Source organism: Humulus lupulus, chromosome 6 (assembly GCF_963169125.1).
Source record: "Humulus lupulus chromosome 6, drHumLupu1.1, whole genome shotgun sequence".
Taxonomy (NCBI): domain Eukaryota; kingdom Viridiplantae; phylum Streptophyta; class Magnoliopsida; order Rosales; family Cannabaceae; genus Humulus; species Humulus lupulus.
In genome coordinates this window covers 52200549-52272637 of record NC_084798.1, presented here as the reverse complement: position 1 = coordinate 52272637, position 72089 = coordinate 52200549, and the positions used below count along the sequence as shown (strand labels likewise).

The 72089-nt window shown below is 42.3% G+C and overlaps 1 protein-coding gene across 2 annotated transcripts; it reads right to left on the bottom strand.

Annotated features, from left to right (window-relative positions):
- Positions 1-31846: 31846 nt before the first annotated feature.
- LOC133782167 (2-methoxy-6-polyprenyl-1,4-benzoquinol methylase, mitochondrial) lies at positions 31847-36002 on the bottom strand. 2 transcript variants are annotated; one of them, XM_062221377.1, is made up of 9 exons: positions 35849-36002; positions 35652-35750; positions 35263-35389; positions 35113-35174; positions 34336-34494; positions 34099-34243; positions 33400-33471; positions 33185-33293; positions 31847-32329 (listed from the first exon to the last, which is right to left on the bottom strand). In XM_062221377.1, the coding sequence occupies exons 2-9, from the start codon at positions 35746-35748 to the stop codon at positions 32228-32230; spliced, it is 873 nt and encodes a 290-aa protein (XP_062077361.1). In that variant the 5' UTR covers positions 35749-35750; positions 35849-36002; the 3' UTR covers positions 31847-32227. The 2 variants fall into 2 exon arrangements, with proteins under 2 accessions (XP_062077361.1, XP_062077360.1); XM_062221376.1 differs by having other exon boundaries at positions 35842-35995.
- Between the last annotated feature and the right edge of the window lie 36087 nt (positions 36003-72089).

Sequence of the window (72089 nt, the reverse complement as noted above, 5' to 3'; positions counted from 1 at the left end):
AAGGGGATTAAAGCTAGGAAACTTAGAGGATTAGTCAGCATATTGAGGTAAGGAAATTCTGTGTATATGTTGTAGAATTCAGTTAAGAATATCATGGAATTGAGAATTAAGTTGTGTGTTTTGTTTGGTGGATTCTTGGGATGAATTGAGGTTAGGTTCAGCTTGAGTTTGTGATTGAGCTTGGAATTTGATTGGGAAAGCAGCTCCAAGTTGAATTCTTGATTGAGGTAAGAGTTTTAAACATCTTTCAATTTTCGTATCTGATGTGGTTTAAGAATTTGGAAGCATGGTTTACAATTTTCAAGCCTTGGTTTAAGTTTTGAAAGTTATGGTTTAAGTTTCTGAAATCTGAAACCAAAGTGTGGATTATGGGTGTGATTGTGCGTTTGACCTTGTTGATAGTGTTTATAGGTTGTTAAATGGTTCATTTGGAGTTTTAAATTGATTTTGGGGTTTAGGTTTGTGTTTGGGGTTGGATTGGAGGTGTTTTGGCTCGGGGAAAATCCAAAATTCTGGGTTCGCGAAGGGGCGCCGCAGCCCTGTTCTTTGGCGTCGCGGCGCAAGGCTGCATCAGGAGCTGGGGGAACTTTCTGGGCGCCGCGGCCCTTAAAGGGTAGTGCCGCGGCACTAGGCTATTTTCTGGGCAGGGAAATTTTTCATTTTAGTGCTTTTGCCCCGGGGGCTTGAGGGATGTTTCCGTTACATTGTTTTGGGAAATTGGAGGTCCCGAGAGTACGGGATTGGTCCCGGGATGTGGTTTTGGATTGGTTAGTATTAAAGAGTGTTTTATATGTGTTGTGACTAGGTTTTTGGAGAGGCTCGGGTTAGAGGATCGTGCTCGTGACTTTGGTGCATTGTGAAGCTCGGGATACATGTAAGAAAACTGTAGTACCCGTAGAGCAGGGCATAGGCCCATAGTGTTGTTGCAGGGCACGGCCCTAGATTGTATTACATGTTAGGGTGTATCCTTGATTGAATTATTATATGCTTGAATGTTGTTGGAGTTAAGCTATGTGTGATTATAGTAGAATGAACGGCAAAGGAGCCGGGAACGGCAAGGAGCTGAGAATGGCGAAGGCCGAGAACGGCAGTGGGGCCGGGAATAACACTCAGCACATGGAGTGCTTATTGTTTGGGTGAGACCCCAATGGATACATGGGATATCCTTACGGTGAGAACCGAAACCCCAGGCTTTGGTAACGCTTCTGAGACGGCATGGCCGTATTTGTTTAGTCTGATGGACTATCTATTTATCTGTTGATTATATAATATGCATATGTTATGTGCTGTATGAGTTTTCTTGCTGGGCTTCGGCTCACGGGTGCTCTGTGTTGCAGGTAAGGGCAAAGAAAAAGTCTACCAGCCATGAGTAGGGAGAGCGTGAAGCGCCGCGTACATGTTTGTCCTGCCCGTCTGCTTTGGTTGGGGGCATTTTGAGAAATGGTTGTATTAAACTGTGATTTTGATAGTTAACTAACTGTAAACCTGTTTTGAGTTGTAAATATTTTGTAAACCTTATTTTGGGATCCCAAATGTAAAACACTTGAAATTTTCAATGAAATCGAGTATTTTCAAAGATTACAGCCTTATTTTTTGCTTAGTCACCCTTTTATTCTAAAAACCTCGTTTAGCAAGTTAATGGCACATTTTAAACTCACTTAGTAATGGCTCTAAGGTAGTAGGGCATTACAACTTGGTATCAGAGAGAGCCAAGGTTTATTGGTTATGGAGATTGACCGAACATGTACGCTCACTGTCATTGAAAAGCTCGACTCAGGGTTGATTGGTATGGTTGATTATTATGCTTGAATATGTGTATGAATGCCATGTTTGCCTGCTTAGTTTATAATGAGCATGATGAATGAGTTAACATATGCGTAATTCCAGGGCAAGGCCCGTTGTGTGCTATATGTTATCTGTATGTTATCTGGATTGTTGATTATGGTTGGCTGTTGTGAATGGCAGGTGGAAATGGACTTTGTTATCATGCCTGATGAGCGACGTCACTGATTGCAGACATATAGTTGTAATGCCTCGGCAATCATCTAGACTCCGCGGCAGTAGGGCCAAGGATGACAGCCAGGGTCAGGACCCTCCACCTGCCCCACAGAACTGGCAGCAGATATTAACCGAAATGGAGGCTAGATTGCAGAAAACAAAAGAAGAACTTCGTCAGTTGAGGCAGCAGGCCCCTTCACAGGTCACTGGGTTACCAATTCAGCAGAGTGTAGCGCCAGTGCCGGTTCAACCTGTGGTTGAGAACAGGTGGGAACCCCTGTACGAAAGATTCAGAAAGCAACAACCTCCTACCTTTGAGGGTGGATCAGACCCACTGCGGGCTGAGCAGTGGATGAATATGATTTCCTTAATCTTAGATTTCATGAGGGTTGAAGGAAATGAAAGGGTGGCTTGTGCTAGCTACATGCTTAGAGAGGATGCCGGCATTTGGTGGGATGTAGTGAGTCAGCGGAGGAATATTACAGTTATGACTTGGGAAGAATTTAAGAGTATCTTTAATGAGAAATATTACAGTGTAGCAGTTCGAGCTGCGAAGGTTGAAGAGATTATTAACCTAACCCAGAACAGGTTATCAGTTACTGAGTATGCTCTGAGATTTGATAGACTGGCGAAGTTTGCGCCAGACTTGGTGCCGACAGATGCGGCGAGGAGAGACAGATTCATACGGGGGTTGAATGTGATGATCGCCCGTGACGTGAATATTACCTTAAATTCAGAGACTACTACCTATGCTCAAGTAGTGGATAAGGCCCTTACTGCAGAGAGGGTCGAGGGCCAGATATGGAAGGACAGCACTGTTAGGCGCGATGCCAGGAGGAAGGTGCCTCCTTTTACTAGGCCTAGTCGAGGCAGTGGCCCCAGTGAGCAGAAAAGAAGAGTTCCAGATTCATTTGTTCCCCCTAATTCTGATAGGAGGGTGCGAGGTTCTATTGGTGGTCGTCAAGGCAGAAGTGACAACTGGAGGAGTTTTCCAGTGTGTCCTCGATGCAGACGACGACATCCAGGCAAGTGCCGGATCAGGGCATGTTTTATTTGTGGGAGTGCCAACCATCTGAAGAAAGACTGCCCACAATCTAAGAAAGAGGAGCCAAAGCAGGGAGACAGTCTCGCCCCTGCTAGGGTATTTGCTTTGACTCAGACTAAGGCAAAGGCTAGTCCCTCAGTTGTGACAGGTCAAATCTCTAGCGCTGGTTCTTTGTATACTGCGTTGATTGATTCAGGGGCTACCCACTCATTTGTATCTGCTAGGGTGGTAGACCAGCTTTGTAGACCTAGTATTGTGTGTGCTAGGGGTTTCCAGAATTTGTTACCAACAGGAGAACTGGTAGTCTCTAGGAGATGGATTAAAGTGTTACCAGTAGAGATAGATGGTAGGCAATTGTTTATTGATTTGGTTGAATTAGACATGGATGATTTTGATATGATATTAGGGATGGATTGGTTAACGAGGTATGGAGCAACAATTGATTGCAAGCGACGAATGGTGACTTTTGAACCAGAAGGCGAGGTACCTTTTGTATTTGTAGGGACGGTGAATGGACTGCGAGTGCCTATGATCTCAGCACTGAAGGCTAGAGACCTGATGTAGGAAGGTTGCATAGGATTCCTAGCAAATGTTGTAAATACCTCTAGAGTGGTAACAGTGGGACCAAATGAAACCAGATTGGTTTATGAGTTCCCAAACTTATTTCCAGCAGATTTGCTAGGATTTCCGCCACAACGGGAGATCGAGTTCATCATAGAGTTGGCACCAGGAACAGAGCCAGTGTCTAGGGCACCCTATAGAATGGCTCCGGCGGAGTTAAAGGAGTTGAAGATTCCGTTACAGGAGCTACTGGATTTGGGGTTCATCAGACCGAGTTTCTCGTCGTGGGGTGCTCCAGTGTTATTTGTTAAGAAGAAGGATGGATCGCTTAGGATGTGCATTGACTACAGGGAGTTGAACAAGTTGACTATTAAGAATAAGTATCCACTGCCTAGGATCGATGACTTATTCGATCAGTTACAGGGGAGTACGGTGTTTTCAAAGATTGATCTCCGGTCAGGTTACCATCAGTTGAGGATTAGGGAGGAGGACATACCAAAGACTGCCTTTCGAACAAGGTATGGGCACAATGAATTTCTGGTTATGTCCTTTGGATTAACAAATGCCCCAGCAGCTTTTATGGATATGATGAATAGGATTTTCAAAGATTATCTGGACAAGTTTGTGATTGTATTTATAGATGATATCCTAGTGTACTCCTAGTCAGAGACAGAGCATGAGCATCATCTGCGTCTGGTATTGCAGCGATTAAGAGAGCATAAGTTATATGCCAAGTTCAGCAAGTGCGAGTTCTGGTTACCCAAAGTTGCATTTCTAGGCCATATTGTCAGTAAGGAGGGAATACTGGTTGACCCAATTAAGATAGAGGCAGTGAGAGATTGGCCTAGACCGAGCAATGTTCCTGAGGTTAGAAGTTTTCTTGGGTTGGCAGGATACTACCGGCGATTTGTAGAGGGGTTCTCCAGAATTGCTACTCCATTGACAGAGTTGACAAGAAAGAAGACCAAGTATGTGTGGACAGATCGATGTGAGAATAGCTTCAAGGAATTGAAGCGGCGATTGATTACTGCACCAGTGTTATGCCTGCTGACAAACAATGAGAAGTTCGTGGTTTACTGTGACGCTTCCAAACAGGGTTTGGGATGTGTGTTGATGCAGGCTGAGAAAGTAATAGCTTATGCATCAAGGAAATTAAAAGAGTATGAGTAGAGATATCCCACGCATGATCTGGAGTTGGCTGCAGTGGTATTCGCACTTAAGGTTTGGAGACATTACCTGTATGGTGAAAGGTGCGAGATATACACGAATCACAAGAGTTTAAAGTACTTCTTTACTCAGAAAGATTTGAACATGCGCCAAAGGCGGTGGCTAGAATTGGTAAAGGATTATGATTGTGATATCCTATACCATCCTAGGAAGGCTAACGTAGTGGCTGATGCATTGAGCCGGAAGGGCCCAGGACAGTTGTATAGTTCGAGACGGGTATCTGACAGATTAGCTGAAGAGATGACCAGAGCAGGTATAGAGTTTGTGGTTGGTAGGTTAGCCAACATAACTCTTCAGTCCACGCTCCTTGAGAGGATTAAGGAAGCACAGGAAAGGGATCCCCAGTTAGTGGACTGGGGACTTCTCTATCTCAGAGATGGGCTTATTAAAGTACAAGAGACGAATTTGTGTTCCGATTGATCCAGATATTCGGCGAGAGATTCTGGATGAGTCTCATACCACTCCCTACTCTTTGCACCTAGGTACTACGAAGATGTGCCAAGATTTGAGAGTTTTGTATTGGTGGACAGGCATGAAGAAGGATGTGGTAGACTATGTGGCTAGGTGCTTAACTTGTCAACAGATTAAGGCTGAACATCAGAGGCCAGCAGGGTTATTGCAGCCTTTAGGGATTCCCGAGTGGAAATGGGAAGATATTACCATGGACTTTGGAGTAGGATTACCAAAGACCGTGGGTCTGCATGACTCGGTGTGGGTAATTGTGGACAGGTATACTAAGTCCGCCCACTTTCTACCTGTGAGAACAACTTATATTGTGGAGCAGTATGTTGAGTTATATGTGAAGGAAATTTTTCGACTTCATGGGGCTCCGAGGTTGATAGTATCCGACAGGGACCCCACCTTCACCTCCAAGTTTTGGGAGAGCCTGCAGAAGGCAATGGGCACACAGTTATGATTTAGTATCGCTTATCATCCTCAGACAGATGGGCAATCTAAGAGGACGATTCATATACTGGAGGATATGTTACGAGCCTATGTGTTGGATTTTTGGGGATCTTGGAGTAAGTATCTCCCTTTGATTGAGTTCTCGTACAACAATAGTTATCAGGCTACTATCGGAGTGGCTCCGTATGAGATGCTGTATGGGAGAAAGTGCAGATCACCAATACACTGGGATGAGACAAGTGAGAGAAGATATCTAGGCCCAGAGATGGTTCAGAGGACCAATGAGGCAATTAAGAAGATTAGAGTTCGTATGCTTGCCTCCCAGAGTCGCCAAAAGAGTTATTCAGACATGAGACGCAGGAACGTGGAATTTCAGGTCGGTGATCATGTGTTCCTTAAGGTTTCGCCCCTAAGAGGAGTGAAACGATTCGGTGCTCGGGGCAAGCTGAGCCCCAGGTTTGTTGGCCCCTTCGAGGTTCTAGAATGAGTTGGAGAGGTGGCTTACAAATTAGCGATGCCTCCAGCTCTATCAGGGGTTCATAGTGTGTTTCACGTATCCATGCTCCAGAAATATGTATCAGATACTACTCATGTGTTGAGCTATGAGAATTTGGAGCTAGATCAAGATTTATCATACGAGGAGAAGCCTGTTCAGATCCTTGATAGAAAGGACAAAGTCTTGCGGAGCAAGACCATCGCCTTGGTTAAAGTGTTGTGGAGGAACAACAAGGTTGAAGAGGCGACATGGGAACTTGAGTCTGATATGCAGGAGCGGCATCCCGAGTTATTCAGGTAATTTCGAGGACGAAACTTCTGTAAGGAGGGGATAATTGTAACGCCCCAATTTGTTAATGAGGTTTAGGACCTTGATTAGCGTGCCTAGAGGGCAATCAATGAATTAACATGTTAATATATGAGTTTAAATGAATATGTGATTAGAATGCATGTTTAGGTGGAATAAATATGCATGTGGACCCCGTTTGTTTGTTAGGGGTAAATTGGTAATCTTAGCCCGCTGAGGGCATAAATGTAATAATTATGTTATATGATTAATACCACGTGTGGGTGGTGATATTATTGTGATGCACGTGCCGAGACGGTCCTAGGGAGCTAATTAGTTTGAAAGTCACAACGGGATTAAATACCCGGCTCGGGAGGAACCTAGGGGTATTTTGGGAATTTTATAATTTGAGTTTGTGAGTTAATGGTTAATGGTAATTGAGTAACTTGAGTGACCATTGGTAACTATTGAGAGTAACAATTTTAGATGAGAAAATGGTAGAATTGTAGGAAAGGTGCAATGGCAAAAATGCCCTTGAGGTTTAGTTAGGAAAGGAATTACATGGAGGGGTAAAGTGGTCTTTTGGCAGAGTATAGAAACCTTCAGCTGAGGGAAAAGATGATTCACGTTTTATACTTAGTCATATTCTGATTTTGCTGAAATTGGAAGAAAACCTAGAGGAGAAAAGGGAAAACTAAGGGTAAGAAGGAAGGGCAAGTCTCTTGGGATCAAGAAGGGGATTAAAGCTAGGAAACTTAGAGGATTAGTCAGCATATTGAGGTAAGGAAATTATGTGTATATGTTGTAGAATTCAGTTAAGAATATCATGGAATTGAGAATTAAGTTGTGTGTTTTGTTTGGTGGATTCTTGGGATGAATTGAGGTTAGGTTCAGCTTGAGTTTGTGATTGAGCTTGGAATTTGATTGGGAAAGCAGCTCCAAGTTGAATTCTTGATTGAGGTAAGAGTTTTAAACATCTTTCAATTTTCGTATCTGATGTGGTTTAAGAATTTGGAAGCATGGTTTACAATTTTCAAGCCTTGGTTTAAGTTTTGAAAGTTATGGTTTAAGTTTCTGAAATCTGAAACCAAAGTGTGGATTATGGGTGTGATTGTGCGTTTGACCTTGTTGATAGTGTTTATAGGTTGTTAAATGGTTCATTTGGAGTTTTAAATTGATTTTGGGGTTTAGGTTTGTGTTTGGGGTTGGATTGGAGGTGTTTTGGCTCGGGGAAAATCCAAAATTCTGGGTTCGCGAAGGGGCGCCGCAGCCCTGTTCTTTGGCGTCGCGGCGCAAGGCTGCATCAGGAGCTGGGGGAACTTTCTGGGCGCCGCGGCACTAGGCTATTTTCTGGGCAGGGAAATTTTTCATTTTAGTGCTTTTGCCCCAGGGGCTTGAGGGATGTTTCCGTTACATTGTTTTGGGAAATTGGAGGTCCCGAGAGTACGGGATTGGCCTGGGAAGTGGTTTTGGATTGGTTAGTATTAAAGAGTGTTTTATATGTGTTGTGACTAGGTTTTTGGAGAGGCTCGGGTTAGAGGATCGTGCTCGTGACTTTGGTGCATTGTGAAGCTCGGGATACATGTAAGAAAACTGTAGTACCCGTAGAGCAGGGCATGGGCCCATAGTGTTGTTGCAGGGCACGGCCCTAGATTGTATTACATGTTAGGGTGTAGCCTTGATTGAATTATTATATGCTTGAATGTTGTTGGAGTTAAGCTATGTGTGATTATAGTAGAATGAACGGCAAAGGAGCCGGGAACGGCAAGGAGCTGAGAACGGCGAAGGCCGAGAACGGCAGTGGGGCCGGGAATAACACTTAGCACATGGAGTGCTTATTGTTAGGTTGAGACCCCAATGGATACATGGGATATCCTTACGGTGAGAACCGAAACCCCAGGCTTTGGTAACGCTTCTGGGACGGCATGGCCGTATTTGTTTAGTCTGATGGACTATCTGTTTATCTGTGGATTATCTGATATGTTGATTATATAATATGCATATGTTATGTGCTGTATGAGTTTTCTTGCTGGGGTTCCGCTCACGGGTGCTCTGTGTTGTAGGTAAGGGCAAAGAAAATGTCAACCAGCCATGAGTACGGAGAGCGTGAAGCGACGCGTACATGTTTGGCCTACCCGACTGCTTTGGTTGGGAGCATTTTGAGAAATGGTTGTATTAAACTGTGATTTTGATAGTTAACTAGCTGTAAACCTGTTTTGAGTTGTAAATATTTTGTAAACCTTATTTTGGGATCCCAAATGTAAAACACTTGAAATTTTCAATGAAATAGAGTATTTTCAAAGATTACAACCTTAACTTTTGCTTAGTCACACTTTTGTTCTAAAAACCTCGTTTAGCGAGTTAATTGCACATTTTAAACTCACTTAGTAACGGCTCTAAGGTAGTAGGGCGTTACACCGAGCTTAATAACCCTAACTAGCCAAAGTTCCCTATTTGAGTTGCGGCGCTCCCCTCACGTGCCATGACCCTCAACAAGTCAGAGAGAAAAATCCCTATTTTTCTTAGACACGCGTTGCGATGCAAACTACCTAGCGCCGCGGTGCTAAGGCGGTTCATGGAACCCCCTAGGCCTCTGAGTTCATGCGGGTCAGAATTTCCACCATTTTTCCTGCGTTTTCCCTAAACCAAACCATCAGAATTCACCCTAAACATAAATAAATCCAAAAATTGATTATAGAACTCTCAACCACACAGCATAGGCATCACACTTACCCCAAAAAGTAACCACAATCTTACCTCAACTCAGCAACCAAAGCTAGCATTAGAACCCAGTCAAAACCTAAACTAATTAGAAAATTCACAATAAAATTAGGTTGTAAATCTTACCTCACTAGTGATTTCGACCCTTGAACTAGACCTCAATCAACTCCAGCCTCTAATCCTTCAATTCACAACTTCAAATTTTAAAAAAAAAAAACTCTACCTTTCCCTTCAATTTTCCAAATCCCCAACCAAAGCTATGAGAGGGAGTGAGAGAGAGAGTATCTGAGTATGTTTTGTTTCCTTCAGTCTTCCTTCTAAAGAGTCCTAGTGGCTTAGTCTATCTCTTTAACACCAAAAAGACTAAAATTCCCCTAGAACAAAACCTTACTCCTTCATGCCCCCCAAGGGTGAAAACTTCATTTGCCCCATTTCTCGCTAATCCTCAAGTAGCCCTACAATTTCCCAATTAATCCCAACATACCCAAATAGTCACCATATAACTACCCATTACCCGGTTAATCCTGACTATGCACTAAGTTCCCAAAATACACTTAGGCTCATCCCGAGCCGGGTATTTGACCATTGTGTGACTTTTCCGCTAATCCGCTCACTAGGATCACCTTGAGCCAAATGTTGCAAATATATCCACATAATAATCATATAACACATATAATTACATTTATACCCTCAACGGGTCAAAATTACAAATATGCCCTTATTAACAAAAATGGGCCCATATGCATATTTAATACACATAAACATGCATATATATTGATTTCACCATATAAATCATCTATGCTACATAATCACACATATATTCAATTAATTTCACATATAAATCCAATTATACCCTCCCGACAAACTAATTAAGGCACTAAGCCTTATTAGAAAATTTTGGACATTACAACAATCCCTTCCTACTGAAAATTTCCTCCTTGAAATTTACCTGAATAACTTGTGATGTTGATCCTGCATAACTGACTCTAGCTCCCAGGTCACTTCCTCAACCTTGTTATTCCTCCATAAAACTTTTACTAAAGGAATCGTCTTGTTCCTTAGAACCTTGTCCTTTCTGTCTAGGATCTGAAGTGGTCACTCCTCATAAGAGATATATGTTTGTAGCTCTAGATTCTCATATCCCAATACATGGGGCATATCTGACGCATACTTTCAAATCATCGAGATGTGAAACACATCATGAACTCTTGATAATGATGGGGACAGAACCAATCTATAGGCTACCTGCCAGATCCTCTCCAGGATCTCAAAAGGTCCTACGAATCTAGGGCTCAGCTTTCCCTTCCTTCCAAACCTCTTTACTCCCCGTAGTGGCGAAACTCGCAGAAATATGCGGTCCCATACCTGGAACTCCACATCCCTACGCTTAGGGTCAGCGTAGCTTTTCTGTCTACTCTGTGAGGCGAGCATTCGAGCTCGAATCTTCTCAATAGCCTCATTAGTTCTCTGAATCAACCCTGGACCCCAATACTTCCTTTCTCCCATCTCATCCGAATGAATGGGTGACCTACACTTCCTTCCATACAACATCTCGTATAGAACTTCTCCAATCATTGATTGATAACTATTATTATATGAAAATTCAGTCAAAGTCTAGCACACATGCTCTAAGCATGTCCTCCAATATCTGAATTGTCCTCTCATACTGCCCGTCTGTCTAAGGATGATAGGTTGTACTATACTTCAACTGAGTCCCCATAGCCTTCTGTAAGCTACCCCAAAACTTGGAGGTAAAAATGGGATCTTGGTCCGACACTATAGATTTAGGAACCCCATGGAGATGTAAAATCTCCCTCACATACAGCTCTACTTACTGGTCCATAGTATAGTTTGTCCTCACTGGTAGAAAATAAGTTGACTTGGTATATCTGTCCATTATCACCCATACCGAGTCATGTTGCCTCACTATCCTGGGTAAGCCTCCTACGAAGTCCATAGTAATATCTTCTCATTTCCACTCGGGATTGCCTAGAGGCTGTAACAACCCCGCTGGCTGCTAGTGTTCAGCCTTCACCTGTTAACAGGTTAAACACTTTGCCACATAGTCAACCACGTCCTTCTTCATCCTAGGCCACCAATACAATGACCTTAGATCCTAATACATCTTCGTGGTGCATGGATGTAACAACTATGATGTGGTATGAGATTCATTAAGGATCTCTCGCCTGATACCCATGTCGATCGGAACACAAATTCGATCCTTGTATCTCAGGAAACTCATCTCTATAATGGAATAGTCCTTAGCTACTCCATTCAGGACATCCTCTCTAAGATTCATCAATTGTGAATCACCCATCTGGCCCTCCCCTATTCTCACCACTACATTGGCTTTCCCTAATAATAAAGGATCTCACAATCATAATCCTTTACCAATTCTAGCCAACGTCTCTGTCTCATGTTTAAGTCCTGGTAGGTGAAGAAATACTTCAAACTCTTATGATCGGTGTATATCTTGCACTTCTCTCCATAAAAATAGTGTTGCCACATTTTCAGTGCAAATACCACCGCTGCTAACTCCAAATCATGAGTAGGGTATCGTTGCTCATATTACTTCAGTTGCCGCAATGCGTAGGCAATGACCTTCCCACTCTGCATCAACACACATCCTTACCCCAGTCTCGATGCATCACAATATACCACAAAGTTATCCCTATCAGAACAGAGACTCAGCATCGAAGCAATAATCAACCGTCGCTTCAATTCTTGGAAACTATTCTCACATTTGTCTGACAATACGAACTTCATATTCTTCTGTGTCAACTCTGTCAATGGTATAGAAATCTTTGAGAATCCTTCCATGAATTGTCAATAATGCCCCACCAACCCAAGGAAACTCCTAACTTCCATGGCGTTCCTTGGCCTCTGCCAATCTCTAACTGCTTCTACCTTGGCCGGATCTACCTTAATCTTGTCTCCACTAAAAATGTGGCAAAGGAATGTCACATGCGGTAACCAAAACTCGCACTTCTTAAACTTAGCATACAACTGGAGCTCCTTCAATCTCTGTAATAACAATCAGAAATGTTGCTCATGCTCTGCCTCTGAACGAGAGTAACCCATGATGTCGTCGATGAAGACAATTATGAACTGATCCAGATAATCCTTGAACACCTTGTTCATCAGATCCATGAATGATGATGGGGCATTGGTCAACCCAAATGACATGACTACAAACTCATAATGCCCGTACCTCGTGCGAAAGGTCATCTTCAGAATATCCTCATCATTGATCCTCAGCTAGTGATAACCAGATCGAAAATCAATCTTCGAGAATACTATCTTACCCTACAAATGATCAAACAGGCCATCTATCGTCGATAGTTGGTACTTGTTCTTGATAGTCAGCTTGTTCAATTCCCTGTAATCTATACTCATCCTCAGGGTCCCATCCTTCTTTTTCACACACAAAAATGGAGCACCCCACGGTGAGAAGCTAGGTCTGATAAATCCCAGGTCTAATAACTCTTGTAATTGTACCATCAAGTCCTTCAATTCTGTCAAAGCCATTCTGTATGGTACCCTCGACACTAGTGCCATAACTGGTGCCAACTCAATGACGAATTCAATTTCCCAGTGTGGAGGTTGTAACGTCCCGAATTTGCTATTAAGGTTGAGTGCCTAGATTACTGTGCTAGGAGGGCATAATCAGATTTATATGTGGAATTAATTGAATTTATGGGTTATTATGTGGTATAGATGATTTATATGGTAATGTGAATAGTTATGCATGTTTATGTGTATTAAATATGCATATGGGCCCATTTTTGTAAATTGGGGCATATTTGTAAGTTTTAACTCGTTGAGGAAGTATTTGTAATATATATATGTGCTTTATGAGTGAGGCCATGATATTTTAGAGATATATTTGAGAAGTATAGTCTGAGGCGATCCTAGTGAGCAGATTAGCAGAATAGTCACAACGGGGTTAAATACCTGGCTCGGTGTGAGCCTAGGGGTATTTTGGGAAACCTAGTGAGTATTTGGGATTTATCGGATAACGAGTAGTTATTTGGTGATTAATTGGGTATGTCAGGATTAATTGGAAATTTATAGTGTTAGTTGAGGTTTAGCGGAAAAGGGTGGTAAAGACCGTTTCGCCCTTGGGGGCATTAAAGGATAAGGGTTTGAGCATGGGACATTTTGGTCTTTTGTGCCAAAGGATAGACTTGGCATTGGCTTGACTTAGTCAACTAGAGAATCCTAGAAACTAAAAGAAAACCAAAAACACTCTCAGCTCACACACTCACTCCCCCTCACGTTTATCTCTCTTTCTCAGTATTGGGAACCTTGGGTCTTTCTCAGGAGGAAGACTTGAAAGTTGAAGCTGTGAAATGAGGAATCAAACCTAGGATCAGGCTTGGAGATTGCTGAGGGTCGAAATCAACCTTGAGGTAAGATTTAAGACATGTTTTTCTCTGTGAATTTTTGGTTAGCTTAGGTTTTGACTGGGTTTTAGTTTCAGTTTGAGTTGTTGAGTTGGGAGAAGGATTTGTAAGTTGTTTTGGGGTAATTAGGAAGCCCATGCTGTGTTGTTAAGAGTCTTAGACTCAATTCTGGCTATAGGGCATATTTAAGTTGAATTATGGAAAGTATGGCTCAGGGAAAACGCAGGAAAAGCTGGGGAAAAACTGGGTTCGCAGGGTCATGTCGCGGCGCTGTTCTTGAGCGTCGCGGCCCGCTAAGCCTAAGGGGTTTGCTGAACCACCTTAGCACCATGGCGCATGTCCAGGGAAATCCCTAGGTTGCTCTCTGACTTGTAGAGGGTCGTGACGCCTCCGGGAGCGTCGCGACTCAAATAGGAAATGTTGGCTAATTACGGTTTATAGGCTCGAGAACTCAAACTTAAGGGCTTGGGAAGGATTCTACTACTTGATTTAGTATAATTCGAGGCCTTGGAGGCTAGTATATTATTCCAAATATTTTTAATCAGTTTATATGTGATGGTTATGTATTATTACATTGTGACTAGGTTGACTGTTAAGGCTCAGGATTAGGGATCGTTCTCGGGATCGCCTTGTATTGTCAGCTTAGGACTCAAGGTAAGAAAATTGTCTGTGCCCATAGAGCAGAGCATGACCCAATTATCTGTGCTTATGTTGTGCTTAGTGTTATGTGTAAATGTTTGTAACTATTACGTCATACATATGTCTGTGACGGAGCGGCAAAGGCCTGGATCGGCAAAGGCTGGGAGCGGCAAAGGTCGGGATCAGCATTAAGCATGTTGAATGCAAGCCGCCAGGGCAAGGCCATCTAAGGATGTCATACTCACCCACTCGGTTAAAATCGTGAACTTGGTGCCTGGTGTTATCCCAAAAATTAGCATATCTGACGTGGAACTAATCTTGAGCACGTGGAATTATGCTTTAGACACATGGCATTAGGTCGGGTAGGCTAGTCGACGTATACTTGCGTAATATATAATAGTTACTGCTCTGCAGGACCACCAGAAAACCTATTGGTCAGTGTGGCAGATTGATAAACTTGATCGGTGGAAAGCAGTTACGCTCACCACGCACCTAACTATCTGAAAACTTGGTTAGAGCTCCTAAAGAATAGGGCAACAACTGCCTGTGAGAATATAAGGATATTTTCTCATCAGTTACACTTGGGCACAACCTATGGGCCATTAGATTGATATAAATACAAACCCTTCACCACAGTGGAGGGGGTTCATGAAATCGCCTACCGACCAGTGTTTAGAAACATATCAGACAACCTATTTTTATACCTAGCAGCGATTCTGCCTTTCTGTATTGTCTTCTACACATAGAAATCCACTTGAAATCCCTTGTGATCTTGTGTAAACCTTCAAGATTAATACAAAATAGAGAGGAAGTATGTCATTACCAATTCGTAGGGCCAAACCTCTATAAATCTCGATGTTCTATATTATTTATTGCTCATTATTATTAGGTTTTTGGCTCATTTATTATTCAGTAATTGTTCTATTGAAAGCTCTCGAATTAATTATTTTGACTCTGTGTCAGTTGACTAAAAAATCAGTCCACATTTTGGTGCTTTCATTGAGAGCAAGAACAATCTTATTCAAATTTCGTTGCTGCAAAGATGTTGGTTTCAACAAGAAGATCAGGTCAAGAACCTCCGGAGTGCGAAGCTGAATCATCGCATCGAGTTCCCTCAATGAGCAATCTGAACAGGGGGCAATTTGATTTGCCACTAAGGAACCCACCTAGTGGTGGGGGGCAAGCTACAGGGCCCACTGCAGCCGGGCATGGGGCTACCACCTTTACAGTAGTTACTAACGTAGGAACTTTGGGTGGAGGTGATGCAAGGGGTACCGACCAACCAGGAGCGAAAGCTGGAGGTGCTGGACGGTATGAACCCCACGTGGATATTGAAGGACATGATCTTGAAATTGAGCAGATAAGGAAGGTCATGGAACAGATGCAAGATCAGCTTGCCACCATAAACCAAGGGCGGGCTACCGCCCAAGAGCCCATTAATGAGGCTTTTGAAAAGCAAAGAAGAGATTTCCAAGAATGAATGGATAGGCATGTCTAGGAGATGCAAGCCCACTAGGAAGACATGGAACGTTGAACTAGGGAGGTTGCTAAGTCCATTTACAATTATATGCAACAGCAATAGACTCAAGTTATGGGGACTGTAGCTAGAACTACTGCTCACAACCAACAACGTCCTCATATTTTTGGTTTCAATGATGGAGTCATGAATGGACTAGAGGCTCGACCTTAGAATGGAAATCAGGGTCCGATCAGGAGTCACCAATCTAGTCGGGGCACCCAAGCCAACAACAACAGGCATTCCTTACCAGCTAACAAACAGGTCCTTCTAGGGCACTACATGGCACAGGACCGAGCAAGAAAATTTCGGCCGAGATCTCAAGGAAATGGTTGTGAAACAAATCCTCAGGTTGCAGGATGAGATGGCAACCCCGAAACAACTATCAATAATCTGGTCGGTATAGACATCACCAAGAGTACCGACCAAGATTCAGAAGGGAGGAGCAAGAGGTTAGTTGTGCATACAGACTTCACTATGTTGATGGATATGACCATGAAGAGGCAGCGAGCCCAATCCACTAACAGACTAATCAAGATCGAAGGGGTAACCAGCCCAAAGGACCGTTCGGCCAAACTCTGTATTCAATAGAATGGGCCCCATGGGAGGTGAAGACCTGCGAGATGCTCTCAATCGCAGCAGGGAAAATCGGGACTCAAATAATATAGCTCCATCTAAGCCTGTTCGGGACCCGAGGATGGATGATGCCAGCAATGCAACGCAGCCCCAGGCAACTGCAGACCCAAACATCTAGGCCCAATTGGATCTGTTAACGCGATTGGTAAAGGACTTGACAGCTCCCAAGTTAACGAATATTGAAATGGAAAGGCAGAGAGGTTCCTCATTTTCAGAATGTATTAACCAGTTGCTCATGCTATTCAAATTCAAGATGCCAACATGGAAGATGTACACTGGGCGGAAAGACCCAGTGTCTCATGTTCACAACTTTGAACTACAAATTGATCTCTATGGAGTTCGAGATGATGCTAGGTGTATGATCTTCTTGGCCACCTGTAATGACCCAACTTATTCTAGACTTTGGATCATTAAAACTACTTAAACATAGACACTATTCTTAAGAAAACTTACATACAAAATAGTCATAACTTTATTAAAACTGTAAAACCAAGGATACAATATATAAAATTCGGGGTAGGATATGGGATCCCATTGTTTGAAAATAAAATAAAGCATAACTTAAATCTTAAAATTCGTTACAAAACAAAGTGCGGGGAAAATACATAGAAACATAATAAAATGACTAAAAACAACTTCGTCTTGGAATCATTCATGCAGTCCACCGAATCCATTCTCCCTCAATACACAATCCCAAGCCGCCAAAATCTTCCCGCCGCCATAACTATTTTCCTGCACATATAAAACAAAGGAATGAGCCTAATGCCCAGCAAGGAAAATACTACAAGCATGAAACATATACATAGACATAAGCTATAAACATATAACATATACTATAAACATATAACATAATTCTAACCCATGTACATGGTAACTATTGGGGTTTGCTAACTAAGCAACTATAAGCCTCAAAATACAATGAGGTTTGCTAGCTAAGCAACTATAAGCCCCCAAAACATAAAAGTGTTGGGGTTTGCTATTTAAACAACTATAAGCCCCAAAACATATATTATAACATATAAAAACATACTATAGCATAATCATAACATATATAAACATACTATAGCATAATCATATAAGCATATAATACTATCCTATTTTCCTTACCAAATACCGAGATGTGAGAACAAGGACGGGATTTCAGAACACTCCTAAAAACCATTAATAGAAAGGTGAGTATTCTAAAAGAAAGAGATGAAAAGGAATGAACTAAACCACCGAGAAGGTACTTACCGACAAGAACCTCAAGTTCAAAGAACTTAGATGCCTAACCACCAATGAAAACAGCGAGTTAGGAATTGAGTAGAGAAAAACTATAAAAACTAATGAAACAATATAGAAAGGAACTAGAAATAGGAATACCTTGAATGCACTATAACCAAACTACACCTTGATATCGGAATACACACTATTATCCTTACTTCTCAAGTGCTTAATAAGCTTAGAATGATAAAACTTATAACCCTAACCCAAGTGTTTAACACTCTAAAGTAAACCAAGCTGCTTGAAGGCTCTGAACTCAGCTTGAAGAATGAAAGAAATGGCTGGCTACTAGGTCCTATTTATAGAGTTCAAGAATGAAAAGATCTTCATTTAGCTTGAATAAAAATAATGACTTTTTAATTGAAAAACATTTGAATAATCGTTCAGTAGAGGCTTAATACTCAGTCAAAAGATTCTGAGGTTTATCAAGAGGTTATGGAATAAAATGAGCTCGGTTTCAAAATTGTTCAAAAATCATGCCCTAGAGCCGATATATCACCCATGGTAGGTGATATATCACCTGGGCTTATGTTCCCAAGGCTCGTCGAAGTGTTCGTGCGAAGTTCACATGTTTTCGTATTTTCGTATTCTCCGAGTGGCGATATATCAGCATACGCTGAAATATTATATACGTAATTGCACTTTTTCAGCCTAATTTGAATTGAGTAAAAAACTTTGATTGAGTTCTATAACGATTTCAAAGCTGCTAGCAGACTCTGGGATTTTCAAATATTACTCTTAATAAATTATTCCTCAAAAATACTTAATTTATCAATAAACAAGCACATGACAAGTGTCATTATCTTATTGGGTCTATCTAAACCTTATAGTATAATAATTATCATCTTCATAATCAGTTATATTAATCAAACCTTATGTTATAATTAATATTCTTAAACTATAGGTTAAACTTATAAAATCTATAAGTGTTGCTACGAGTGTCCAACTAAGTCCTGGCTTGAACCAAAATCCACAGTAATAAACATACTGCAACTACTACTAGCTAGTACTACTACTACTACTACTATCTAACTAGCTAAGTAAAGTTCTTGGACTCTACACCACCTTTCCAGAAACCACCCAGTAATGGTTTTTCAAGCTGCAGCCATGGTCGATTAAATCATGGGATGGATTTGTACGCATATTCTATTCCCAATTTTCTACGGCAATGCCCCTTCCAGCCTAGCCAAATGACCTGGTGGACATAAAACAAAGAGACAATGAACCTTTAAAGGACTACATTCAGCCTTTTATGCAGGAGTCCACCAAGGTGAAATCCCAGAGCGATGATGGTAGATTGATAGCCATCAACTCAGGAATCAAAGTAAAAAGTCCATTTTGGAGCAACTTGAAGAGGAAGTATGCGCGTACCACCCAGGAAATTCTTTAACCGGGTAGAAGTATTTATTAAGCTTGAGGAATCTGAGTGGAAGGTGGATAACTCTAACCAAGTAGTCGTTGGGCAAGGGAAAACAGAAGTTGGGAACACCACTAACATAGCAGGAGAAAGTAAAAATGGGGCCAAAAATGACAAACGTGGTAACGTGGCAGGAAGTAGTAATAATCAGAATGACAGCAAGAAGCCTAAAACTACCAAGCAGCCCAAACCACAAGAATATGTTCCTAAGTTTACTACTTACTCCATCCTGATGGAGTCCCGAGCAGATGTTTTCAATGCTACCCAGACGGTCGTACCATACAGAAGACCTCCACCGATGAGGAAGGATGTTAACAGATGAGATATGACTAAATTCTGCTAGTTTCACAATGACTATGGTCATGGAACAATTGAATGTAACCACCTAAAAGAAGAGATGTAATTTCTCATTCAGCAGAATAATGTTCATCTAAAGAGGTATATACGACCGGTTGCGGACCAAAATCCTCAGCAGCAATCCCCACAATAGTATCAAGGTAACCAACCTCTCTTACCACCACCAGTCGATGGTCGGCTAGATATGACCTATGGAGGACAACATTTGGTCGGTAATACTGACAAGGCACAAGAAAAATACGCTCGTTCCCTTAGATACGAGCAGGACGATGACGTACTAGCTGTCCAAGAGCATACTCCCAAACAACCTCGCTATGATTGTGAGCCCATCATATTCAATGAGGAAGACACTGGTCATGTGTGTCATCCACATAATGATCCTTTGGCTGTGGAAGTCCAAATTTCCAACATGATTGTGGCCCAAACAATGATCGACCATGGGTCATCCGCCAACATCCTATTCAAGAATACCCTGGAGCGAATGAATTTGAGCATCAAAGACCTGGAGCCATGCGAGCAGCTGCTGTACGGGTTCATAGGAAGCGGCATGGCCCCAGCAGGAAGCATAAGGCTACCTACGGTAGGAGCGGCACCTAATTTGCAAGAGAAGCTTGGGAAACTATTTTTCTCTTGTGTTGGTAGAAGATTTGGCATAGGGTATCAATCTACAGTATTTAAGGTAACCTTATTGGTGTTTTGGGGTTTAGAATATTTCAATGGTGTTTTACTTTAGACTATTTCAAGGTAAGTCTCTATCTTGGTCTTGAGTATGGATTCTTTTGGTTGATAGAATCTAATTTATGTTGTGTTCACTTTATGGAAATCTTTGCAATCTCTCACACTCCCTAGTTGTTTTTCTAAGGTAAGGAAGTTAAGTTGTTTGGTTTGTATTAGTGTGAAACTAATTTTTTAGGTACAATTTGGGGTTTCAGTGAGATATGTATGCAGTGATTGCCTACGCGGTTGTCTTTGTGAAATGGAGGCGGTGTCTGCCTATGGTAAGTTTAAGACAATGTCGCCTTGTATAGTTTGGAGGCAATGACTGCCTAAGTGATTATCTCTACCCTAGATAACTTGTTGTATTTGTTTATGTTATTATTTCTAGAATATTAGAAATAATAGAATTATGGTAGTGTTATAGAAATTTGATAAGTGATATAGTGTCTTCAATAAAGTGTTATGGTATTTTTTTTGTTATGTTTATAAGTGTTATGAGATACACCGAACGTTATGGTTGTCGATTGTGATGTTAAGTTTCAATATGATAAATGTGTGTGTGTGTGTGTGTGTGTGTGAGCATTTCCATACTGGGCTTAGAAACTCACTCCTTTCTTTTATATATGTGTGCTAAAAAGAAGTAGAAAGGTTTAGATTGGAGGCAATGAGCTGAACCAGAGCCAAATGTGTGTGTATACATTGAGGACCATATAGCTGGTGGGAAGATCAAGAATGCACCAAGTTTAATTCATTTTCTGTTTAATCTAAAAACGATTGCTACCTATTATGTATTTCATGAATACTTTTATTTTGAAAATTGGGGTCCCTATTACAAAACATTTTTCTTTTATAATACGTAATAAAACAACATTTATTTTTCATTTATCAGTTTATTCAGTTTTATTAGAAAAGCTAAGGCCTTACAAAACCTTTATAAAAACTAGAGCATTCTCCCCCTTCAATCAAAATAAGGTTTCATAAATCATCATTGTAACGCCCCAAACTCCAAGGACCATTACGGTGTGCCTTGTAAACAGTGCTAAACTCGCTAATATAGTCATTTGGCCAAAATAGTGTATCTAAGTATGATTAGCGGTTTAGGGATTTAAAATTTTAGTTAAGATGTAACATTTCATTAGAACGTTTACTGTATACATTGGGATCCCAAAAATATAATTTAAAGGTCTATTACAAGATAATATTTACAACAGGCCGACCTAAGCGGCAAAATAGGGTTTAACCCTAGTTTCTCTTCAAACCCTCGGCCGTGGCGATCGAGCAGCTGCATATGTAGACCTCATCACCTAAGCTCTCCAACTCAAGGATGGTCCATCTTTCTTTTGTCTTTATCTGCACCACATAGCACCCGTGAGCCGAAGCCCAACAAGAAAACTCAATATGCTCATGAACAGTAATAACATGTCATCAAATCATAAGGCACATGCCTAGCAGATATAGCCCTAGTCAAGCAGGCAAATGAATTCACGTATTATTGAATATAACACATCAACCAATGATCATAATAATCATCCAAGGCTTTTAGCCCCAAATAGAAGAGTGCACTGGTAATAGTCACTAAGGTGGGTTTATTCCCAATAGCATGTGACGATAGGGTCACCGGGGCTTTATAGATAAGTGAGCATTTCACTAGCTTAAACAGGATAGGTGCATGATGACTAGTCACCAACATAACCTTCCTCATTACCATAGAGTCATAACCATGGAACTCTATTCCCTAGCCATGTGACAAGGAGTCACCTAGGCCTTAGGCCCTAGCTCTGAGTAACTAGCTTAGACTAGTGAAGCACTTATAAGATTCATCGACCTTAGGGTCGGTCCAGCATTAATGCCCTAGAGTCATTCAACGCTGATATCGATTAGATATAATCTTTTAATCGGCCCTGCGTTCATGACGCTATGACATTCTCGGCTGTTAGGTCTGTGATACTCGACCAGTGCCGACCCTGACTAGTCAGTGCCATACACAAGTAAGCAATGCCACCAAACATATATCATATGTCAAATATCTGAATACAGGGCATTCAACATGTTTACTTAATAATTACTAGCACAATTAGGATTATGCATAAACCCAGAGGCTCAAGCTCTGAACAATCTCATAATCAATATACATAGCATGTCCTAATCACATGTTTCTCGTGCATTACATTTAAACATTCAACATGCATCAAGAATAACCATGCATGTCACATATACACAGGGTGCAGTTTTCTTACCTTGGGTTCAAGCAAGAATTAGTAAAAGAACAAACCTTGAGAACGATCAATCATTTGATCCTTTAGCGGTCACCTAGTCATAATCAAATATGGAATCCCATCAATAAAATAAATCATAAAAATGTTTATAATCTAAAACCACACTCCCGGGATCCATCCCACACTCTCGGGACTCCTAATCTACCCAAATGGGGTAAAGGAACCAACCCCTGAGCCTTAAAAGTCATCCCGAGCCCTAACAATAGGTTGCTGGAAAAAGCACTAGCGCTGGGGCACTGCCTAGTGGCACTGGGGCGCTGCCCCAAAGTCAGAGAAGCCCAGAATCTGCCCTGCCTAGTGTGGCGTGCTGCCCCTTTGGCACACCCACATGGGGCCATTTTGTAATGAGCATGCCTTGGTGCTTGATCATTAGTCAAGTCTTGCACCAAGCAACCTCATGGGATAGGGTAGTGGCAGTTTTGTAATATTGCATATGTCTCCCAGACAAAAATCATATATGTTCCTGGGAAGACTTTATTTCCCTAGAAGGCTCCTTAGGGGGAGGTGACCTGGTGACTTAGGGAAGCACCATGGCCATCAGCAGATAGGGGCCAAAGATGTGTACTCCCTTGCCCTATCAAGGCTATATATTAATGAAATAACATTTATCCATACTTGCCCCTGTGTGCTTCCTTGTTGCTTATGTGTTACTTGTTTGTTACCTTCGTTGGGCCATTGTGTGCCACTTGCCTTGTTGTGTGCTTTGTGTTGTGTGGACGTTCCTAGGAATGACTTGCTTTGTGCTTGCTCATACTTCGTTATCGCCCGTTGCATGTCCGAGATGTGTATGTGGCTAACCGCTGAGTTTGTTTGCCTGTAGGTGTGTGTTGTAGGCTGACTTGCTAGCTTGAAGAGTCTGCAAGTGCCGCACGTTCCGTCTAGTTGGAGTACCCAAATAGCCGGCCCGTGACAGTTGGTATCAGAGCCAAGTTAGAAAGTGCTTGGCAAAAACACACTATGGTGAGCAATACTCAGAGGATCGAAGCTCTTGAGAAGAGAGTAGGGGAACTAGATGGCCTGGACGAGAGGGTCAGGGATCTTTCCTCTGCAAGTCAGGACTCGGGTTCGTCTGATGCAAACAATCGCATAGCTGCGCTGGAAGAGGAGAATGATGGTCTTCTATCCAGAATTATCGCGTTGGAGAAGAGAAACACTCCAACAAGTACTTTTGTTTCCCCTCGGTGGGAAGAGCGCATCGCGGTAGTGGAGCGCATGCTAAAGGAACAAGAAGTTTCCATAAATGACACGACAGAAGATTGCAGGGAGGCAGTCGGTGTGCTCAGAGAAGAAATGGCTAAGCTATCTGCCAAGGTAAACCTGACCATGCGAGCGGTTGGGAATGCCCCTGCAACAGGGCCGATAGGTATGGAATATGGCCGAGCCAAAGTACCCGAGCCGAGGCCCTATAATGGGGCCAGAGACGCAAAGGATTTGGAGAATTTCCTCTTTGACATGGAACATTACTTTAGAGTCGTGCGGGCCGATTCGGAAGATGGAAAGGTCGCCATGGCTACCATGTATTTGTCGGGGGATGCCAAGGTGTGGTGGAGGACCAAGTATGATGATATAGAGAATGGCAGGTGTACCATCACATCTTGGGCGGACCTGAAGAGGGAATTAAGACGCAGTTTCTGCCAGAAAATGTCGCTTACATAGCTCGTCGCCAGTTACGAGAGCTTAAACAAGTCGGGACAGTCCGAGAGTATGTAAAGAGATTTTCGGGACTGATGCTCGATATTAAAGACATGTCCGAAGTGGACAGGCTCTTCTGCTTCCTCGAGGGATTGAAACCGTGGGCCAAGCAAGAACTTCAAAGACAGCGGGTGACCGATCTGGCCACCACTCAAGCTGCTGCCGAACGCTTAACAGACTACACTCCGGAGAGTAGCCTGCCGAAAAGGGCTACTCCTCCAGCCAGCTCAAGTAGCGCCGGGAGTAAGAAGTCTGGGAAGTCCTAGCAGGGTAAGAGTGGGGGAGAGAAGAGGACAGCTGAGTCCAATTCTTCCAGTAAGACAGATGCTGATGTAGGGAAGAAGCCGCTAGCTTGTTGGATTTGCAAAGGCCCACACAAGTCGGCAGTTTGCCAATTCCGGGGCAAGCTGAATGCCCTCATCGGCCAAGAACAACAGGGTGAAGGAGAAGAGGAAGAAGAAGAGTACGCGCACATGGGCGCTGTCCGCCTGTTGAACGCTCTCAAGAAGCATGGCGAGAAAGGGAAGAAGACCCTGGGGAAAGGGCTAATGTTCGTGGATGCCGCTATCAATGGCAAGCCTGCCAAAAGCGTGATGATTGATACTGGCGCCACCCACAACTTCATCTCTGAACTCGAAGCAAAGCGACTGGGACTAAAGCTGGAGAAAGATGCAGGCCGCATGAAGGCGATCAACTCCAAAGCCTTGGCCACAACTGGCGTGGCTAAAGGGGTAAAAGTGAAGATCGACACGTGGGAAGGACAGACTGATTTGGTGGTTGTCCATATGGATGACTTCGATGTAGTTTTGGGAATGGACTTTCTAACCGAGAAAGGTGCCATTCCAATTCCTGCCACTGGAAGCTTACTCATAATGGGAGAGAGTCATTCAATGGTACCTGCAAAGGTGAAGCCACCCCCTGCTGTGAAGCTTCTATCAGCTTTACAGTTCAAGAAGGGTGTGAGGAAGCAGGAGCCCACTTATGTAGCTGTACCCACCGTGTTCGAAGAAGTAGTGGAAGAAATTGTTCCACTAGAAATTACGAGGGTCTTGAAGGTGTATGGGGATGTGATGCCAGATAAACTCCCCAAAGCCTTGCCACCAAAGAGGGGGATTGATCACCAGATAGAGCTGGTGCCCGGAGCAAAACCTCCAACAAAAGCACCATACAGAATGGCACCCCCTGAGCTAGAAGAATTGAGGAAGCAATTAAAAGAGCTATTGGAGGCAGGCTTCATCAGACCGTCGAAGGCGCCATATGGCGCACCGGTGCTATTCCAGAAGAAGCACGATGGGAGCTTGAGACTGTGCATCGACTATAGGGCTCTCAATAAGGTGACAGTTCGCAACACATACCCCATTCCTCTAATCGCTGATTTGTTCGACCAGCTAAGTGGAGCCAAATACTTCACAAAGTTGGACTTGAGATCGGGCTACTATCAGGTGAGGATTGCAGATGGGGATGAACCAAAGACTACGTGTGTTACTCGATACGGAGCATTTGAGTTTCGAGTGATGCCGTTTGGGTTGACAAATGCACCTGCTACCTTCTGTACACTAATGAACCAAGTATTCCACGAGTATCTAGATAAGTTCGTGGTGGTGTACTTGGATGACATCGTGGTTTATAGCGCCACGATAGAAGAGCATCAAGAACACTTGGCTCAAGTGTTTCAGAAGTTGAGAGAGAACCAGCTATATGTGAAGCGAGAGAAATGCTCGTTTGCACAGGAGAGCATCAAGTTCTTAGGCCATGTGGTGGAACGTGGCCGTATTCGTATGGATCTGGAGAAGGTGAGGGCAATCCAGGAATGGAAAGCCCCCACAAACGTGAAAGAACTCCGCTCCTTCTTGGGCCTAGCCAACTACTATAGAAGATTTGTGGATGGCTACTCAAGAAGGGCGACACCCTTGACCGAGCTTCTGAAAAAGGGTGTGATTTGGGCGTGGACTGACAAGTGTGCTGAAGCGTTCAGAAGTTTGAAAGAAGCCATGATGAAGGATCCTGTCCTTGCCTTGCCAACTATTAGCAAGCCCTTCGAAGTACAGACAGATGCATCAGATTATGCTCTGGGAGGGGTACTAGTACAAGAGGACCACCCCGTCGCATACGAAAGTCGCAAGCTGTCTGAAGCTGAGAGGAGGTATACTACCCAGGAGAAGGAGCTCCTCGCAGTTATACATTGCTTGCGAGTGTGGAGGCATTACTTGCTGGGGTCAAAGTTCGTAGTAAAGACGGATAATGCAGCCGTGAGTCATTTCCTTACTCAGCCGAAGCTGACCCCTAAGCAGGCTCGATGGCAGGAGTTTGTGGCGAAATTCGACTTCCGTTTTGAGCACAGGGCAGGACGCTTGAACCAGGCAGCTGACGCCTTGAGTCGTAAAGCGGAGTTGGCGACTCTAAAGATCATGGCTATTTTATCGGCTAGCGTGGTGAACACTCCACTCAAGGAACGCATTAAAGAAAACCTGGAGAAAGACCCAGTTGTCAGGACCATCCTGAAGCTCGTAAAAGAAGGCAAGAAGGCAAGACTCGCCAGTTCTGGGTGGAGGATGACCTTCTGTGGGCTAAAGGGGGGGCTTGTATGTTCCAAAATCTGGAGATTTGCGAAGGACATTACTAAGCGAGTGTCATGACACTCTGTGGGCAGGTCATCCAGGGTGGCAGAGAACCCATGCCCTCTTGAAGCAGGGATACTACTGGCCACAAATGCGGGACGATGTAGTGGAGTACACCAAGACCTGTCTGGTCTGCCAGCAAGACAAGGTCGATAGGAACAAGACACCTGGGTTGTTGGAGCCCTTACGAGTCCCAAGCCGACCGTGGGAGAGCGTGTCGCTTGACTTTATCACCAGTCTTCCGAAGACAGGAGATTTAAGTGCGATCTTGGTGGTCGTGGATAGATTCTCGAAGTATGCAACATTCATCCCAGTGTCGAAGTACTGTTCGGCAGAAGAGACAGCCAGACAATTTTTCAAACATATTGTCAAATATTGGGGAGTGCCCCAGAACATCGTCAGTGACCGAGATGGAAGATTCACGGGGACGTTTTGGTCCGAATTATTCAATCTCTTGGGGTCACAACTGAATATTTCCTCGAGCTACCATCCGCAGACAGATGGGCAGACAGAAAGATTCAACGGGATGTTGGAGGAGTACTTGCGCCACTTTGTCAATGCCAATCAGAAGAATTGGCCGCAACTACTCGATGTAGCTCAATTTTGTTTCAACTCTCAAAAGAGTTCTTCGTCGAATAAGAGCCCTTTTGAAGTTGTTAATGGACAGCAACCACTGTTACCCCACACAATGGACGAATATCGCGGTCGGAACCCGCGAGCCTTTCACTTCACAAAAGACTGGAAGAAGACAACAGAGATTGCCCGAGCTTATCTAGAGAAAGCCTCAAGAAGAATGAAGAAGTGGGCAGATCAGAAGCGCAGACCACTGGAGTTCAAAGCAGGTGACTTGGTGTTAATCAAGCTGCGGCCCGTACAGTTGAGATTCCGAGGGGACAAAGACATCAGACTCGTTCGTAAGTACGAGGGTCCAGTCTCAGTCATCTCAAAAGTTGGCCTAACTTCATACAAAGTCGACCTACGCGCTTGGATGAAGATACACCCGGTCCTTCACGTCAGCAACTTGAAGCCGTATCATGAAGATCTAGCCAATCCAGAGCGCAACCAGTCAACCAGAGGAGGAGTCAGTGTTCAGCCAAGGAGCAAGCGTCAACCTGAAGAAATCCTGGCGAAAAGAACGGTCACCACTGACCGTAAAAAGCATAAAGAATATCTGGTAAAATGGAAGGGGCTCGCTGATGACGAAATCAGCTGGGAAAGGGCGGAAGACTTGAAGAAGCTCACGCAAAAGATTGAAGATCTACAAGCTACTTCGTCGAGGGCGCCGAAAGATTAAGTGGGGGAGAGTATGGCGTGCTGCCCCTTTGGCACACCCACATGGGGCCATTTTGTAATGAGCATGCCTTGGTGCTTGATCATTAGTCAAGTCTTGCACCAAACAACCTCATGGGATAGGGTAGTGGCAGTTTTGTAATATTGCATATGTCTCCCAGACAAAAATCATATATGTTCCTGGGAAGACTTTATTTCCCTAGAAGGCTCCTTAGGGGGAGGTGACCTGGTGACTTAGGGAAGCACCATGGCCATCAGCAGATAGGGGCCAAAGCTGTGTACTCCCTTGCCCTATCAAGGCTATATATTAATGAAATAACATTTATCCATACTTGCCCCTGTGTGCTTCCTTGTTGCTTATGTGTTACTTGTTTGTTACCTTCGTTGGGCCATTGTGTGCCACTTGCCTTGTTGTGTGCTTTGTGTTGTGTGGATGTTCCTAGGAATGACTTGCTTTGTGCTTGCTCATACTTCGTTATCGCCCGTTGCATGTCCGAGATGTGTATGTGGCTAACCGCTGAGTTTGTTTGCCTGTAGGTGTGTGTTGTAGGCTGACTTGCTAGCTTGAAGAGTCTGCAAGTGCCGCACGTTCCGTCTAGTTGGAGTACCCAAATAGCTGGCCCGTGACACCTAGCGCTGGGGCGCCATCAGCAAACCAGAGAAAATTCTGGTCTTCTCCCCTGCGATTTCCCTTGAAAACCAAACCTCCAAAAAAATCTCAAACATCATCAAAACATCAAATTCAACCCCCAAACCTCATTTACATCACACCCTCATCAAAACCCAAGCAACTAATCTCACGAACTTCCATTAATTTCCAACTAACACATCAAAATCCTCAACTGAAACTTATTAGAAAAACAGGGTATAAACCAAAGATTTTCATGGCTGAATTCCTTACCTCAAGTTTGACTTAGATCCCCTTCAATGATTGAACCAAAGTCCTAAGCCCTCAAGCCTTGCTCTCCTAGCTTGGTTCTTCAATTTGAGGTCAAAAATCAGAAAAGGAAAAGAAGAGAAGGAGAGGTACGGGAGAGAAAGATGAGGATGATAATGCTCTGTTTTCTTATATTTTCTACAGCTTTCTAAACTTAAAGGGCTGATATATATCTTAGTGGTGAAAAGACCATTTTTCCCCTAGGTCAAATAAAGGCTTCTAAAGACTCCCAAGGGTAAAATCGTCATTTCCCGCCTATCTCGTTAATTATAATTAACACCCTCCAATTCTCGTTATTCTCAATATTCTCAAACACCAATAATTCATATCCTGTTACCCTCTAATTCCCGGCAATATTCTAATCACCAAATTACCCCGAGACTCACTCCGAGCCCCGAACTTAATCCTGTTATGACTAGACCGAAAACTTGCATTCCATGATCGTCTCATACTGAATGGCTCGAATCGATCCACATATAATGTGGTATTATTTATAATTCACCCACATGCATGAAAATGCACAAGCACACCCTCAACGGGCCAAATTACCAAGATGCCCTTATAATTAAAATGAATACATATGCATGCATTTACCATCGTATAATAATATAATTCACATAACACATGCATATAATCATTAAATATCATAATAAATCAATTATGGCCCTCCCGACCTCCTAATCAAAGTCTGAAACCTTATTAGGAAATTTGGGGCATTACAATCATGGCATACAACTTTAATTATGGAACAGTCTTAGCTCATCACCCTTGCAACAACAATCAACATTCATTTACATACATCCTACAACATAGAGTAACTGTAATGATTTAACGCCTAGTAAAGAAGTAAATGTTTCACATAAATCCTATTCACTAATCATATCATCATTTCAATCATCACATCATATCATCATTCATTCATTATCAACCATCAAACATTAAACACAAATTAACAGCCTTAGTAGAAGGTGATGTTCGAGACTCCTCGCAGTTCGTAGCACAATCCTAGCGACACTGCGCAATTGCTACACCGTTCAAATGTGTACATACAATTCCAAATAAGTTAGCATCCTGCAAAAATCATCTAAACATAATCCACACATCATTTACCATCCACACATTTTTGTAACCTATCCACCATACATGGTATTATCGTTAACATAACCTTTTATTTCTCAATCATAAAAGAAACTATGATTCCAATATCTCTGTCAATAAGATCATAACCTATAAAGTTTTTCAACACATACCTAGATTTTCTATACAAAACACAAGAATAATCTTTTTTTCTCACCTACCCTAAGTTACTCTTGAGTGCAAGAACTTCCTTACCTAAAGTCCTTGCATATAATAATGTGAGAAATATCGCTTCCTTGCTAGAATCCTATTAACAATAATATTCTACAGCTTAAGATACAACAATCCTAAATAGAAAATTACAATTCTAATAGAAACCCTATCCATATCTCTTCATACAACCCTAGCATGCATCTATCATCATTATAATTGTTATCTAATCAAACAAACTCAAGAGATCCAAGATCTTACCTCTTGTGATTGCCAAACCTCTACTACTCTTTTTACTCCTTGATTAAATTTTCGAACCCTAATGTAAAACCCATGAAATTATCTTAGTGATTTATAGAAGTGAGAAAGAATAACTAGAAACTGAGTAGCTAACCTTAACCTTTAATGTCACAGCTAACCTTAGCCTTCTTTTCCCTAAGCTTCACACGCACATACCCTAGTGCTTCTCCTCTTGGCCGTGAGCTTCTAATGAGCACAAAGAGAGCTTATTTATGTTATGTAGGCCCGGGATAGGGTTCAAGAAAGAGAAACCCTAGCTCACTCCATTTAAGGCATTGATTCTCTCTATCCTATTTTATGGCAAGTTTCTAACATAAATATCAAGTATACTTATTATTTTGTCTCTAAAATTATTTCATAAATATGATTATTCTAAAAAAGAAAAGTGATGATTATCATAAATTCTATGATTTGTCAACTCTATTAATTGTAATTAAAGAGGAAAGTCTTCAATGTCCTGTCTTCCCTCGATCATGCCAGATACATCCTCTCTCTCTTTCTCTCTGTTCGGTCAAGTGTGCACACACACATTCTCTTAATTAGCCAATCTTACCAAAAAGAAAAGTGCTAGGCAAGCTTTCCCTTTTTCCTTTATTGGCTGAAATCCCTATAGTAAATGCCAATAATGTTCTCCAAAATATTACTTTAATTTATCCTATCTTATTTTCTAATTAATTAAATAAAAGCCAAAAAAAAACTTTTCTAGCCCCTAGGTCAAATTCTACACATCATTCTAGGATTTGTCTTTATTTCCAAATAAAAGACCAATAAATATATATTATATTTCAAATTATATTTATCTTGTAACTAAACATATTAATCAATTTATTTACACCAACATAAACTAATTCTAGTTTCTAAATGATCATCTTACTACTAGAATCACACCACATTCTAAATTGAAAAATTATACCAAGCTATTACATAGAACCTCGTGAAGATTAGATCAAATGTCCTATTCAATGTGATGTCAACAAAACCTTGAGAAGTTATTGTCCAAAATGTGTATTCAGAACCTTGTGAAGTTAAACTAAATGTTCTGTCCAAAATAGAGTCGACACTCGACAGAATCATAAGAAGTTAGATTAGAAATGTTGTCCAAAATACATTTATTAGTCGGCTTAAGCTGTTAATCACATTGGCCATTGTCAATTTTGCTTGCATTTTTAAAGGATAGAAATTTGTACAACAATTTTAAACAAAAGTTTCGAAAGATTTCTTTTTTTTTTCAGAAAAGTTTCGAAAGATCAAGTAAATCATAATTAATATTGTGTTTTATTCAGGGGAGGACTCAATTTGTCCAAAAAAATCCCTTGGACAGAAAAAACCTGTAAATTTGTTCATATTATAGTACAACTATTTTCTTATTTTAATTTATTTTTCAAGCTTGTTTTAAGCTGATGAGGATTCATGAAGTTATTACAAAATATCAAAGAAGATAATGACTCTCCCTGAAACCTGTTTGAAAAACATACTTAGACCAAAAAAAACAACTTTTCACCTACTGTAAATTATGGTATAGATAGGTAGTAGAAACCAGGCAACAAACTTAAAATGCAAAATCCAGGGCTGTGTGAAGTACATGCTGTTGAGTTGAGATAAGATACCCTTGTTGGAAGTTCATAAAATCCAGTTAATTAGACTTTTAAACCTGAATGGATGGCAACCACTCCTCCAATAAGATTTTCAAACTCAACCTTCTGAAATCCTGCATCTGCTATCAATGATGCAAAGGTCTCCTGCATTCATCAATTACCAAAAGTTTGCGAAAGGAAAATAAAAAAGAAAAACCAGTCAGATTCAACAATGACAAATTAGAGAGTTTATTGGTGCATGGTTATTAAGAAATTCATTCTTTGTTTCTATATTTCACTGGTTTCTTTGAAGGCTATTTTTTTTTATACAAAGTAGAGTATGAAAACATGGCAAAATCTCATGTAAAACATGAGTTCCTCATGGATCAATAGTCACAAGGTGCACGAGTGTCCTAATCATTTTACCAAATGTAATATGTGTCATTTGGATACGCATTAAAACTCTATAGAGAACCAGAGGTCCAAGTAGATATCTAGGTTCTTACTGATTGGAACACAATAAGTTTCCCTAGCAAGAATTTCATGTACAACAAAAAAATAAAAATAAAGAAAGAACGATATTGTCATCTTAGTTTCAATGTCAGCAGAATGGTTAAAAAGAATGAGCAACTAATGCACCTCAATTTACTTCTTCGATACATAACACAAAACATCAGATTTTGCTTCTATATGTTGGCTTGTCAACAAGTATTTCAATTGGTGTTTACTCTTCATAGGAAAACCACATGGGACAACATGAAGGCAGTCACTTTGTAGTTTATACCTTCCAGTTTTCTTAAAAGAAAAATGTTGCACAGCTTGCAATTTTTCTTTTAGAAAGAAAAATGAGTCTAAATGTTTCCTCAAAGCTTCAGCTTATATACCCATTCAAAGCCTGGCTATCAGGCCATGTGTTGTATTGAATAATCCCTCTCTTCGTGCAATATAATTCTTTTTAGCAAATTATATTCAGTGTTTCTAACAGATTACATATAAGTAGGTGGAAAGAAGAATTAAAACCTGAGAAGGAAAACGGCGGATGCTTTCAACTAAGTACTGATAGGATTCTCGATCACCTGCAATTAACTGACCTAAGGTGGGAATAACTGAGAACGAATAATAATCGTACCTGCAGGAGACGGTGATAATCAATGACGTTTGTGTCACTCAATAATAACATAAGATTATAAAATGTCTCATAGTTTTCTATCAGCTAAAAGTGCGTGTATACTTACAATTTCTTAAACACAGGAACGTCCACATGACTCAGCTCAAGGCAAAGAAACCTTCCCCCAGGTTTTAGCACCCTATTAAAAGAACCATAAAATAAAGGTTAACTTAGTAAGTACATGAGTTAGGCAATAACACCATGTTATTAGTAACAATTCCAAAGATACAAAAAATGTCCCTTGAACCTTACCTATAAATAATATAAATATAAAACTAAAGGCGCTTCCACATAAATTAGATAATTTTTCATTTTTGATCTAGTTAATTGATTTTTTTTATAAAAAATAAAATAAAAAAGCTTTGTTAAGCATTGTTTGATCCTGCAGCTGCCGCTATTTACCTAACCCAAAGAAAGGAACAAAGATATTCTTGAACTTCTCATTCTTTGGGAATAAAATTCCAAATCAAACATACAAAAAAGGTGGGGAAAACATTTAGCCTATAACTGGCTTCACAAATTAAATAGTACCATGTAAAGAAAAATTATATCCTGCAAAAATTTTGGTACCTCAGTAATATACTCTTAAATTTTTTCTTCTATTCTTCTGTCAGCTGTCCAGTTATCTAGACAGCGCAAGAATGACTATTCGGATGCAGTACTCTTTGGATGAAACCATTTACTCCTATTACTATCAAACACGCTAAAGATGGCTTTATATAAATGTGACATCATATATGATCAAGACAGAACACAAGGGTATTACCTATAGGCTTCAGCAAGTGCTTTCTCTATGTGAGTTACATTCCTTATCCCAAATGCAATAGTGTAACCATCCATTGAAGCATTTCCAAAACTCAAGGCCTCTGCATTTCCCTCCACCCATATAAGTGATTGGTGTTCTCCAAGACCTATATTTTAGCACACAATTTCATTTATAAACAAAATAAAATTTTCTTTATAGACATATTGGAAATTTACTCATTCAAATTCTTTAGCTTACCTTTCTCCAAGGCTCGTTTTTTACCAACATCAAGCATATTAGGGTTGATATCACAAACATAAATTTGAGTTTCTTCTCCTAAACCATCTTCGCAAACATCTTGCAGAGCTCTTCGTCTAGTGCTGTTTATTGCTTCTAGAATTCTGAAAGCAACATCCCCTGGAAATGAAAAAAAAAAATTCTAAGAAAATAGAGTTCAGTTCAGCACAGAAATTTTAAAGCAATAATAGAAATGATTGTTGAACCAAAGCAATTACTGTCAATTTCCCCAGGTAGCAGGATGACATTTACACGCAACAGCTATGTTCAACTTGAAGACCTCCAAATTCAAAATGAACATTTTTAATAGAATAACTATTATGACTTAAGAGCATTATAGCTTACCAACAGATGAACGTTACTTCTCATACCTCTAGGTATTTGTTTCCCATCATAAATAACAGTTCTCGTTTCTTATAATTCTTCTTTTTTTTTTTTTAAAAATGTTAAAACAGCAAGTTCGTTCTGTTACCATCAAAATTGAACACTCCTTTATTTAGTAGTTGATCTGTTGATGGACTACAATTTCTATTCTACAATGACCTATTTTTGTTTTCTTTAAGTGATATTAATAAATTGCCCATTTTATGCATCTAAGTCTTTTCCTTAAATATTTAAGACTGCAAAGATCATCATCATCATCATCAGACCTGTCTTCAAAGATTCTCTTAAATATCCCATTGTTTCTACTCTTTACATACCAAACGGACGTTGCATATAGTTATATTGTATGCTGACCTGTTCCACCAGCCACGTCAAGATGCTTCATACCAGGAAATGGGCTCAGTTCAGAAACCAATCTGAAAATCAGGCACATCATATACAACAATCTAGATGAGAAATGAAATTCAATAACTAGAACTAGCAGAGATTAACTAACTAACTAACCTATCTTTCCATAATCTATGTAATCCAGCGCTCATCACATCATTCATTAGATCATAGCTAGAAGCAACATTGCTGAAGACATTACCAACTAATTGACTCTTTTCATCTTCCCTTACTTCTTTAAACCCTGCAACACAATTTGTTCAAACAGTTTTATAAGTAGAACAGATAAAGAAAAATTAATTACACATTTAAGTAGAAATAAAATGAGTCTCCACTGGAAAAAGAGGGAAAAAAAAGGTTCCAACTTGATCCACCGGACCCTGCAATGTTCTCATTTCATGTATATAAAAAAGGGAAAAGGGAAACTTGACAACTGAAAAAACAGCCATAACCAATCCCCAACACCACCGCACCGTAAAAAATAATAGAAAAATAGAGAGACCCACCAAAACTAGTGGCATGGGAATGGAGAGGAGAAGCAGAAGAAAGCAATGGCAGTAGTCTAGTAGTAACAAGCTTCCTTGTTAATGTTCTCAAGGCCATGACTGTCAAGAAAAGGATTCAACTTTTTTATAAGCAAGTGATAATAATCTCAATTTTGGTATTTTTTTCTTCTTCAAAGGATGTGATAATTACCGCGTACCAAACGGAGAGAAAGGGACAAACGGCGGCGCTAGCTCGACGGCGATTGGAAATGGGCGGCCTGGGCAGAGTCCTGTGCGGTGCGAGACTGTTTTTTAGGTTTACGAGGAAAGAGGAAAACGATGTGTCGTTTCTATCTTTTTGTTTTTAATTATTATTATTATTTGTTTAAGATATTTGCGTCAAAAGTATCTAAAGTTTCGAAAAATACCTGGCATGAACCAATATTTTTTTCTAGAGAATAAGATATCTAAAGTCAGTCAAACTATAATTCTATTAGTCCCCGTCAGTTGAGCTTCATTATATAATGATTGGACAAAAACGTATCACTTTGTGATTGGTTCAGCTCATAAATATTTTTAAAAATTAGTTTATTGGATTTTAAATTTAAAAAATAGTTAAAGATCAATTTAAAATAAAAGCTGATTTTTTTTACAAAAAGGCTGATTTAAAAATGAAAAGAATAATAAAAACTCATTTAAAAATCATTAAAACTTATCAACTTAAAGCATAAAAAAATTAAAACAAAAGAAACATTATTCTTCTTCTCTTTCTTTGTAAACATGTTCTTTTTTTTCTTTTTCTTTTTCTTCTTCTTCTTCTTCTCAACCACAATGGCAGATGTCAAGGATCAAATCTTGGGGCCACGGGTTCTGAGAACAAGGTGCTGGTGCTTCGCATTTCTCGGCACCTAGGTGTTGCTCTCAAATGCGGGGTTCCATGGAGTGGAGTTGATGGGCTTCTGGGAGGGACGATGAAGAACGCCTGGGTTCGTGGATCTAGGGTGAGGCTCGGGGATGGTGGAGCACGGATCTAGGTTCGCTGCAATGAGAGACGCGCCTGGGGTGCACAGAAGTAGGTGGGCTCGCGATTTCTGCACGCTGGTTTCAAACGGTGCTCACGAGGAGGGGTGGCAAAAGTCGACAGGGTGCTGGCTGGCGAATGGGTTCTCGCGAGGGAGGTCTATGGGGTTTGGGTGCTTGGGGATCTCTGAGCTAGGTTCTGGGTTCTCATGGGTTTCTGGGTTCTAGGTTCAGCAAGGGACGAAGAGAGAGAGAGAGAGAGTGGGGGGAGAGAGAAATCAATGGAGTTGATATACCCAGATTTCGAGCCATGTTAGATGTGACCTCGAAAGCTGGATTCACAGCGAATGAACTCATAAAGTCTGAAGTATGTTTCAAGACTAGACATCGAGCCTGCAAAGTTGAGACGACTTCGAATATATTGGCCTCGAAATCCATACGATCTCGAAGGGGAGCTCCCGAGATGGTTCTACCCTCAGGGATGACCTCGGATTAGGGGTTCCGAGCCTGACGCGAGTACGATCTCGAAAGCCATGTGACCTCGGGAGATGTCATTAGCTTGAAAGTTGATGTAAGACTTGGGAGAATAAGGCCTTGGAGATATATGATAATAATCTTGAACATCTACAAGTGTTGTCCATAAGAGACGTGGTCTACATTTATTACGGTAAATCCCCTAAAATCATGGGATATTATTTGATTAGTTATACGCCCCCTGGTCTTCAGGGGATGTTTCCTTTTATATCGGATTACAGGCATTTAAATCCATTTAATTTATTTGCACAAAAAGAGTAACTACCCGAAGTATGTGGGATAGTATTCTGCAATCTTCTCTATAAATAGAGAGATCATGCACCATTGTAAATGACCGAATTTCTGAATCTGGAGAGAAAACTCTGAAGAATTCATCCTTGAAGAATCTTCAGAGATCATCTTGAGCTTAATAAAAAAGACTCGTGGACTAGACAGATTTAACTGCTGAACCACGTAAAAATCGTGTTTTGTATTATCATATTTATATTGGCCATTACTGTTCATTGTTTGCGTGCTCTTCTTTCACCGTTGACGAAAAACGGCGTCAACAGTTTGGTGCTTTCATTGAGAGCCTTAAGCATTCATCCCTGAGTAAGTCATGGCCACTAATAATCAGAATACACCTGAAGAGAATTATCCAAGACGTCCTGGGAAACAGCCAATGGAGAACCCAGATGTCGAGGAAAGAAGTGGATCTTCCGATTCCCGGGGACCACCTGCTCCACCAAGTGATGAGGATATGTATTACAATCCTGAGCGGTATGTTCCCATTGTGCAACTTGAAAACCGGCAGTTGAAACAGCAGTTGGCAGAGGCCAACAAACAGAATGAGGAGTTGACAAGGATAGCCGCAGAGGCGCAGGTGGCTCAGCCCCCGCCTCCGCGCGAAAACCAAGTCCCTCCTCCGAGGGACATACATGTTCCTCCCCGTAGACCCCGTGGGCGTCCACGAAAAGATGCTGCCACAAGGAGGCCGACTCAACCTCCGGCACCAGCAGAGCCATCTGCTCCACCTAGGCCCCAGAGGAGTACTCGAGCTCGGGCCCCAGCTAACCTGCCTGCGGAGGTACCTACAGGAACTGAGAACAACTGAACCCCTGCAGAGGCTCGGACTCAGATACCTGGGAGTGCACCGCATGCAACCAACCCATCTCGGGCAAACTCCGGACCATCTAGGGCGAGAAATGGGTGGCAGCCACCGTCGCCCATACGGTTCCCTCCATCACCTATAAGATATCCTTCGCCTCCCCGCAGGAATGCTCAACCCGTTCGAGATCAGGGCGAAGAGCGTGCGGGAGGAAGACAAGGAAACGGGGAGGCTTTCCAGGAGCGGAGAGGCGCCCCATCTGAAAAAAGCCAAACATCTCGGTCTCGCACGGCGGAGACGAGGCGACACGGAAAGAATCCATCACGAAATAACCATGCGACGAGTTCTACCAGTGATGATTCTGGAGATACCAGGTCGGTCAGCAAGCATGACCGAGGTCGTAAGAATACTGGAAACTGCAGAAATCGTCCCGACCTGCGAGAGCACCTGAATCAAAGTTGGGGTAATGACGACCTGAGGGATCGCTTGAATAGGCGTAGAGATCCCTTGCGGAGACGCGAGCCTGGAATCATGATCGATGACAACCGATTCCAGACAGTACCCCTTGCGGACCCAGTCCAAGAAAGAATCGATCAGCTTGAAAAGGCTTTTAGGCTTTTGAAAAACGAGCAAAGGAATGATCGATATGAAGACTCTGACGAGGAGCTCGAACCGTTTGCTCCCCATATTTCCAATACTCCATTTCCTCAAGGATTTCGGATCCCTCACGTCCCGACGTTTGAAGGAAAGACCGACCCGTGTAGCCATTTGAGCACGTTCGACACCATAATGAGAGCCAGAAACGTGGGTTACGAGCTCAGATGCATGTTGTTTCCAACATCATTGACAGGACCTGCCAAAAGCTGGTTCGAAAAATATAAGAGACACTCAATAACCTCTTGGGAGCAGTTGTCTAAAGACTTTAAGAAGCAGTTCAGAGCAATGATTGGGGGTCAGACCAGAGGCATCAACCTTAACTAACGTTCGACAACAGCCGGGCGAAACACTAAAAAGTTACTTAACAAGGTTTAATCTGGAAGTCGCCCGAGCTCGGGACGTGGATGACAGTGGGCACCTAATGGCTGTCCGAGCTGGCGTAATGCCGAGAAGCGCCCTTTGGGACGACATGCAAAGAAAACCAGTAAGGTCCATAACCGAGTTTAACAGACGAGCGCAGAGGTTTGTCAATGTAGAGGAAGCGAGGTCGACACTTAATGCGACTTCCCAGCCCGAAACTACAACGATAAACGTCAACTCTGCCTCAACCTCAGCGGACCCAGCAGCTCCAAAGCCTATCGCGGAAAACCCCTCCAAGAGGAAAAAGAACGAAGGGAGTAACCCCAAAGCCGAAGGAGGAAAGAAAAAGAAGGGGGAGAGATATTTCTCCGTGTATAAAGTATACACCGAGCTCAATGAGTCTCGGGAGAGCATATACCTGGCTAATGAAAACCAGGTCCCCTTTAGGCGTCCGGACCCGATGAGAAATAAAAAATCCAAGAGGGACTCCAGTAAGTATTGCCGATTTCACAGAGACACCGGGCATACAACCGATTAATGTCGACAACTGAAGGACGAGATCGAAGGATTGATCTCGAGAGGTTACTTCCGGCAATATGTCAAAAACCAGAGTACTAGTCAGGCGGCCGCGAGCCAGAGAGTAGTCGCGCCTCCGACGGCACAAAACAATAATTCCCGAGCTCGGGAAGAAGACAGGCCCCCGCCGAGAGATGGAGAGGATGTAATAACCATCTCGGGAGGGCCTCATCCCACAGGAGTAGGCAGGAATGCCCAAAAGAGATACGTTAACGAGCTGAAAGCTGGGGATGGGTCTCCTTATGAACCCGAACCTAGGGCTCCAAAAAGCCAGAGGATTGAAACACAACCAATAACCTTCACTGAGGAAGACGCGTCCCATGTCCAGTTTCCTCACCATGACCCACTGGTCATCACCCTCCAGCTGGCCAATAAAAGGGTCCACCGAGTTCTCATAGACAATGGGAGCTCGGTCAACATTCTCTATAAAGCTACCCTCGAAAAGATGGGACTCTCCCTTCGCGACCTGAAAGCATGTGTAACTACTTTGTACGAATTTTCAGGAGAAGGGACCGCCTGCATGGGATCCATTGAGCTCCCTGTCACCTTGGGAGACTACCCAGTCTCGGCAACCAAGATGATGGAGTTCGTGGTAGTAGACTTACCATCAGCTTACAATGTGATGCTCGGGAGACCCGCCCTGGTCGAGTTGGGGGCAGTTTCATCAGTAAGGCATCTGGCCCTTAAGTTCCCGACCCCTAGCGGAGTCGGAACATTGAAGGGAGACCAATTAGCAGGGATGGAATGCTACAGCATCTCCTTGAGAGGAAAGAAACAGACGAGCGCACAAGCACTCGCCATCATTCAAAATAAAGACGGAACGGTCTTAGAGATTGACGAAGAGATTGATCCAAGGATTGAGGAGAAAGTTGACCTCGAACCTTTAGAGGAGCTCGAAGAAATTCAGCTCGAGGAAACCGATCCCTCGAAAAAGGTGAAGGTCGGAAAACACCTCCAAGATGAGACAAAATAGCAATTAATTTTCTTTTTGAAGAAAAACCAGGATGTCTTCGCGTGGTCGCACTCGGACATGGTAGGAATAAGTCCGAATATAGCAAGCCATGCACTGAATATAGACAAGAGCTTCCCCCCGAAGCAACAAAAGCGAAGACAGCTGGACGAAGATAGAAAGAAAGCTCTAAAGGAGGAGGTTGACAGGTTAAAGGCAAACCGATTCATTAGGGATGCCTTTTACCCTGACTGGGTAGCCAATCCGGTGTTGGTCCCAAAGCCCAATGGGACGTGGCGAACCTGTATTGACTACTCAGATCTCAACAAAGCATGCCCGAAAGACTGTTTTCCGTTGCCAAGGATTGACCAGCTCGTGGATGCCACGGTGGGGCATGGCCTGATGTCCTTCATGGATGCTTATTCTGGATATAACCAGATTCCCATGCATGCCCCCGACCAAGAACATACGAGCTTCATCACGGATAAGGGGCTATACTGCTATAATGTCATGCCTTTCGGGCTCAAGAATGCTGGGGCCACATACCATCGGCTCGTGAACATGATGTTTTCAGAACAAATAGAGAACAACATGGAGGTTTATGTTGATGACATGCTTGTCAAGTCTCAACTCAACAAGAACCATGTTGATGACCTCGAAGAGTGCTTCGGCGTGCTCCGGAAATACAACATGAAGCTAAATCCTCAGAAGTGCACTTTTGGGGTGTCTTCAGGAAAATTTCTGGGCTTTATCGTGAACTCTCGTGGAATCGAGGCCAACCCCGACAAGATCAAGGCCCTAATTGACATGCCCTCACCTCGAAGGCATAAAGATGTCCAAAGTTTGACTGGCAGGATGGCAGCCTTAAGCAGATTCATCTCGAAATCTATAGACCGTGGTCTCCCATTTTTCAACTTATTGAGAGGAGGTAAGAAGTTCAAATGGACGGAAGAATGCGAGCTGGCATTTCAGGAGCTCAAAAAGCACCTTGCAGAACCACCCATCTTGTCAAAACCTGAAACGGGAGAAGTACTGTACCTATACCTTTCGACCACCGAACATGCAATAAGCGCAGTGCTCGTTCGAGAAGAAGAGAAGGTGCAAAGACCCGTTTATTACATCAGTAAAAGATTACTGGGGGCAGAGTCAAGATATCCATTGATGGAGAAACTCGCGCTCAGTTTAATTCATTCGTCTCGAAAACTCCACCCCTACTTTCAGGCGCATCCCATCCATGTGCTGACTGATCAGCCACTTAGGCAAGTTTTGTCTAAACCAGAAGCTTCAGGTCGGCTTCTTAAATGGGTTGTTGAGCTCGGATAGTTCGAGATCACCTATCACCCGAGGACGACCATTAAGGCACAGGCGTTGGCAGACTTTATAGTGGAATGTACTGGCATAGCCGACGACGAGGTAATAACCCCAGCCCACGAGCTGTGGAAACTTTACGTCGACGACTCATCAAATGAAAATGGAGTGGGGGCAGGGGTCATTTTGGTTACCCCCGCAGGGAGCAGATTTCATTCTGCCTTAAGATTTGGCTTCAAAGCGTCGAATAATGAGGCCGAATACGAGGCTTTACTTGCGGGACTTCGTATAGCAAAGGAGCTCAAAGCTAGAGCTATACATTGCTACAGTGACTCCCAGCTCATGGTGAATCAAATCCTGGGAGAATACCAGGCTTGCGGCACGAGAATGGCAGCTTATTTGGAGAAGGCAAAATCCGCATTAGAATGTTTCGAATTTTATACAATCGAACAGGTTCCCCGCGAGCGGAACTCAAATGCAGATGCCTTAGCTCGGCTCGCCACATCCGCTGAAAATGAAGAACTGAACGTCGTGCCCATAGAACACCTTTCGGCACCTAGCATTAATGAGCCAAAGGAGGAAGATGTATGTATGATCGACACAGAGCCTACCTGGATGACCCCAATAGTTGAATATCTCGAGAACGGAGTCCTTCCAAGAGATCGGAACCAGGCTCGAAAGTTGATGTATCAACTTCCCCGCTACACCATTTTGGACAGGAAACTGTACAGGAGGAGATATTCCATGCCGTTACTTAGGTGCGTAACCCCTCTCGAAGCTAAGAAGATCCTTGAAGAAATTCATGAGGGGTTCTGCGGAGATCACACCTGGGGGCATAGCCTGTCCAAGAAGATCATACGCCAAGGATATTTCTGGCCAACCATTAAAACAGATTTTTTTGAGTACGTGAAGAAATGCGACAAATGCCAAAGATTCGCCACGATACCCCGAGCTGACCATGTTGACTTCTCCATGGCCCTTCGTGGTATGGGGCATCGACCTCATAGGCTCTCTCTCGACTGGCAAAGGTGGAGTAAAATATGTTGTAGTCGCCGTGGATTACTTCACGAAATGGACGGAGGCTGAACCATTGGCAACTATAACTTCAAAAAAGATCCTTGATTTCGTAGTAAAAAGCATCGTGTGCCGATATGGGGTGCCGAGGAAGATCGTATCTGACAACGGAACCCAGTTCGATTGCGACTTGTTCACCAACTTTTGTGAAAAGAACGGCATAATAAAGATTTTTTCATCAGTAGCTCACCCTCAAGCGAATGGCCAGGTCGAAGCTGTGAACAAAACTCTCAAAAGTTCTCTGAAGAAAAAGTTGGAGGAGGCGAAGGGACGGTGGCCCGAAGAATTGCCCCAAGTCCTATGGGGATATAGGACCACAACTCGAACGTCAACAGGACATACCCCGTTCTCTCTAGCATACGGTTGCGAGGCAATGTTGCCCATTGAGGTCGAAATCCCAACGATCCGAACTCAGATGTATGATCAAAGTTCAAACCACACTCAGCTCGAGGAAACCTTAGACTTGATTGAAGAAAAGAGAGAAGAGGCTCAGCTGAGAAACGCTGCTTACCAGCAACGAACTACCAGGTATTTCAACAAGAGGGTTCGAGATCGAAAGTTCAGAATGGGAGATCTGGTGTTGAGACGCGTATTTTTGGCAACACGAGATCTAGCAGCTGGAGTGCTCGGGCCGAATTGGGAAGGACCGTACCAGATAGAATCAGTCATCCGTCCCAGTGTGTACAAACTTGCGAGATTAGACGGGAGCCTGGTACCGCGAGCATGGAATGGCGAACACCTTAGACCTTACTATTAGTAGTGTAGGAAAAGTGTTGCCTGTAACCATGACTTTCTATTTGTATTAGTTTGTTGCTTTTGAATTCCATCAAATAAAGATTTATTTCGTTCAATATATTATCCCTTTTTATTTTTGCAATCTCTCTTAATTTAATAACCTATGGTCACACTCATAGGATATTAAGGGGGAATCATCGGTATATATACCATTGATTTAAAAATAAAAACATAAGTATTTGGATTTAACCAGATACGCGAGCTTAGATAGTTTGGACATAACCGAATTATCAAAAACTTATAAGTATTTGGATGCAACCAGATACGCGAGCTTAGATAGTTTGGACATAACCGAATTATCAAAAACATAAAGTATTTGGATTTAACCAGATACGCGAGCTTAGATAGTTTGGACATAACTGAATTATCAAAAAACATAAGTATTTGGATTTAACTAGATACGCGAGCTTAGATAGTTTGGACGCAACCGAACTATCAAGAGATAATAACGTTTGGATTTAACCAGATGTGCAAACTTAATAGGTTTGGAGCAAACCAGCCAAAAAACTAATCGACGATAAGTAGAAACCAAAACCTACTCCAGGATAAGTCGAGATTGAGGCTGGAATATCTTAAAGAAAAATAGTTTCGAACTCATAACTTCGGAGTAAAAACCGAGGACGAGTAAAAAGTAACTAAGCAAAAAGATATAACTAAACCATTCACATCACATACTATGTTTGTATGAATAAATAAACATAAAAAACTCATTCATATAAAATATGCAAAATATTTCGAGCCAAGAAATGTAAAGCATATATAAGTTTATAAAAAAAATTGTATCAGCCCTACGGGCATAAATAAAAAGTTGCAAACAATAGAGGGACATAGCCCCGAGGTAAGAATCAAGAAGGAGCAGTTCCCTTGGCTGTTCCGACGTCAACGACACTAGACCCCCCAGGACGAATAGCATGACTATCCTTCTGAGCAGTCTCTCGAGCAGCTTCACTCGCCTCAAGACGGGCACTCCACCGCTTTACATATTTGGCCTCGAGAGGACCCAGAAAGCTGGTATCGAGGTCGGCATTGTCAACCCAAATTTTGTACATGGTCTGGTCAACCGCCTTCTCCTTCTGCTCTTTGAACTCGTTCTGGAGGCGGGCCTTCTCGCCTTCCATGATGTCGAAAGTAGCAGCCTTCTCCTCTTCGAGCTTAGCGTTAGCCTTCTCCAGCTCGGCAAGACGAGTCTTCGCCTGTTCAAGCTCGGCCTTCGTCTTCTCCAGCTCCGCGAGACGGGTCTTCACTTTCTCAAGTTCGATCTTCGAGTCCTTGAGTTCATCAGCCATCTTAAGCTGGAGATCCCTCGACTCTTGGGCCAGAGACATACTTGTGTGCACCTCGTTGGTCAGCTTATAATTAAGCTGTGCTGAAACGACAAGGGCCTGAAATACAAAGAACGAATTAGATCGCGAGCTGAGGCACAAACAGTTAAAAGAGAGTTGCGAAGGCTACTGCGGCAGTGAGTTCAATACTCTTATCATAAAGAGTATTACAGTCCGAGGCCTTGTGCACGAGGTCCCAATGGTCGGCACCGAAGCCAGAAAAGCTCTGACCCACTCGAGAGAGGACGTCCGAGCTAAGCACAGCCCCTTGGGTCCCAGTGGCGCCGTCAAGCACGAACTCCTCAATATGAGGTCGGGTCGTCGGCAGTCGAACCTTGGTGACGGAAGGTTTCTTCGGGGGCTGGCCGACTGTTATTTGATTGTCGGTCGGGGGAAGCGAGACGGGCGTAGTTGAACCAAACGCATCAACCTGGACAATCGGTTCCTCGGTTGTGCTCGAAGTAACCTGAGACGTTGGGGTCTTCTCGAGGCGTCTAGGGACCTTGGATGGTGGGTCGGACCTCCGCGAGGCTCTCGGGCGTTTACTCTTCTGAGCTCCAGTTCCCTCATCACTAAAAAGCACAGTGTCGAGATCGGGATCCATGGCACCTGCACAGTTCCAATCGAAGTTAGACATAATGATAATGAGCTTGGAAAATAAAAAAGAAAAAACCAAGTAAAGAAAAGACCTAACTGGAACTCTCCCCCGAACTAGAGCTCGGGGACCATGAAATTCCCCCATCTTCAGAAGAGGCGGGGGGAGTACCTTCCCTATAGGTGGACGTCAACCTCGAAAGGTCCCTATAATCGTTGGTCCCATATTGGACAGCTATCCCGTTCCACACCTCGTCTGAAGTATACATGGTGTCATACTTCCCGAGCCAACTATCAAACCTATGAACACAAGCGTCTACCCAACTCCATATGTAGAAGTGGTATCTATCATGCGGGCATGAAACTAACCTATCGGGCTTATGCTTTAGTAAGGTGGGGGACCACATTCTCGAGGTAAGAAGGGCTTTACCTTCATCCGAGTCCGAACTCGAGGCTTCGTCATTAGCCTCGTTCCCCGATGGCGGACTCCTTCTGCAAACTGGAAGTGGGGGCCTCTCCTCTTTCCTCGAAGGGAGGACGCCTGTGGGCAAAGGCACCTGCTCCCAATGTTCATACTTTGTATTGGACAAGTCAAAGGTGGACTGGCCCTCTCCCAAAAGTCCGCATTTTCGGAGCTTATCCTCATGTAAAAGGTACAAGAGGGACCTCCTGCCATGAGGAAGTTGGAGCAGGATTTCTCTATGCCCCTTCATTGCCTCGTCAGGAGTAGGACGCTGAAAATTAGCTGGAAAGCAAGACACATTTCAACTAAGTACGGATCTTACAGCTAAAATTCCGAGCACAGAGATAAAGAAAACTAGAATACTTACGAATCCGCCTGAACGAATAGTGTCGAGATGGGGACAGGCCGTCTGTCCAGAAAAAGGCTTTTTGAAATCAGGTGGATGATTGGGGAGATCTTCAAAGACCTTCTTCTCTTTGGGATAGCTTGAAAGATAGTAAAAGCCATCTCTTCCCCGAGCTCGGGAGGGGTTGCTTTTCAGACAAAAGAGATATAAAATCTCCTGAGGAGAAGGCCCTTCCCACTTCAGTTCGTGGTATAGCGACCTTAGGGCCGACAGGACCCTATAAGAATATCTCAGCTTGTTGTCACGATCCCCGGGGGCGTAACAGCTTCGTTCGTGGGTGACCGGAGCTCGACACTTCAAAGAACCTGACAACCTGAGGCCATGGAGGGCCAGAATGTCAGTTATCTGACTTGTCGAGGTAACCGAGATCCAATAGTGCTCGGCCTCGAAGATTTCTTTCCTCGGATGCGAGGAAGAGGGCTCCCCCATCAATGAAAATTGAAGTTCTCCTGGACTATACGCGATGGTGACCTTTAATGCGGGATCGAGGGGGATCGGCCTAGGCCCTGAGTTGGACTCTAGATAAAGGGCCTCGCGAAGAGTTCTCCTCTTCCCCTCTATGACCTCGTCTATTTGGCGGCGGTAATGAACTCGAATATCCTCTTGCTCGCGTGCAAGCTCGTACTCACGGATTCGACGTTGATTCCGAGCAAACAACGACTCCGGGCTCGTGGTTTTTGGCGAGTAAGGGATTGCCAGCAACGACCCCCACCGTCTTTCCAGATTCTGTGACATCTAGCGACAAAGAAAAAATGGTGAGGGCCATGCATGCAAGAATTACGAGCTCGATAGGACGAGCTCGGAGTTTAGGAACAAAACAAGCTCGATACTGAGACCTTTATTAAAGGGTCAGAACGTGCGTTCCATGAGAAAGGGAGGAGAGTAAACAATTTTTTTTGAGAATCCAAAAAATCAGGGGAAAAAGAGTGGCGGATAACCAGAAAAGGTAACCTTGGGTATCGTGCATTTGTCAAAGCCAAGGTTTTATACCCGATATCTTGGTGTACAAGAAACTTTTTTTTTTTAATTTTAAAACCCAGAAAACAGAAATCTTGCTCAAACATCAAAACTGGATATGAACCAGTGATGTAAACCCAGTATGGAAACTTAAAACATAAAAGCCTATCAGACAAAAATTCCCTAACATTTTGTACTAAGAAAATAAACTAGTACATTCAAAGACATAGCAAGAACAATATGAACAAAAACTAGGATGGGGGAAAACAAAGATTGGACACTTACACAATAATGGCGATTGCAGAGAAATTGCTGACTGAAGGAGAGGCTGCAAATATGAGCTCACGGACTCGAACAAACCGGGGGTCTTTTTTTTTCTCAGCTGGGAGAACATGCACGAGAAAGAGGTTCTCTGGGTTGGTCTTTGGTTTCGTCCCTTCCCTTTTTTGTTTCTAATGCGTGTAAAATAAGAGGAAGAAGAAGACCTTGAATATATAAAGGGAGAAAAGTGATAAAAAGGGTTAATCTGGGCCATTGGCCAGAATCCTAATGAAATCCGACGGTCAGGGGTCAATGACATGATGGAACCGAAAAGGTGGCAGATGAATGATTGTGGGCAGGTTTCCAAGGTACTCAAGTACCGTAAATGAGCAATACCCAAATGACGCGTGTCCATTTTCAAGTACATGACGGTACGGTTCCCGAAGAAAGTAGTTCAAAAGTTTCCTTCTCTTAGGATTCGAACAAATACTTTTGAGGGGGCAAAATGTTATACCCAGATTTCGATCCATGTTAAATGTGACCTCGAAAGCTGGATTCACAGCGAATGAACTCGTAAAGTCTGAAGTATGTTTCAAGACTAGACATCGAGCCTGCAAAGTTGAGACGACTTCGAATATATTGGCCTCGAAATCCATACGATCTCGAAGGGGAGCTCCCGAGATGGTTCTACCCTCAGGGATGACCTCGGATCAGGGGTTCCGAGCCTGACGCGAGTACGATCTCGAAAGCCATGTGACCTCGGGAGATGTCATTAGCTTGAAAGTTGATGTAAGACTTGGGAGAATAAGGCCTTGGAGATATATGATAATAATCTTGAACATCTACAAGTGTTGTCCATAAGAGACGTGGTCTACATTTATTACGGTAAATCCCCTAAAATCATGGGATATTATTTGATTAGTTATACGCCCCCTGGTCTTCAGGGGATGTTTCCTTTTATATCGGATTACAGGCATTTAAATCCATTTAATTTATTTGCACAAAAAGAGTAACTACCTGAAGTATGTGGGATAGTATTCTGCAATCTTCTCTATAAATAGAGAGATCATGCACCATTGTAAAGGACCGAATTTCTGAATCTGGAGAGAAAACTCTGAAGAATTCATCCTTGAAGAATCTTCAGAGATCATCTTGAGCTTAATAAAAAAGACTCGTGGACTAGGCAGATTTAACTGCTGAACCACGTAAAAATCGTGTTTTGTATTATCATATTTATATTGGCCATTACTGTTCATTGTTTGCGTGCTCTTCTTTCACTGTTGACGAAAAACGGCGTCAACAGGAGTTTTAGGGTTTAAAATTTTAAAATGTATTTCTGATTTTTTTTATTTAATTATTTTAAATTTTATATTATTTTAATTATTTTTAAAATTTTAAAATTAATTAAAATGAATTTTTCAAAATATTTATGAGCTGGACTAATCACGAAGTGATACGTGTTGGTCCAGTTATCATGTAATGGAGCTCAACTGACGTGGACTAACAGAATTACAGTTTTACTGACTTTGGGTGCTTTACCCACTTGAAAAAAATATTGGGTCTATGTTGGGTATTTTTCCCAAATTTTGGGTACTTATGCTGCAAATATCCCTATTTGTTTTAATAACTATTTCCGTTGGAACAATTTAAAAAAAAAAAACTACTTTCCTTGGAACAAATCCCAGTCTATATTCCTTAAACAAAAATCACCGCTTATTTAATGCTATGCTAGGTAGAGGAGAAAAATTAAGAGGGAAAAAATATTGATGATAGTTTCAAATTTATTGCTTATTTATGAATAAGTGTGGAATTTTAATTTCTATAGTTTCCTAATGCGAAGAAAATACACATTACAAGCAATCAATGAGTTGAGCAAAGTCTCAAAATAAGCAAGCTACTATGAACGAGCGAGCATGATACAAAATGAGTTTTCTTAAGGACTACACAAATAGAGCCCATGTATGAAATTCCTAACTTTAAAATAAATAATTAATGAGCGCACGAAGAGCTCTGGAAACTTCAGCAAAACTCAATCCGGTTTCAACAGTGTTTGATCCCTCTTTGTTCTGGTTCTGATCTAGATTGTTTTTTTTTTGTCCAAATATGTTATGGTGACAGTAGTTTACTTCTGCTATCTGTAATTTACTCTGAATTTTCATCAATCTTAGCTTCTCTTAACCGCCATTTTTCTTTTTTCTATGAAATTGTTGATGATTATCTCTAAAATTAGGATTATAGTCTGGAGATTTATGGCAACTTGGTTATCATTACCTAGATTTTATATTACCTCGACGAGAAGGTATGCATTTATAATTTATATATGTTTTATTTGGGTTTTGTTAAGATCTCTGCTTAAATTCCTTTCTAGTTGTTATATTGTCTTTGTTTTTCTACTATGTGTTCCTAGGTTGAAAATGGATTATATCGTTAATTCTCTGTCTCAAGCCCTAAGTCTTACCAAGGAAGAAAATACAACCCATGCCTTAGTTGAGTCATCTGAAGGTCTAGCTTATTTCAGATGCCTCCTTTTATCTTGTCTTTAGGGTTCTTACCACAAAATCATGAAAAAATCCTACTTGAGGTCTGGCCAACCCACCTTCCTGTCACAATTACTAACCATTCTCCAGGCTTTTTCTTGCACAATTTGGTTGTGAAGGGGATAGGAAAAGGGTTTTGGAAGGGCAGTCGTGGCATTGTGATCAAAGTTTGATCCTTTTTGGTATATGAGATAGTTTTTATAGTTTAAAGTTTTCCCTGTTGCACTTTGTCCCTCTTTGGGTACAAATCCATTCTATCCCTTTTGGTAGAAGGTCCTCAGATCTTGCTAAGATATTTGGTGCTAGTATAGGTGATCTTATTGATGTTGATCTATCCACTTTATATGAAAGCCCTGGTGCTTTTTGTTTACCCTGAAAAATACTTACTTGCTGACGTGGCAAAATCAGTGAGCACGTGGGTTGCACGTGACTATTTAGTGGTTACATTCAGGTCGACCAATGACCAAAGTATAAGTTGCTCGATGGATTCAAGAAAGATTCTGAAAAGTATGTCAGAGGAGTTGCTAACATATGTGAGCAGGTCTGGTCGTAGTAATGACACCCGAGTTCAAATACAGTTATAAGGCAGATATTTTAAAGATATTTGACCCTATTTATGTGTAAAGATTATGATTTCTATTATTATTCAAATATGCTTGTAACAAAATTAGACAGGGCCCATTGGCCCATATGTGCATCCATGAGCCTATAAATAGGTATCATGGAACTCATTTAAAGAAGGAGGCAATAATTTGTATTCGGAGAGAACTAGTGCTTTTTATACACGATTTTTGTAGCCTTTTTGGGAGCTTGTGAAACTCAATGAACTCTAGTTTGCTGATCGCATGTTTCATAATACATCAATAAAAACACTAAGTGGAAGTAGGTTATTACCAACATTTGGGGCTGAGCCACTATAATTCCTTGGGTTGTTTAGTTCTTGCATTAAACTTATAGATTTTTATTGTTTTAGTGACTCTGTGTCGTTGGCTAAATCATCAATCAACATTTTGGTGCTTTTATTGAGAGTTGAACTCAAGACCTTCAAGAAAATCAATGGCCAAAACCTCCAGGGAAGCAGGTCAGCCAGGGCAGTCTTCTAGAAGTATGCCAAACCAACCTCCTCCACAAGATGTAGCGGAGGACGAGCCACGGGTGGAACTGGAAGAGGAGGAGATGGATGCTGAAACTTTGCAAACAAATTTGATTGTATTGCAAGAGGAATTATCTACTCTGAGAGCTAATCAAGAGAATGTGGCTGAGATAATGGTGCTGCAGCAAAGGGAGATTGACCGGCAGCGCCAAGAACTGAATGAGCGACAGGTTGACATGGATCATCGGTAGAGAGATGCTACAACGAATTTAGAAGTGGCCATTCAGTTAGCACGAGGAAAACCTGCACCTACCCCCTAACCAAATTAGCCACCCAACACTCACCCTCAACAAAATCCACAGTCAGAGCATCCCCAGTACCATCACGATCCACCACAACCAAGGAATCCTCAACGACCAGAACAACCTCCCGCTGCTCAACAACAAAGACCAGTCCAAAATCTTGATAGAAACAACGAGCAGCAACCACCCTCTCGAGCTGGTTGAGATAACGTTCAACAGCAAAGGCAGAATAGGGCCGGGAAGCATCCCAGAAGTCCTAGATGCTAGACAGTTGGGGAGCAAAACCCTCCTGGCAAGGGTCAACGTCCCTCAGGAAGCAGAAGACAAGTGGACTCAGGCTCTGCGGTCCGGGGTCCCCCACAACACAGTAATGTCAGAGGACCTAATGACCAACGCAGGCCTCCCCCTGTTTATCGAGACATACCAGCAGGTAGAGAAGGGAACAATGTGTATAGCAAGTCGCACACTCATACGTCACAATTCAAAAATGGCCATGATTATAAGGAGGAAGACTCTGGCAGGAGGAACGAGGGTCGGAAGCAGGAGGAGAGAGGTGGACGACAAAATCCTCCACCAATGGAGAATCGACCGATAAGCCAAAATGCTGGGGGGCAGCCTAAATAGCCCAATGTATTTGACCGACTTGGTGCAAGCGAGCAAATGCATAGAGATAATGACCTGAGGAATGTACTCAACAATCGAAGAGAAAGACACGACGAGTACTTCCCCATAGCTCCAGTCGCTCCTACAATACCGGATGCTATACAGGCCCAGATAGATGCCTTAAATCAGGTCGTGCAGCAACTAGTTGGGAATAAAGCGTCCCATATAGAATTTGATCAGAGAAAAGGCACCCCATTTGTTCATAGAATTGTTGTGGCAGAGGTTCCAAGCAAATTCAAAATGCCAATCCTACCTAACTTCACCAAGAGAAAATATCCAGTATCTCACGTGAACAAGTTTGAGATATAGATGGACATCCAAAAGGTGTCAGATGATGCTCGGTGCAGGATTTTTCCTACCACTTTATCTTAATCTTCTCAGGAATGGTATTTCAAGTTCCCTCCGGCCAACATAGTTTCTAGGGAGATGTTCGTAAAGGAGTTTTACAGACAATTCTATGCTGGTCGAATACACCCAACAGAGGCTAATCAACTGGTCAACATTCGACAGAAGGAGGGAGAAACCCTAAAGGAGTATGTCCAGCGATTCATGTGAGAACCTGCTCAGGCCAAGACTGTTGGAGACGAGGGAAAGATCATGGCACTCACAGCTAGAGTACGACACCATTCTCCCCTCTAGAGTAGTTTGCGAAAGAATGGAGTTCATAGCACTCAGGAATTTCTGGATCGAGTAGACAAGTATATTAAACTCAAGGAGGCCATCGCCAATGAAGGAAAGTCTCCTGAGGATGACAACGACAAAGGTAATGGAAAAAATGGGGGGGAAAGGGCGAACAACGAACCGAGAACATCTGATAGCAAGCACCCCAAACAAAATAGATATGAACCAAGGTTTACCAATTACACTGCCCTGGTCGATAGCCGAGCTGAAGTATATCAGGCCAGTCATACCACCGTTCCCTTTAGGCGCCCAACCCCGAAAAGATATATCCAAAAGGGATACGACCAAGTTTTGTCATTTTCACAACGACTATGGCCGTACCAATGAGTGTAACCAGCTCAAGGACAAAATCGAGTTCCTTATCCGACAAGGACATCTGAGAAGATATGTACAAGTAGGAGAAGGTTCTCAGCAAGAGACTTACAAAGGCAACGAGCAGGCGCCTATACGCCAACGCTCGCCTCCTTTACAGCCAGCTCCAGTCGCTAGTACATTGTTGACCATCTGCGGAGGACCGCACATAGTAGGTGACAGTGGAAAGTCAAGGGAGAGATATGCCAGAACCCTACATCATGATCAGGACATCGAAATGCTGAATGTTGAGGAGCGAAATCCCAAAAAAGCTCAAACAGAGGAAGAATTGATAACTTTCTCCGAGCTGGACGTGCAGCATGTCCGATTTCCCCACTCAAATCCTCTGGTCGTGGATGTTCAGATCGCCAACATGATGGTAAAGCGAGTGTTGGTAGATAAAGGAAGCTCGGTCAATATTTTGTTTGTCTTCACTAGAAAGAATGAAATTGTCAATGCAAGATTTAAAGCCATGCAACCAAACCATCTATGGTTTCTCCAGCGAAGGGCTAGCACCAACAGGGTTGATCAGACTCCCAGTCACAACAGGTACTGGACCTGCGAATAGGACATTACTCACTACTTTCATAGTAGTTGATTGTCCGTTTGCATATAATGCTGTGATCGGAAGACCCATATTCGTCGATCTGCGAGCCGTAATTTAAGTCTGACATTTGGTGATGAAGTTTCCTACTGATGCAGGAGTAGGATGCGTATTAGGAAACCAACTAGAAGTCAGAATGCTACAATTCCTCGATCACAAAGGCAAGGAGAAGCAGATCGGGAAATGGAGCAAGAAAAAGGTTGCTGGTAGTAAATGAAACGCAAGTCCAATCAAGTGAACAAGTCACCAAATAGGGCGTTGTCCAAAGTGAGGATAAGGACTTAGATCCTCGCTTTGGGGATTTTGAAGAAAACATTGGACCCGTGGAGGACCTCGAGGAGGTCCAATTAGAAGAGAAAGATCTGACTAGGGTTGTGAAAGTCGGTAAAAACTTAGAGACAACAACAAAAAGTGAATTGGTGGAGTTTTTGAAGAAACACCCGGAGGTCTTTGCTTGGTCGCATAAAGACATGGTTGGGATAGACCCAGCGGTGATCAGCCATGTCTTGAATATAGATAAAAACTATCCACCTGTACAACAAAAAAGAAGGCTGCTCGACAAAGATAGATCTAAGGCTCTAACGGAAGAAGTCGAGAAGCTGAAGGAAAATGGATTCATCAGGGTAGCGTTTTGTAACGACCCAAATTCACTAATTAGGCTTAAGGGCCTTGATTAGTGTGCCTGGAGGGCATAATGGGAATTGTGTGTGATTTTAATGATTAAGATGCATGACTATGATTTAAAGCATGTTATATGACTATGTGTATTACGTTATGTGATAATTATGCTATGTGATTTGTACCGCGTGGGTGTGGTGGTATCAATGTGATGCACGTGCCGAGACGGTCTTAGAAAGTTAGATAATGGTAACTGGTGATTTGGTAACCTGCGTAACTGTTATTAACCATAGAGAGTAACAGGTGTTGTTGGAAAGTGGTAGAATTGTAATATTAGTAAAAAGACAAGTGTGCCCTTGAGGTTTAGTTAGGAAGGGATATTAGTGGAGGGATAAAGTGGCCTTTTGGCAGTGAATAGATGAGCTTCAGCTGAGAAGAAAAGTTAGTCACGTATAACACTTAGGAAGTTGATTTATGCTGAAATTGGGAGGAAAATCTAGAAGAAAGGAGAAGAAGAGGGAAGCTGGAGTTGGGAGAACTAAGAAGAGAATTTTGATGATTCAAGGCAATTAAGCTAAGCCTAGGCCAAGATTTCTCAGAGGTAAGGGTCTATCTATGATTTGTTTAAGTTTCAAGTCTAGTTTTTGGAGGATAAGCATGAATTGAAGCAAGTTAGTGGCTTGTTTTGCACGAAATTCAGCTGGTTTGTCAAGGAGAAATTCAATTCAAAGCTTGGATTGGAGGAAGCTCAAGTTGAATTTCTGATTGAGGTAAGGGTATTAAATATGTTTGCAATCTCGTAGCTGTTATGGTTTAAGGATTTAGAGGCCTGGTTTGTGCTATTCTCAAGTTTTGGTTTAAGTGATTGAATCTGAAATTTAAGTGTGAATTCTGAGAATAGTTGTGTAATTGAGTCAGATTATGATGTTTATGGGTTGTGGTATGGTCTATTTGGGGTTTTGAGTTTGATTTCGAGGCTTAGGTAGGAGTTTGGGGTGACTTGGAATGATTTGGGTTCGGGAAAAACGCAGGAGAAAAACCCAGATTTCTGGGCTCGCGAAGGAGCGCCACGGTGCTGTTCTCACGCGCCACAGCTCAAACTTGCTGGGCGCCGCGGCCCTATAGGGCTGCGCCGCGGCGCTAGGCCAATTTCAGAACATAGGATTTTGCAATTTTGAGCCTGTGCTCCAGGGGTTCGGGAGATATCTTCGGTGCATTGTTTTAGGGATTTGGGGGTCCCGAGAGTGTGGGATTGGTTCCGGGAAGTAGTTTTGGATTGATTAGTGACAAGGATGTTTCATTTGTGTTGTGACTAGGTCTTTGGAGAGGCTCGGGGTGGAGGACCGTGCTCGCGGCTTCGTGGCATCGGAAACTAGTAAATTGAAAGGTAAGAAAACTGCACCCGGTTGTGTGATTGAAATGGGACTAAGTGCTTCCGGGAATTGTGTCGTGGCAATGTTGGTATTACGCCATGGGACATGTAAAAGCGGTCTAAGAGTACCATACATGATATTAGCGCATAGGGCGCAGATTGGCCACTGGTAGCCAAGGACGATGGGATAACAGAGGGAGCAGCCTGAGGGCGCTAGCCCTAGTTATCATTTGTGAACTGTGTATGTTATGAACTGATATGCCTAGTATGTGGAATACTTGATTATACTGACTGATAACATATCTGAGTTTATGTGATGCAATGTGAGATATTGACTTGTCTGCTAATCTGAGTTTATCTGAGCTTCAAGGTGAAATGTACATAGCCAGCGGTTCGACCGCCAGGGTCGAGGAGTGGACCAGGACAGGGATCACCTAACTACTAGTTTTGCCTTAGCATGGCCAGTTGTTGTATATAAACCCTGAGTCTTTTGTAAACAGTCTTTGAACTTAATACATCTGGGATCCCATGTAACAAATGATACTTTCTAATGAAAACGTGGCTTTTGAGACCAAAACACTTTAACCCTAGTTCCTTTATAGTTTCAATAACACAATTTTATTTAAATGACTTAATTAGCAAGTCTGGCACTTTATAAACACACAGTGTGACGGTCTTGGCTATCCAGGGCGTTACACGTTTTATCCATCTTGGGTCTCTAATCCTGTATGTAATGCCCCGACTAATTCTAAGACCTTGGACCATTAAAAAAAAAACTACTATGACATAGCTACTAATTTGAATACAAAGTAAAGTATGAAATATGAAATACAGTATGGGTACCCATTGTTTAGTACATAAAAACATAAAAACATCATAACTTTTAATCAAATGTTTAAAAATACTAAGTGTGGAAATACATAAAGACATAAAACAAAAGACTTCATCCTCGATCTTCCAGCAGTCCACTCAATCCATTCATCCTCAACACACATGCCAAGCTGCCACGAATCCTTCCTACCTTCCATATTCATTTTCCTGCATCAAGCTAAAAAATAAAGGAATAAGCCTAATGCTCAGCAAGGAAAATCTTTTAACAACATATATCATAAATCATAAACATAAGACTATATCATATACATATACTATAAAACATATGACAATAAAAATGTATATCATATAGGACTACAATACTAATGGCCATTAACTCATTAACGTGAAATGTGATAAAACCATCTAGGTCCTCAGTCCACTAATCGAGGTAGGTTAGATCACAAGGTAGTATATGATAACCCATCTAGGTCCTTTGTCTACTAATCGAGGTAGGGTAAATCATAACTCTAACCCACGAAAATTATAAAAATCTTGGGGTTTTATATCTAAGCAACTATAAGCCTCAAGTGACTACAAAGTACATATACATATCATAGCATAAACATAGAAACACATATAATCTAACCTATTTTCCTTACCAAAAACTGGGATATGGAGACAAGAACGGGATTTGGAACACTCCTAAAACCAACAGTAAGAATGGTGAGTTTCTAAAGAAAAAGAGATGAAAAGAAAATTAAACCATCCGAGTAGAAACTTACCGAAAAAAACCTTAAGTTTCAAGAAACTTAAACACCTAATCAAGAATCATAAACAAGAGTTAGGATCTGAAACAAAATAAAAGAAAACTAAAGAACCATGAATAACTAAACTTAAGGATAAGAATACCTTAAATAATCTTATGACTTGATCTATACCTCGATACTGAAATAACTCTATATCTTACATCCCAAGTGTTTAGAAAAGCTTAGATTGGAAAATCTTTTATCCCAAAACACAAGTGTTTCTCTCTATAGTAATCTTAGCAGCTTGGAGGCTCTGAACAATGCTTGAATGATGAATGAAATGGCTGAGTACTAGGTCCTATTTATAGAGTTCAAGGACTGAAACTAATCCCTTTTAATTTGAATAAATAAATGAATATAAAATGAAAAAGATTTGAATTTTCGTTCAACAGACGCCCAGAACTCGGTCAAAATTGTTCAAAGGCAGGTCCAAGTGGTTAAGGTTGTTTTTAAAAATTTAAAACGACAAACTTTCAAAAAAAAAAAAGATGCACCAGGGGCAATATATCGCATACCCTGGGTGATATATCGCCTAGACCATTTTCCTGAGCCCCGTTCGTTCATTCGTGCGAAGTCAACGTGTTTTCCGTATCTTCTGTAGGCAATATATCGGCCCCTATAGCTGCGATATATTGGCATACATTGACATATCAAACATTTATTTGCACTTTTTCAACATATTTTGAATTGATTAAACAGTTTTGACTGAGTCAAAACGTGATCCTAACAGCCGCTGGAAGGTTCTAAAGCTTCTAGATCTTTCTTTTAATTAAACTATTCATCAAAAATACTTAAATCCTTAATAAACATGATTATGACAAGTGTCATGCTCTTATTAATTATATCTAAACCTTAGGTTATAATAAATAAAATTTCTAGGACCAACAAATATTAATCAAACCTTGTGTTATAATTAATATTTCTAAACTATAGATTTTAAACTTATAAAATCCATAACTGTTGCTATGAGTTTCCAACTAAGTCCCGGCTTGAACCAAAATCCACGGAAACTAACATACTACAAACTAATACCCACTACTACTACTATCTAGCTAAGTAAAATTTTAGGACACTACACCATACTAGTTCCCAAGCCAAATGGTAAGTGGAGGATGTGTGTGGATTTCACAGACCTTCATAAAGCCTTCCCAAGGATTGTTTCCCGCTTCCAAGAATCGACCAGCTAGTCGATGCTACATCAGAATATGAAGTTTAATCATTCATGGACGTGTACTCCGGTTTTAATCAAATTAGTATGCATCCACCTGATGAATATCACACTAGCTTTCGAATAGATACATGACTTTAGTGTTATAAAGTAATGCCTTTCGGTTTGAAAAATGCTGGTGCGACTTACCCATGACTAGTCAACCATATGTTCAAAGAACTGATTGGCAATAACATGAAAGTCTACGTCGATGATATGCTGGTTAATTCGACAAAGGCCGAAGAACACATTAAGGACCTACAAGAATGCTTCAACATCTTGAACAAATATCAGATGAAACTGAATCCTCTAACGTGTTCCTTCAGTGTTGGATCAGGGAAACTTTTGGAATTCATAGTAAATTAACGAGGAATCGAAGCAAAACCTGAAAATATTCAAGCACTAATCGAGATGCAATCTCCTGCCAAAGTTAAAGACGTTCAAAACCTGATCGAAAGAATTACTTCCCTATGTAGATTCATATCCAAGTCAACGGACAATTGTGTCCCATTTTTTAATCTACTCAGAGGAAACAAAAAATTTGAATGGACAAAGGAGTGCGCATAGGCTTTTCAGGCGCTTAAAGCCCACATGTCACAACCGCCTATTTTGTCCAAGCCGGTCGAAGGAGAGACTTTATACATATACTTAGCAATAACAGAGTGTGCTACTAGTGCTGTTTTGGTCAGAGAGGAAGACAACATTAAAAAAGCAGTATATTACGTAAGCAAAAGGCTAGTGGGAGCAGAATCCGCTCATAGAGAAATTGGCCTACTGCTTGATACTGGCATCTAGAAAATTGTGACCCTACTTTCAGGCTCACCCCATAATAGTACTTACCGACCAGCCACTACGGCAAGTCTTACAAAAACCGGAAGCCGATGGTCGACTGCTAAAATAGGCTGTTGAGTTGGGGCAGTTTGAAATTTCCTATGCACCACGGGCAGCTATAAAGGGACAAGCGCTAGCGGATTTCGTGGCAGAATTCACTGGACTCCCTGCCAGTGAGCCAATAATGGATACCGATGATCAAAATCAAACCTCTACCTGGAAGTTGTTCATAGATGGATCTTCAAACGAGCAAAACGTGGGGGTAGGGCTGATTTTAATCACACCAGATGAACATCGGTTTCATTGTGCGATCAGATTCAACTTTACGGCCTCTAATAATGAAGCTGAATACGAGGCTCTACTTGCAGGATTAAGACTAGCCAAGGATATGAATATAAAGTCACTAGAAATATATAGTGACTCCCAATTTGTATTTAATTAGATTATGGGAGAATATCAGGCTAGGGGTTTCAAGATGGTTGCTTATTTGAACAAGGCAAAGGATTTATTGGCACAATTTGAGAAGTATACTCTCCAGCAAGTACCTCACGACCAGAATTCAAATGTCGATGCTTTAGCCAAATTGGCAAGCACTAAAGATTCTGACGCTTTGAGCATAGTACTGGTCGAATGTTTGTTGGCACCAAGTATTCAAGTGGATGAATCTTCACTAATTTTACAAGTGTTAGACACATGGATGACTTCCATTATTAAATATCTCGAAGAAGTATTATTACCAGCAGATAGAAGTAAGGCAAGGATGCTTTAGAGATAATCGACTCGGTTTATTTTGATCGATGGAGTCTTGTATAGATGAGGATACTCAATGCCTTTATTACGATGTGTCTCTGAGGAAAAAGCTAAGGAATTGATGCAAGAAGTACATGAAGGTTTTTGCGGAGATCATGCTAGGGGCAAAGCTTGTCAAAGAAGATTCTTCGACAAGGATATTTTTGGCCTACCATGATCGAAGAATCTATGGAATTCATTAAAAATGTGATAAGTGCCAACGATTTTCCAAGATACCACGAGCAGCCCCAAATGAGCTTAAACATATACAAAGCCCATGGCCATTCACATTCTGGGGAATTGACCTGATTGGGTCTTTGCCTACGGGAAAAGGGAATGTCAAGTATGCAATAGTTGTTATTGACTACCTTACTAAGTGGGCCGAGGTTGAGCCACTCGTAACAATCACGACCAAGAAAGTATTGGATTTTTTCATCAAAAACATTATATGTCAATATGGGTTGTCAAAAAAAATTGTCTCAGATAACGACACACAATTTGACAGCGATCTTTTCACTGATTTTTGCAAATGGCACGGTATTACAAAGAGTTTTTCGTTAGTCACTCATCCACAAACCAATAGACAGGTTGAAGCTGTTAACAAAACTCTAAAGGACACACTGAGGAAAAGGCTCGAAGAAGCAAATGGGGCGTGGCTAGAAATATTTCCAGAAGTACTCTGGTCGTATAGAATATCTCACCGAATAGCAACAGGCCATACACCATTTTCATTGGCCTATGGGTATGAAGCTATGTTATTGGTTGAGTTAGATCCACCATTGCATAAAAGGCTGACATACGACTACAGCACGGATAACCAGTTATTAATGAAATCTTTGCACTTGGTCAACGAAAGGAGAGAGTAGGCTCAACTCCGAGTTGCAGCTTACATGCAAAAGGTTGCTCGATATTTTAACTCTAAAGTACGTGAAAGAAAGTTTAACGTGGGTGATTTGGTACTTAGAAGAGTTTTTCTCAACATTCGCGACCAAAATGCTGGAGTACTCGGACCAAATTGGGAAGGTCCATATCCAATTGGAGAAATTCTTCAACCAGTCACATATAAACTTGCTCGCTTAAATGGAAATCTCGTTCCTTGCTATTGGAATGGAGAACACATGCACAAGTATTATCAATAAACAATTCTTTTTAAAAAATTGGCTTGTATTAATTGTACTTTTTACAAGTTTGCGAACAAGGGCTGGCCAGTTAGATGGCTGGTCGCTTATAAGTGTAAGATCAATTTTTGATCACTCGTACAAACACAAATTTTTTCCATTTTATTACGAGAAATAAAAGGAACTGTGAGTAGCCAATTATTGTATTTATTACAAGTATTTTCTCATTACATATGTTGTTTTTCTATATTATCATTGATTGTTTATAAGTACGGGAACAGTGATGTTCAAATAGGTATTGGTCATGGCAAGTGACCGAGAACCTTAAGCTCCTCGATCACTTGGGGGTCATATAAGATCCTAAGAAAGCAAAGCATATCAACAGTTATATGTTAACACATGAGAAAAATAAGGGAAAGCATACTATGACACTTAGAGTATTTTAAAAAAAAAATTAGTTAATTTTGTGAATTCTTAATAAAGTGTTATGCTAAGTTCGATCATACGAGTAGATGTTATAATAGCAATGAGAATATATATTATAATATCACAATGAAATGTCTTTACACCGTGAACAATTGCTGCTCGGATGTAATTAAAATAGTAAAAGGAAATTAAAGTTGCCTTAAGTAGCTAAATTGTCTTAACATTACGAATTGTTGTTCGTATGTTCTAATTGCATAGATAAAATTGCTATTGTGGAGTTGGAGGAGGGTCTTGTTGTGACTGCTGGTCGACTGAAGTTCTGGAGTCTTCTTTTGCACCATCGATGCCTGTTGCCAAAGAGATTTCAGGAGAATCCGAGGCATTCTGGGCATTCCTTTCATCCTCTAGACGAGCAGCGCACTTGGCGAGTTCAGCTTGTTTAGCTTGCTCGGGAAGCTAATCAAAGTTTGCCTCCGGATTGTTCTTCCAAAACATGTAGAAGCAGTTGAAGGTAGCTCCTCGGAACCTTTCCAAGTTTTGGGAATTTGTCTCCTCAAGCAGCTTCACTCGCCCCTCTAGACCAGTTGCCTCCTTCATGCCCGCCTTCAGATCCTCTTGAAGTTTGGCTACTTCCTTGTAGTTAGTCTCGGAGGCTTCCTTAAACTTCTCCTTGGCAACAACGACTTTGGCCAGATCTTCTTAGTGCCTCTTCAGCTCCTCGGTTAAAGTGACAATTTTTTCTTCAGCCACCTTTACCCTTTCCTCACTTGCCTTGATCTCCTCAGCATGTTTTGCATCGACCTCCTCGGCGCGATGCCAACCATTGTTCATGGTTAAGATACCCTGCGAATAGTATAAGAATGATGTTTTTAGAGCTAATAAAAGGAAATGCTGTTCGACTAAAACAAAATATAGAAGAAACTTACATTAAGCAGTTCGTTGAACCCACGAGCAAAGACTTGTTCAATGCAGGAAGACAGGCAAAGGCCTCTTGGCTGTGACAGTGCTTAGACAATCTTAGACGCTTGTCATTTGTTAAGCCATAAGCATTGCTCAATAAATCTGCAGCCAGAGATCTTTTTGCCTGGTTGGTGGAAGGAGCAGTGCAAGGAGGAGGAGGCGTAGTTGATTTAGATGGAGCAGGAGCTGGAGGGTCCTCTGGTCGAGCTCTTTTTCTGGAGGGCTCTTCACTGCCTTCTCTAGGGTGTTGTCTACTTAACTTCTTCCTGCTCGGAGGAGCGTCTGCATAGGCATAGATGTTGAAGGCATCGTCAGATGGCATGACTGCAAAACAAGACAAACGAGCATGAATGTTAAAGATAGTTTGGCACAATAAATGAATCAAGTAAAGAGAAATTCTAAGTAGTATACCTGGACTATTATTACTGGTCGTTACATTATCTAAAGAACTATTGCTACACTCACTATCTCCCTCGAAGAAGTCCAAGCTAAAACTACTGGTCATAAATTTAAAGTTGCCATCCCTATCGAATAAATGACTAGGGATGGGTAGATTATCTAGGAGTGAGAAATCTATACTGTTCTCGTCTGAAGATTCGAGTATAGGGTCGTTGTATTCAGGTAGTTTTTGTTTTCCCCTCCTATGTTGGGTAGGGGTATTAGCAGCTCCAGTGCTAGGGGTTGGTTCTCAGAAGGTCACTCCCGTTGGTCGCCACCTCTGGGGTTGTGACACATCTTGCTGCTGGTCGGGGATGTCTTGTCCGTTAATGCCCTCTCTAGTGGCACTCCCCGCGGTGGATTCCTTGTAACGCCCTGGATAACCAAGACCGTTACACTGTGAGTTTGAAATAGTGCAAGTCTTGCTAATCAAGTCATTTAGTTTGAACTGTGTATCTAATGACACAAAGGACTAGGTTAAACAGAATTTGGTTATAAACGGTTAAACTTTATTGAAAACAGACGTTTATTATATGGGATCCCAAGTCAGGGTTTAAATAACGTAAATACAAAATTCCAAATTACAAATAATTGACCAAGCCACTCTAATGGCAAAATATACATTTTAGGTTCCTGTTCCTGTATAATCCTTGACCGTGGCGGTCGAGCAGCTGACAATGTACACCTTGCCCCCAGAGCTCTCCAACCCATGGCCAACTTACCTTACCTGCACCACGTAGCACTCGTGAGCCGAAGCCCAGCAAGAAAACATAATAACATATCACAGTAGTATTAGCAGCTAAACAGTTCACAAAGTATAATCCAATAACCACAAAGCATTGCTCAGTTCTTTCAAACCATCAAGTCCACTCAAGACAACACACTGGTCACTAATCAATAGTCCAGCTCCAGATACTCATTAAATCATAGACAATAATCTACAACAGATATTCAACACATATATTCAGATTCAAGATACAATCAAACACATAATACACTATTATCACATAATATTTAGGGCCGACGACTTAGGCCGTACCCTCTGTTTAACCCACTGACTCCGGCCCGCTTAAACCGAGCTCAGTGCATAATAAGCTGTCCTCAGATACCAGTGTCCGAGCTTTGCCCTGTGCGCAAGTGTGGATCTCGGCACCCTTAGGCCGTTACCACATGTCCCCGTGGCATAATACCACCTTATGACATTTATACCATTATAGGGAACTCTTAGTCCCAACACATTCACATGGTGTAACACCATCACATAATAATACATTCAAACATAGGGAACACTTAGTCCCGTCCTATCCACATACACAGGTGCAGTTTTCTTACCTTAATGCCAAATGCTTTAATTAGAAAGGATGACCCCCGAGCACGATCCATTCCCGAGCCCTAGCTTACCACCTAGTCACAACCAAGATAACGAATTCCATTAATATACACATATGGGTTTCCATGAATAATCAAATATAGGTTTCCAGTTACAAAACTAACTCCCGGGACTCCTAATTCCACCAAGCACGGTGGTGAAACCAAACCCGAGCACACTAGACCACTCCCCCATGCTTAAAACCCTCAAAATCTCAAGTGAGCAACCAAGGGCTGCGGCCCTCGAAGCTTAGCCGTGGCCCTTCTCCAAAACAGAGCCAACACCACACCTGAAGGGGACACGCGCCGCGGCCCTTACTTTGGGCACCACAGCGCTTGCCTTTGGGCGAGCCTTCTTGGCTTCTTTGCAAGCTAGGGCCGCAGCGCTCTAGAACAGAGCCGCGGCCCTTCCCGTCGAACCCAGAATTTCCACCATTTTCAACCTCCAAACATTACCCAAAATCATCCCAAAGCTCCCTACTTCAATATCAATCACTCCCAACACTTTTAAGACAACTTTAACATCATAATTCAACAAGAAACCCAATCTAAAACTCTTTGCAATCCATGTTTCAATCTCTGAAACTCAAGAACACCAAACACCATAACCAACCATTCAAAACTCAGATTTAAACTCTTAAATCATAAATTAAGGTTTACCTTTTCAGCTGAACTCTTTCTCTAAACAGAATCCCAGCTAGTTCCCAAATTCCTAGCTCCAATTCAACCTTAAACACCAAAATCATAATTATCTTATTACCCAGAAAAACTCAGAGCTTCTAACCTTAAAACACAGTTGGATTCTTACCTTGGCTTTGATTAAATGTTCCTTGGATAATCTTTGAGCTAAGCTTTTAAATCCCCACTGAAATCCTCTGAAATCCCAGCCTAAATCCTCCAAATTCCTCTGTTTTTTTCCTTGTGTTTTTCTTAGTTTACTTGAGAGAGAGAAGGGAGAGAAAATAAGAGTCGGTCTATCTGTGTTTCCCCTACCTTCTTAAGTCTAACCTTATCATTTAAGTCAAACCCAAGGCTCGAGGTGCCGGAACCGTCCCCGAGGCCAAAATGGTAAAATCCCCCAATATTCCCACCTAGACATCCTAACCTCAAATATATCTCCACATATTTATTTTCATAACCCGATAGTCTAATTAACTACCCGATACCTATAACATCCCTGACTTATCCAAAGTTAACTATTAAACCCCGTTGTGACTTTCCCGCTACTTGCTCCTTAGGATCGCCTTGTGCCGATAATTACAAATGCACACACCTGTACACGCATATATATATATATATATATTTATCAATCTACCCACATAATAATGTGGTCTCAACAATTTATCACACACATTCACATTTATGCCCTAACGGGCCAAGATTACCATTATGCCCTTACCAGCCAAACAGGGCCCGCATACTTACTCAATACCCATTTCACACTTTCTTACCATTAATTCTCTTAACCTCCTATTATGCCCTCCCGGCACACTAATCAAGGCTCTTAAGCCTTATTAGTAATTTTGGGTCGTTAATCACTTCTTGGTGAGGTGCTAAAAGGCCGACCAACCTTAAATTGCTCTTTGTGACCAGCTCCTTGATGCTTTTTTCTATATTGGTCATGCTGGCCAAGGCTACGGCTCTTATCTCCATTTCTGGAGTGGGTTCTGGTCGGTACCATGGACCTAGATGCAGCACAAAACAACTAAGGACAAGGAAAGATGAAAAAATTACTAGTTAAAGGTCGATCAAAGATTAAAAGTTTACCTCCTCGTGTGAAGGCCAGGTTGTCAACAACCAAGTCGGTTGTAAGGAAGTACTCTTGGAAGTTTTTTTTGACATTGGACTTGTAGGTAATATCACTCAAGAATGTGCGAGCATATTCCTGGGGGCAAAAGTGGAAGAACCCCGTGTTGTTCTGATTGGGGTTGGATTTGAGATCGAATAGGTAGTTGATCTCATGTGCAGTAGGCACAGACCATTTTTTATGGTTGTATAGGATATAGAGTGTTGAAAGTACTCTATATCCCTTGGGTGTTATTTGGAAAGGGACGACCTTGAAATAATTGGCCACCCTTCAGAAAAAGTCATGCAAGGGTAAGACTGCCCCTGCTTCAATGTGATACCTCGACCAGGCGCTTTAGGCACCTCCGGGTACATTTTCCCTCTGGTTGGATGTTGGTTTGTACAAGGTAATCCCAAAAATCCCATATTTCTTGGGGTATTTTGCCACCATCCTGGTCGATATGACACAAGGAGGGGCAATGTACCAGTCCACCTCTGCTCGAGGGCCATCACGGGGACAAGATTTAGGCTGAATGTCTGGTGGAGAAACATTTGAAGGTTGAGGGTCATTTGAAGGTTGAGGGTCATTTGAAGGACCCTCAGCGTTAGATGGTGAATCTGTAATTTTCATTTTCCTACGAGCAGTGTATTTTACACGACCCATATTTGATTGGTTTTGTGGTGGATTGTATGGAGGTCTGGTCATAGGGTTTAAGTGTGAAGACGAAGGCTTTAAAAAGGCAAAGAAGGTTGTTCTTGATCTTCGAACAGCAAAGCGAGAAGATTGTCGTCTATTGGTCTCTCCCCACCCCAGGGATCATGCATGAATATCTGAGATGAGCAAAGGGGGAAGTGAAAATCTACGACCAATAGATAATAGAAAGAGAAAAGCAAGGATAACATTGCTCATGTATAAAATTTAAACTTTTGTATGACAAGCAACATCGAGCAAGTTGGAAAAACAGATTAAAAAGTGAATGTGAAAACGTTTCAACTCCGAAAACAGGCGGGAAAACCCCAGTTTTTCCGAATTACTCAAAATCGAATTTTTACTTTGATTTTGGGCCTGAAATTAGTGAACCTATACCCCATGTTTCTTTTTACATTGCCTAAAATCCCTATTCTAGCATACTTATTCTATCTATGTTAGCCTAGACCGGGTTACCCAAGAAATTTCTCAAGAACAGTAGAAACCCAGTATTTTCTGTGAATCAATGCTAGAATATACAAAAATTTCTACAAAAATAAGAGGATGGATTCAAAAACTTACTTGGAGTATGGATTGTAGGAGAAATCACGAAAGTTTGGCTCAAAGTTGCTCAAAGATGTCTCGAATTACACTAAAGTCTTTGGGTTTTCTTGAAGGTTCTTCTGAGTTTTTAATGAGAGAGAAGGTTTGAGTAAAGAAATGAAAAATGTAAAGGGCGATTATATTTATACTACTCGGGGAAGTAGTAAAAGGTAAAGATGGGAGTAGGGTTTCAATGTGTGGGGAATTGCAATAAACCGTTAAAAATATTTTTGGGAAACTGTAAAAGTCATAATTACTTGCTTTTTCGAAAAATTATTGACAAATGTCACAGGTCAGATGGATTGCTGGTAGAGTAAGTTTATTAAATGCTGATCGCATTAAAATAAACTTGGGGGGCAAATGTTTACCCTGAAAAATACTTACTTGCTGACGTGGCAAAATCAGTGAGCACGTGGATTGCACGTGGCTATTTAGTGGTTACATTCAGGTCGACCATCGACCAGAGTATAAGCTGCTTGATGGATTCAAGAACTGAAAAGTACGGTAGATGAGGTGCTAGCATATGCGACCAAGTCTGGTCGTAGTAACGACATTTGAGTTCAAATAGTTATAAGGTAGCTGTTTTAAAGATATTTGACCCTATTTAGGTGTAAAGATTATGATTTTTGTTATTATTCAAATATGCTTGTAACAAAATTAGACAAGGCCCATTGGCCCATATGTGCATCCTTGAGCCTATAAATAGGATTCATGGAACTCATTTAAAGGAGGAAGCAATAATTTGTATTTGGAGAGAACTAGTTCTTTTCTACACGACTTTTGTAGCCTTTTCGGGAGCTTGTGAAACTCAGCGAACTCTAGTTTGCCGATTATATGTTTCATAATACATCAATAAATACACTAAGTGGAAGTAGGTTATGTTGACGGTAAGAACTCGTCAACGAAATATGGATGGAAAACTCAAAACCTTAAATCAATATCTAATGAACACAAATGAACTTATAGAAACTTGAAGGAAAATTGCAAGTGGAAAATAGAAAGAAAACTCGTATTTTTCTCTTAGATTAATCCAATCTTACAAGAATTTGTCAACCCCCTTCAATGATGAAGTAAGGTTCCCTTTATAGTGGGCTCTAATGGCCCCTAATACATTGTGGTTCCAGGGGACCAGATTGTTCACAAGTACGTTGTCAGTGTGGTGGCACAGGTAGTAGTGGTGCAGAAGGTTGTGGTGTTGGCTCTTGTACATAGTCAGGGTCCGTGGGAATGCCTCCACTACTTATTTAGTATGAGTGTCAAAGAAGTGGCACCAGACGTAGTGGCACAGGTGGTTGTGGTGTCGGCTCTGATATATGGTCAGAGACATGCAGGCCATGTCACCACTCCTCGTACTTCCACTACATGCTAGAGATGGATGTCAGGGGCTGGCTGAGAAGGACCATACCAGGTACCTCACTCAAACAAGCACTACCTATATGGCGTGGGTATGAGGATCAAATGCCTGGGGTTCTCAAAGTCGCACACCAATACGTACTTCATACCCGTGTGATCTTTTTGAGCCACGTGTAGGCTCTTACACTCGTAGGGCGCCTATCCCTTTTACCTTTGAGAACTCCTTCTCTACTAATATAATCATTCCATAGGTGTGAGTCACCGTATGGTTGATTGGTGTGTGCTGAGAGTACAGTTATGTGGTGCATGAAGCGCATTTGATGAAGGCTTCGCGAGGTGCTGGGCGTGGGCACATGAGCGAGGCACGCAAGGCGCTGTTGCAAGGCCCTCTTACGAAGCACGGGCGCGCGAGACGGGGGGCGCATGAGGTACTGTTGCGAGGCCCTCCTGCGAGGCACGGGCGCACGAGACGGGGGCACGTGAGGCGTTGTCGCGAGGCCTCCTGCAAGGCACGGGTGTGCGAGATGAGGGGTGCGCGAGGTGCTATCGCGAGGCCCTCCTATGAGGCACGGGCGCATGAGGCGTTGTCACGAGGGCCTCCTGTGAGGCACGGGCGCACGAGATGGGGGCGCACAAGGCGCTGTCGCAAGGCCCTTCTGCAAGGCACAGGCGGGCGAGACGAGGGGCGCGCGAGGCCCTCCTGTGAGGCACGGGCACACGAGACGGGGGCGCGCAAGGTGCTATTACGAGGCCCTGCTGCGAGGCACGGGTGCATGAGATGGGGGCGTGAGGCCCTCCTCCGAGACACGGGCGCGCGAGATGGGGGGCGAGCGAGGTGCTGTCACGAGGCCCTCCTGCGAAGCATGAGCCTGGGGCACGCGAGACAATGGCATGCGAGGCCTCCTGCGGAGCACGCAAGATGGTGGCGTGTGGCTGGTGTCGCAAGGCGCCTGGGCGCGCGGCTGGTGGCGTGGATGAGGCGAAGTGAGGTGGCGTGCGCAGCACCTAGGCACGAGTCTATAGGACCTTCAGTGAGGTGGACGAGGCGAAGTGTGCTTGGGCCTTGCGTGGGGCGTGACGAGTCAGTCTCGTGAAGGCCTTATGTGAGGCTTGGGTCTTTCAGGACCATGTCCAATTTGCAGTGTTCACACTTGCCCCCCAGTCTATGAGAGGGTCTTCAGGCTTTCTTGTAAACTTCAAGGTGCAATCCATTCAGGATGCCCGCGAGGTATTTGCTTGTGGATCCTAAGGCGAGTGCCAAGCCCCCTTCTTGACCATTGATCAAGCATCGAATCTAATGGCTAAGATGAGCTTATGGATCTTATACATAGGCCTTCATATGTAGCCTATTATTTACACTTTATCCCCTTAGCTTAGTGGTTTTGGAGTCTTTACTTCTCTTTCAAGAGGTAAGGGGTTTAATCCCCCACAACCTCACTTTGGTTATCCTTTCCTTTTATTATTTGAGTTCATTTATTTTGTGCCAATATCCACACAGGTCCTTGGGGACTAAAACTCCTCTCTCCTCCATTTTTGTAGTCGCAAATCTTCGACCCTTCGTATTTGTTCGATCACGGTGGTGCTTTGGACCTTTGTCCTCCTTTTGACCGTGCTGGTACTTTCGACCTTTGGCTTCCCTTCAATTGTAACATCGCTCAATTTTTCTTACATAAGGTATACTTTCTTTCTTTCTTATTTCATTAGGTCCAAATTAGCACTACTCGGGATAGGTTGCCTGGGGCGGAGCTCGTTGTGAGTTGATCCATTTACATGCCCTTGTTTGTACCCCGTAGTTGGTCATTTAGAGCGCTCGTGTCTAGAGGTTTTGAGCCCATTCCTTTGTGTTTTGTAGCAATCCTGTCATTTACACGTGCACCCTTATTACCTACAAGACGAGGTTCCATGGAATGTGAGGGATCGTCTAGTGCTCCTCCGGGGGTCGAGTTTGTAGACTTATCTTCAGACTCGGAGTACCCTAAAAACAACCCTCACCAAGACTATGACACTTTGAGGCAGGGCTGTATACGTCACCTTGAGCATATGGCTGAACTTAGGCATAAAATCTGGGTAGTGGAGAGCGAAATAGACTCAGTTTTGAGTGGCGATGGAGTTTCTTTCCTCTTTGACCTTAGCAACCACATAGCAAACCTTAGGGTGACCCTTTTGGATCTATAGATGGAGTTGGAGTTCATGGAGAAAAATCTCCTGCATGAACCTCCTGCCCCATTTTCCCCTTATGGTTGTCATGGGGTCATCTCGGGTTAACCTCAACCCTTGTTTTCAATTCACCCTTGCTTAGTGCTTCAACACTCAGCGCCTCGGTGGAAGACCCTTGCTAGGAAGAAAAAATGGAGGGTAAAGTGTCCTGTTTCTACCTCACCTTTTTCCTTTGGTTTTTGCAGATATGGCGAAGAGAGTGCGGTGGCAGGTGGCTTCTGAGGTGCAAGATTCTGGTCCTTTATTGGAATCTTCTATTGTGTCCAATGTGTTGGAGAATCGATTGTTGGAGCTATCCGCGAAATATCGCATTGGCCAGGAATATAAGTTGTATGTTGCTTCCAATACCTGCCGGGCCAATAATCCCCCCCAAGGGTGCGTGGCCATGAGCGAGCATATCTTAAAAGCAGGTGGGACCATTCTTTTGCACCCGTTCTTCGTCATGATGCTTAATCACTTCGACCTTGCTCTGC

Excerpts from the sequence above, each read along its gene's own strand:
- LOC133782167 (XM_062221377.1), bottom strand. The coding sequence starts at position 35,748 with ATGGCCTTGAGAACATTAACAAGGAAGCTTGTTACTACTAGACTACTG. Across the intron at positions 35,390-35,651 it reads TTCCCATGCCACTAGTTTTG|GGTTTAAAGAAGTAAGGGAA; the intron begins GTGGGTCTCTCT and ends ATTGTGTTGCAG. Across the intron at positions 35,175-35,262 it reads CATAGATTATGGAAAGATAG|ATTGGTTTCTGAACTGAGCC; the intron begins GTTAGTTAGTTA and ends CCTGATTTTCAG.